Here is a 72,089-nt window from a genome sequence, read left to right on the forward strand (position 1 = left end):
CACTCTGTGTCCTCCCAGCTTTTGCAAAAACTTTTGGACAAGTCATCTCCAAATAAAGAAGACCTTGTCAATGTAAGACCATGCTTCTTTCTTATACAGAAATTTTGCTTTCCTGGTTTATTTCTTTTCCAATCAAATCTAGAGATAAAAATCTGACAATGTATATTATGGGAGACATACAATACCTTTGGTAGAGGTGGTATTTGGTGGGCATCTCTTACCAACTGACAGTTTCCATTATAAACTAATTTAGAGGCATTTCCCTCAGCACCTGTTTCCCCTTTGAATTAAGGCCTGTGCCATTGCGAATCTAAATCAACTTGAAAGATAAATGTGGCAGGAAAAGGTCTTATCATTTCCACAGGTATCCTCTGTGCTAGTTTTGGGGAACTTTGATTTTTGACTTAACCACTGTACCCCTTCTGAGTTTCTAAAGTCATCAAGAGAAAAAACAGACCTATGTGAAGTGCACAGCATAATATAATCCTCACAGTGCTTTTAAAATATGATTGCAGATCTCATCAGCCTCAGGGGAGAGTGGTGTGTACCTTGAAATAACTCACTGAGGCACAAACTTGCTGACTTCTTGTCCTCCATCTCGGAGAAGATATGGAGGGTATGAAGGATGGAGAAAAAGAGGAAGAGGAAATGTGATGGTGGAGTGGGTAGCATAAAAAAGGGAAGACAAGTAAGTATATATGTTCTCAGTGGCTTCTCAGTTTCTTTTGGCCCATCAAGGAGACCGACATAGGAGAGTGCTGATGAGGCTGTTCTTAGCTGGGACCATACTTGCGCTTTGAAAACAACCCCCAAAATTGCTGCAGGCAAATGAGGGATGTCCTAGAACATCCTCCCAGGGAGCAGATACCCATTCTGTAGAAGCTCTAAGCCTGCTGGGCTAAGCCCTCCACAGGCCACTTTAATGAGGAGAGGCTCTAGGTAGTGGTAGGACCACCATGTTGCATGACTTTTCTGTGTGCCCTGTCTTTTTACTCCATCTAAAAAAAGAAAAAACTGTGTGTGTTGCTTTGAAACACAAGTGCAGATGTTTATCAGCAGCCTTTGCCTTTGTGGGAATTGTAAACTAAAAATAAAATTCTAACCCCTCACTGAACAGGCCCTACCTTGGTCAAAGAGACCCTAGAAAAACTTTAAAACTGAGTTTCTGGGGAGGAGGTTCAGACACATCTCCTTATACCCCCTCATGTTTATGGTTTAGACAGAACTGCCCAGCATTAGCGTGAAAATAGAGATAATAAGACTGACATAGCTGGGCGTGGTGGCTCACACCTGTAATTCCAGCACTTTGGGAGGCTGAGGAGGGCGGATCATGAGGTCAGGAGATCGAGACCATCCTGGCTAACACGGTGAAACCCCATCTCTACTAAAATACAAAAAATTAGCTGGGCATGGTGTGGGTGCCTGCAGTCCCAGCTACTTGGGAGGCTGAGGCAGGAGAATGGCGTGAACCCGGAGGCAGAGCTTGCAGTGAGCCAAGATCACGCCACTGTACTCCAGCCTGGGTGACAGAGCGAGACTCCATCTCAAAAAAAAAAAAAAAAAAAGACTGACATAATGGACTCTTTGTGGCAATGAGATACCAAATTATAAATAGGACTGAAGGCCACAACAGGCAAGGGTTAAGTCATGCACCCTAAACTTAAAGAATAAACTGTGTTCTAACTGCCACAAGTTAATTTTTCTCTAGTAGCTAAACAAGCACTGACCTCAAGATAAGCAATATTCAAATAATTGTAGCTCACCACCAGATACTGACTAACCTCCAACCCCTGTTCCACAAGCCGTAACTGCAGCTTTGATTGGACAACAGACTAATTTCAGTAACTTTCTCCTGATAAGAAGACCACCTACAGTTTGTTACGCTCCTGTAGGGCCAGCATAACCATGGCAACCCTGAGTAGTCTGTGAATGGCTGGGGGAAGGGTATATGAGAACTTTCTGTGCTACTACTTCAGTTTTTATGTTAATTCAAAACAGTTTCACATAATGTCCATTAATTTAAAAAATATGGCAGCATTGTTCAGGAACCATTTCATTTTAGCTAATGTTTAACAAGCAGCTAAATATCTAAATATTACATTGAGATAGTCTGTGCTATTAAACAATTTTGAAGTTGTAAATATATCTTCTGTAGTTGTAGCACTAGTGATTGACTTAATAAACTTAAATTTGCACACATGAAATAAAGAATATAGCATAGCAATTTTAGAGTTGTCTGAAATATGGGATACTGAATAATCTAGAATTGTTATGCTTGAATGAACTTAACAATTTAATTTCCACAGTACTTTCAGTTGACTGCTTTCCAGGGTGCACCCAGTTATGAGGCCAGTGGTGGATTATTCTCTTCCTCAGCTTGGTGTAGACTGTAGATTGTCTTGATCCCTCAAGATCTACTGTCATATCCTGGAAGCAAGATGCTGGGAAGTGTACAATGAAAAAGACAGCTTTTGACAAATTCCTGCCAGAGGTCACAGAGAAATGAGTAATTGTTTATTTACAGCTTAAATGTTTGACCCATTATTCACCATCTGCATAGCAAAACCCCTGAATCTCAGTTGGGTTTTAACAAGAACCTGCAGTGCAGGTTGCACTCATAACCAACAGACTGATGGTGTAGGCAAACACCTGTATTGAGATGAGACAATATAGAAATATTGGAGTGACCAAGAGCACTGGGCCTGGTGCATAAAGGTGTGGGTTCATGTCCTACTTAGAAGATGCACAAACCTGAGAAAGTTATAGAGACCTCTCTGTGCCTCAGTTCCCTGTTCTGTGGTATTGAAATGTTAATATGGCCTATGTTATGTTATAAGGCTAAAAATGGTGAAATGGAGGTAAAGCCTTTAGAAGACTGGTGATCTATAAGTGCCTTAAAGTGTTCGATCATTATATGTCTAGAAGAATACACCAGAACCTTGGTAGTGGTTGAATACAGAGAAGAAATGTGGATGGCTCCAGGGGAGTGGAGGATGGAATTTTCTTCTTTCTTTCCATGGATATGATGCTTTACAGCTTACGGAGAATATCTGTTATTTCTTGTGATGCTTACACTAGCCAGGAGGAATGGGCAAAGGAAGGGCTACAACCCATATTTGAGAGTTCAGGGAAGTGAAATGGAGAGATTTGAAGTGGTCTGCCTAGAATCATAGCACTGATAAGTGATGGATCTGGCACAAGAAGGTAATTGGTTTTCTGCGGACTGAGGTCTCTGAAGACCTGAGACCTTGAAATAATACCCTGAAACCTGAAAGCTATTTTCATTGCTTTCTCAACTGCTCTTACCCCAAAGTTTCTTCAGGAAGGCTGATGCCCTGGAAGAGGTGGCTAAGTCAGAAGAAGAGCTGAAGCAATAATAAAAAAAGATTCCTTCAACCTCTAGGTTTTAATCCCTGATCTCACCTTGCAATATAAATCAGTTGACCATCCTAAGGGACCATGGTCTGCTTGGCCCTGTATTAGTCCATCCTTCCATTGATATAAAGAAATACTTGAGACTGGGTAATTCATAAAGAAAAGAGGTTTAATTGGTTCATGGTTCTGCAGGCTATAGAGGAAGCATAGTGGCATGTGCTTCTTGGGAGATTTCTAGAATCTTCCAATCATAGTGAGATGCGAAGGGGAAGTAGGCATCCTACATGGCAGGAGGAGAAGCAAGAGAGAGTGAGAGCAAGATGCCCCACACGTTTATGCAACCGGATCTCATGAGAACTCACTTTTGCAAGGACAGCACCAAGGGGATGGTGCTAAACCATTCATGAGAAAACTACCCCCATGAGCCAATCACTTCGCACCAGGCCCCAGCTCCAATACTGGGGATGACAATTCAACATGAGATTTGGGAAGGGACACATATCCAAACTATATTATTCCACCCCTTGCCACTCCCAAATCTCATGTCCTTCTCACATTTCAGAATACAGTTATGCCTTCCCAACAGTTTCCCAAAGTCTTAGCCCATTCCAGCATTATCTCAAAAGTCCGAAGTCCAAAGTCTCATCTGAGACAAGGTAAATTTCTTCCACCTGTAAAATAAAAAACAAGTTTAGAGTTACTTCCAAAATACAATGGGAGTACAAGCATTTGGTAACAAACCCAATTCCAAAAGGGATAAATAGGCACAAAGAAAGGGGTTACAGGCTCCATGCATATTCAAAACCCAGCAATACAATCATTAAATCTTAAAGCTCCATAATAATCTCCTTTGACTCCATGTCCTACATCCAGGGCATTGGTACAAGCAGTGGGCTCCCAAAGTGTTGGTCAGCTCTGCCTCTGTGGCTTTGCAAGGTTCAGCTCCCAAAGCTCATGGACTGGAGTTTAGTGCTTGCAGTTTTTTCCATGTGCAGGGTGCAAACTGCCAATAGATCTACCATTCTGGGGTCTGGAGGATGGTGGCTCCACTAGCAAATGCCCCAGTATGGACTCTGTGTGGGAGCTCCAACCCCACATTTTTCCTCTACACCACCCTAGTAGAGGGTCTCTGTGAGGGCTCCACCCATGCAGCAGGCTTCTGCCTGGACACGCAAGCTTTTCCATACATCCTCTGAAATCTAGGTGGATGGTGCCAAGCCCTCATTCAGTCTTGCATTCTGTACGCCAGCAGACTTAACACCATGTGGAAGCCACCAAGGCTTATGACTTGTCACAGCAGCAGCCACAGCTACACATGGGACCCTTTAAGCCACAGCTGGATATGGAGTTGCCAAGAGGCAGGGAGCAGTGTCCTGAGGATGTGCAGGGCAGTGCAGGCCTGGGCTTGGCCTTCAAAACCATTCTTCCCTGGGCCTCTGATCCTGTGTTTGGATGGGCTGCCTCTGAGATCTCTAAAATGCCTTCAAGCCTTTTTATTGTCTGGGATGTCAGCACTTGCCTCCTTTTTAGTTATACAAATTTCTCTAGCATGTGGTTACTCAGCAGCCCACTTGAATTCTTCTGAACATAGGCCTTTTTTTTTTTTTTTTTTTTTTTTCCCTACCAGATGGCCAGGCTGCAGGATGCAAATTTTCCCAACTTTTATGTTCTGGTTACCTTTTAAATAGAAGTTCCAACTTATTTCTTTGCTTCCACATCCAAGCATAGTCTGTTAGAAGCAGTCACACCAGTTTGTGTTTTTTTTTTTTTTTTTTTTTTTTGAGACAAGGCCTCACTCTGTCACCCAGGCTGAAGTGCCATGGCATGATCCTGGCTCACTGCACCCTCAATTCCCCAGGCTTAGGTAATTGTCCCAACTCAGCCTCCTGAGTAGCTGGGACTACATGCCACCACACCAGCTATTTTTTTTATATTTTTAGAGATGGGATTTTGTCATGTTTCCCAGGCTGGTCTTGAACTTCTGGGGTCAAGTGATCTGCCTGCCTTGGCCTCTCAAAGTGCTAGGATTACTGGTGTGAGCCACCATGCCTGGCCCATGCCACTTCTTGAACACTTTGCTGCTTAGAAATTTTTTTTTTTGCCAGATATTCTACGATATCACTCTTCAAGTTCAAACTTCCATAGGTCCCTAGGACATGGATGCAATCCAGCCAAGCTCTTTGCTAAGGCATAACATGTGTGACTTTTGCTCTAGTTTCCAATAAGTTCCTCATTTCCATCTGAGAACTCATCAGCCTGGACTTCACTTTCCATATCCCTATCAGCATTTTGGTCAGAATCATTTAACCAGTTTATAAGAAGTTCTCAACTTTCCCTCATCTTCCTGTCTTCTTCCAAGTTCTCCAGACTCTTTCAACCTCTGCCCATTACCCAGTTCCAAAGCTGCTTTCACATTTTCAGGTACCTTTATAGTAACACCCCACTCCTTGGTACCAGTTTTCTGTGTTAGGTCATTCTCACATTGCTATAAAGAAATTCCTGGCCAGGTGCAGTGGCTCACACCTGTAATCCCAGCACTTTGGGAGGCCGAGGTGGGCAGATCATGAGGTCAAAAGTTCAAGATCAGCCTGACAAACATGGTGAAACCCTGTCTCTACTAAAAGTACAAAAATTAGCTGGGCGTGGTGGCATGCGCCTGTAATCCCAGCTACTCAGGAGGCTGAGGGAGGAGAATTACTTGAATACAGGAGGAGGAGGTTGCAGTGAGCCGAGATCATGCCACTACACTCCAGCCTGAGCGACAGAGTGAGACTCTGTCTCAAAACAAACAACCCCCCCAAAACAACAACAACCAAAAAACAAATTCCTGAGACTGGGTAATTTAAATTGGCTCAGGGTTCTGAAAGCTTTACAGGAAGCATGCTACTGACATCTGCGTGGTTTCTGGGGAGGCCTCAGGAAACTTAGAATCATAACAGAAGGCTAAGTGGGAGCATGCACATCACATGGCCAGAGCAGGAGCAAGGTAGGAGGAGGTGTCACACACTTTTAAACCAGATCTCACTATTGCAAGAGCAGCAACAAGGGGATGATGCTAAACCATTTATGAGACATACACTCCCATGACTCAGTCACCTCTCACCCAGTCATCTCCAATAATGGGGATTACAAGTCACCATAAGATTTGGGCAGGGACACATATCCAAACTATATCAGCCCCCAAGCTGACTCAGAACTCAAGACATTTTAAACCAATTGCCACTTGATGGTTGTGCCAAGAATCAACTTCCATTCAACTGGCCAACCCTTCATGAGCAGCTAATTGAAATTAACTGAAAATATGGCTATCTGGGCTGATTCTTTAGTGGATTGATGAATTAAATTTGTGACCCCAGCTGTTTCACTGACTTAATCTGAGCAACTATCTGAGCAACCTGGACTGAGGCACACTTGAGAATGGGAAGTGCCTAAATAAAGTCTGTTTAAATAACTTGAAGTCAAACCTGATGAAAGGGATACTTGAATTAATTAGACACAAGCACAATGTATTCAAGGCCATGAGTGAACATTGTATTATAGAGGAATGTAAACATGAAAACTAGTACCTTGAGCAGGTGGATATATGGCTCCTAGTATTAGGTTGGTGCACCAGTAATTGCAGTTTTTGCCATTGAAAGTAATGGCAAAACCCACTATTACTTGTGCACCAACCTGATAATAGCATGGGAAGTTTCCTGATTACATGCATCAATTCAGACATATCAAAATGTTAAGAGGATAAAATCATGTTACATTTGAGAAATTTTTTTTTAACCTTTCAGATCAATATTTCAGTATTATAACAGCAGAAATAGAATATGAGGGAAAAGTTGAAAGAGTTGATGGAAAAGATGAAGGACAAAATTACCATTGTAGTGAAGTAAAAAGATACACCTTTTGAAGCAGAAAGGAAACAGAGGGCAATGATGTATGATCTGTAAATAATGTGTAAAAAAATATAGTAAAGGTTGAACTTCTGAGATATAAATCTCAGAAGTTTCAAGAAGAAACAGATTTGAGAATTAAAAATTATTACCACATGTAATCTCATTGAGAACAATTTTTTTTTTTTTTTTTCCTGGCTCCAAAGATCCTTTACTGATATCCACTTGAAACACTTTGGTCCTTAACTTGTTAACTGAATTGACAGGCTGATGGCTGATCTAGGTAAAGGTTTCATGGTAGCAAAAACACTTCCTGCCTATAATATATCAAAACAGGTTCCTGAATAATGTGTGCAAATGTTGTCAGGGTCTCTGTCCCATCTTCTTCAGAGTTCGATTAAGCTCTTCGAATTTGTGGCTCTGATGGATGAAGAAATCCCCATAGCACCTGGCGACCTTGGTGTCTGCGATGTGGATCATGTCATTATCAATGTAGAAGTTAACCTCTGAGGCTGACTAAATTCACCATCCAGGGTTGTGATGCCGCTGGTCCACACCAGGTTCTTCATCTTGTGTTTGAAGACAGGAAGCTGGATCCTGAACTCCTGCTCTGTGAGGTCCAGGAAGCCAGCCAGCTTGGCCACAGGCATGGTGGTGTGGAGCTTGAGGAAGCCGGGGATGGTTGAAAGGTGGGCCTGCTGCTGTACTTCAGAAAACACCTTCAACTGCTGCAGGAAGGACTCTTTGTGGTAGTTGGGGTGCACATTATCGTAGTTGGGCAATACAGGTGACAGGAACTTGGGGCAAGAGTAACTGAAAAGTTCTTCATAGACTTGTGGGTCACCTTTCTGCAGGTGCAGCATCTTGTCCCCATATTTCTTCTGTAGCTGGGGGTGAATACTCTCATCGATACCTATGGGCTACATCGTGAGAGCAATGGCCAGTAGCGCATGCGTCTGCTCATTCTGCTTGTTAATCATCTCATACTTGTATGTGGTCCTCTGAAACATGCTCTTGGTCCTCTGGATCTAGAGGAGGATGTTGGCGAAGACCCAGATGGCATCCTGGTAGCGACACATCATCAAATATGCAAAGCCAACATAATTGTATGTGGTGACCTGGCACTCTGGCACACGGGAATACATACTCCTTTTGTCAAGTTTGATGGAGAACAAATCTTAAGCTTTTTTTTTTTTAAATTTAGTTGGGTATTAATGTATTTTTAATATTATGGCTAATTTTAATAAGACCTTATAAACAAATCTAATCCCAATCAATCAATCTTGACTGCAAAATAATTTCATAAACATTTTTATAACCTTTTATAATATTTTTATTTTATAACTCTATATCCATTTAATATTATTTATCTTTTAAATTTTTCTTTAAAACAACCCCTCAAAACTTCTAAACTAAGCAAAATTATGTTTCCCACCATGAAATTTCAGTTTTTTTCCTAAAAATCTCCAGATTTAGGCCACTCTAATATTTGGTTTCAGATTTTGACATTTATACTCAGAAGACTTTGGTCTATAATTTCCCTTTATGGAATGTCTCATATTGTATTTGGTATCAAGATTCTCTTCATCTGATGAAGGCAGTGTGGTTGTGTTTTTTCTGTACCTATTCTATGAAAGATTGGGTACAAAAGTGGTGTGGAGAAACACTACATTTTTCTAAAAATAGGAAAATATTTAAGACAAAAAGCTTGGTGGAAGAATCAAAAGTACAAGTCAGTAATAATACTATAAAACATGCTTATAAATCCATAGACAAATTGGAGCGGGAGAAACAAAAAAATGAGGAAGACATTTTGAGTACAAGTGAATTGGCCTATTTGAAGAAACCACAATCAGAAGATGAAAGTGAACATGTCTCAGCAACAGGACACAAAATTCCCCATATTTGAGCACTCTGTGTGTGACATTTTGAAATTGACAAATGCTGTCAAACTTGAATCTCGAAGCTCACAGAGTGATGATTAGAATGGAAGGCAAGATATGGTTCATCACATGATCACAGTGATAGGTCACCGTAGAATTTTCTAGTGAATGCATGCCACATTATGGGGTCCAACTGCTGCTACTTTGACATGGGTAAATGGTCACTTAGATTATATGTTGCATTTCAAAAACTGAATCCCAGACCCACAGTATTATTCTCTGTGTATGAAATAAATGTTAAATGAGGAAAAAAGACCTGTCTCTCAAATATTTTTGATAGTGAACATTTCAGAGTGAAGAGAGAAAAAGCTAACATGTTGAGAATAAAAGGAGTTCCATGCTTGAGTTGAAATGCCCTCCCCACCCATTTCTACTGTTCCTGAATCACTGGACATTTCTAGATTAAATAATTTAAAATTTGTTCCAGATTTAGTTTAAAAAGCATTATTATAAATTTAGTTTTAAAAAATAATTATATAAAACCTTCTTTTATCACTTACGTATAGTACCTATTTTTTCTCTCTATGCAATTAAGTTTATGTACTTATTTCTGAATCTCTGAATTTTTTGAGAGATCCTCTATTAATGTATACATAAAAGGCTGGCTATTCACTGAGACATTAAGAAAAATGAAGCACTATATATTCACCAGCCGGCTGTTTGAAAACATATAATTAATTCTTTTTTAAATGGAGACTTCTGATAACCCTAAATTCCAGGATTAAATATGTGTTGTGGCACATCAATCAGCCTGATCACACACATTCTTATGATCTGGTCATGAAAATTAGGAAAGGGAAGGGAATTGACAAGCCCTTTAAACACGCAGCAATGGAAAATTCTAAAATAAACATGACAGAGTTGTCATGTCTAAAACAAAGTAGATACCCTTTTAGATATGAAATGGTTCAGTACAAATTTCCATCATTGCTGATTCATTACAAGTTTCTAGAACTATTTTATCAAATGGCTCATTGATGAGATAAAAACTGCATTAATAATGGATGTTGCCATTTTTTCAGGGATTATTTAAGTGAGGGGGTAGTTGACAGAGTTTGGGAAGGAACGTGTAATATTTCCTCACTCTGAGTATAGAATTTTAATGGTTAATAACTAGATAGAAAAATGTGTGTGTGTGTGTGTGTGTGTGTGTGTGTGTGTGTTACCATCACAAACATACATATACACATGTCCAGTGACTCAGGAATTTCATCACTGCCTGTCTCATATGAAATTTAAGATTTAGTGGTGAAATGGAAGAAAAACTAGAAAACAGTGTTACATCTCTGAATGCTCAATTAGGGAGAAAATAAAAAAGATTTGGGAATATATCAAGAAAATAGAACCATATGATTGAAGGAACAGCATTCAAAGAGCAGATCAGACTTTCATTTGGTTGAGCAAAATACTTTCCTTCCTGCTGCCACCTGAGTGTCCACAGTGAATGAAGAGTAAATGAATAAATGTAAGTAAAGCCTTTAAAAAGCTTCCTCACTGTGTCAGTGCTATATGATTATTTAATTAACAAATCTGGAAAGATGTGCAGAAACTTAACCATTGTTACTTCCAGAAGCAGAACCTGATAGGCTGTGGAAGAGGGAAAGAAGGAAACCTAGATTTCAGTGCATGTTATTTTGTACCTTTTGAATGTCCTACAACTGTGTTATTCTTGGTGCTTTTACTGTGATTTTTTTTTTCTTTTTTTTTTAAGAAAGAACCACCAGCACCAAATAACGCATAAAACAACCACTTTATTTTGTTCATGGTTCACAGGGCTAGGAAGGCACAGAAAAGATGGCTTATTGCTGCTCATTGGTGTTTGGGGACTACAGAGAAGACTCATTGGCTGGAGTTGAATCCATAGCAAAGGGTTGGCATCATCTGGAAGTGACTTCACTCACATGTCTGCAGAGGACATGGGACTTTGGCTGCAGGGCCTATAGGAGACCTCCCAGGTACCCTGGGCTTCCAGGTAGCAGAACAGTCTTAGGACATTCAGAGCTTTGACTTGGTGGTCAAGGGCACACAGGTGAGTGACCTGAGTGAACCAGGCCTTTTTAAACATAACTTTGAAAGTTACACAGCATCACTTTCATGTAATGTGTCAGTGACAAGTGAGCACTAGTGTCCAGTCTGGTAAGGGTGGGCATAGACCCCAAAATCTCAAGGGGAGAATAGCAAAAATATTGCAAACATCTTTAAAAAGCCACATGCATATTCTCATTTAAAACTACTCAGGTTTTATCTCTCCTGGGCTTCCCACCACAGCTCTGGGGTGATCTTAGGGCTTATGTTTCCTCCCCAACTTGGAGACAGAGGAGAAAGGGACCTTGGTAGTGGTTGTGGTCAAGGGTCTTTTGCTTATGTCCTGGGAGGTCCACCCAAGAGAGATGCAGGTCAGCAGTAACCCAGTCTCACTTATAAGTGGGAGCTAAATGATGAGAACTCATGGACACAAAGGGGAACAGCAGACACTGGGCCTACATGAGGGTGGGGTGGGAGGAGGGAGAGGATCAGAAAAAAATAACTATTGGGTACTAGGCTTAGTACCTGGGTGATGAAATAATCTGTACAGCAAACCCCTGTGATATGAGTTTACCTACATAACAAACCTGTACATATCCCCCAAACCTAAAAGGTTAAAAAAAAAAAAAGTTCCTAGTAGCAGAGATGTCTCTCAAATATATGATTAAAAATATGTTACTTTATCACATAGGCCAGGGGTAAGGTAATTGTGGGTTTTACTTCTGCCTCACTCCCTGTGAGTTGATTGACAAGTAAATGCAAACATTCAGGGAAACTTACTGAAGCGTTATGGGGCAATAAAAACTAATGTCTGCCTTAAATGTCGCTCTATCATGGAACCATTTAATTGACTCTGTTAAATTTTGAAATCACAAGATTTAGGCTGGGCACGGTGGCTCATGCCTGTAATCCCAGCACTTTGGAAGGCGGAGACAGGTAGATCACCTGAGGTCAGGATTTGATTTCGAGACCAGCCTGGCCAACATGGTGAAACCCCATCTCTATTAAAAATACAACAATAAGCCGGGCGTGGTGGCAGTTGCCTCCAGCTACTCAGGAGGCTGAGGCAAGAGAATTGCTTGAACCCGGGAGGCAGAGGTTGCAGTGACCCAAGATTGCGCCATTGCATTCCAGCCTGGGCGACAAGAGCGAAACTCCATCTCAAACAAAGCAAAACAAAAACAAAAACAAAACAAAACAAACAAAACAACAACAACAAAAAACCAAGATTTAACTATTTGGAATGGAGAGGAGGCTTTATTTCTTATAGGGGGTTACAGCCTGCAACAGGCTGAGAAGAATGCCTCTGGCTAAGACCAGGGACAGGCACTTTGAAGGAAGATAGGTTGGGGTAGGAGCATTATGCTGGACAAGTTAGCTAAACATACATCTTCAACAGGTTACAGGAGGAGCTATGAGTATGCATGAAGGTGGTCCTGATGCACGTATATTGAACCAATATGCATGTAACATATGACCCATGTTCACTCTGGGGTGGAGACCTAACATTTGAATGTATTATAATTAGGCCCTATCAGTCAAAAGGTCTTTTCAGGACATGAAGGCACTCAAGTGTGCAACCTCTGTAAACCCAGCCAGAACCAGTTTATGGTGGGTGGTCTTCTTATCAGGAGAAAGTTACTGAAATCAGTCTCTTGTCTAATCAAAGCTGTAGTTATGGTGCTTGGGACAGGGATTGGCAGCCAATTAGTGTCTGGTGATGAGCTACAATTGTTTCCATTTTGCTTATCTCAAGGTCAGTGTTTATTTAGCTGCTAGAGAAAAAGGAAAAACCTTGTGGCAGTCAGACCATAGTTTACTCTTTAAGTTTAAGGTGCTTGACCTAACCCTTGCCTGGCATGGCCTTAGGTCTTGTTTATAATTTGGTATCTCATTGCCACGAAAGTCTGTTCTGCCAGTCTTATGATCTCTATTTTAACATTAATGCTGTCAGTTGCTGTGTCTAAACCACAAACATGAGAGTGTATAATGAGACATGTCTGACCTCCATCTCGTCATGGCCAGGAACTCAGTTGTAAGGTTTTTCTGGAGTCCCATTGGCTAAGGGGAGTGTCCTTCAGTTGATGGGGGCTTAGGATTTTATTTTTAGTTTACAATTTCCACAAAGGGAAAGGCTGCTGATAATCCTTAAACATCCTGCATTTGTGTTTCAAAGCAATAAATCAGACCTCTTAAGTACTAGTGGAGTTGTATACAATTTGTACGGTGACCACTTTCCTGTCTAGCCTGAAAATCCTGTGAGGACAGAGGTCTTGGCCTGTTTATTCCTTAACAGTTTTCTTACCCCCATATTAGCACATAGCAGCAGCTACACAGATGAGAATCTCTCTTTGCTCCCCACAGTTTCTACCTTGAACAATTCTCCCTGCCAACATGCAGTGTCACCCTGTAGCCTTATAGTTTCCCCAGCATCTAATATATTTTCTTCCAGTAACTGGAGACTGAGATGCTGCAGGGCCAGACAGCTATGTTCTTAGCCGAGTGACAAGCAAGGTTTTGTTGGGCTCTGTTTACCTTATTCACCTTAGGGTCCAAGCTGACCAACTCAAAACTATACACATGGGGCCAGAAAATCATCAGCCTCTGAGTGTCAGCTATATGATCTTACAAGAGCTCATTAGAGATGAAAAACAGATTTGTAAATTCCAAAGCATATCTCTAGCTCAAGATTGCCTCTCTTCATATTGTCTGCTTTTTTTCCAGTGGCTCCAATAGGCAAAAAACGTAGCAAAAATTGTTAATTTTGGAGAATTGTTCTGTTTCCAGTATTGAGAATTTAAATTCCAAGCTGCCCACTAGCTGCAAAAAGCAAGGAAGTTGTGTCACACTCACTTTCCTCTGCAGCTTTTCCTGATCAGTGTGCTCCCTCTAGAATTTATGAAATTGAAAGCATTTAACATTTTATATCAATTTTATCATATTAATACATCTAGATGTAATAGCCACAAAACACAAAGCCATTAAACATATTTTTCTATTGCAAACTAAACCCATAGCAGTAAATCCAGCATTTGCAGTTAGGTTAGCATTACTGCTGTGGGAACTATTCAGGTTGGAAAGCAGATTGGGGAGGGTACACGGGTGGCAAAGAAAGAGGCAGCTCTTGCAACAGGGCAGCAGCTGGGCTGAAGAAGAGGCTGGATAGAGTCTTGGCATCCTCCCCACCCCCCACCCCCCACCCTCCCACACCAGCTTTGCTCCAGCTCTGAGAACTTTTAACATTTTGGGGCCACCCAGTACTCACCTTTATAATTTGTCACTGTTGTTTTTCTTACCTCCCACCTGGAGAAGAGAACAAAAAACAAAGGCATCACCCAGGTGCATATTTCCCCCCTCACTTCATCCAGCACAGCTCAAAGAAGCCAGGGTTGGATCCGTTTCTAACCCCATAGATCACTGTGGCTTCTAACAGCAGATAGCAGTTCATCTGTGGCTCTCAAACCATGGAGGACTCCATAGACACCCAGTTATCAAAGGCTTATCACCGTTCCCCTTCATTCTTCCTTTTCCCAAACAGTGATGGAGCCAAATCTTAGTGAGTCAGGGTTGTTCTAGCAAATTCCACTTCTGGACCAGGTGCAATGACTCATACCTGTAATCTCAGCACTTTGAGAGGCTAAGGCAGGAGGATAACTTGAGGCCAGGAGCTCAAGATAAACCTGGGCAACATAGCAAGACCCCATCTTTACAGAAAAAAAAGAACCCGGGATGGTGGCACGTGCTTGTAGTCCCAGCTACTCAGGAGGATACATACCTGTAGTTCCAGCTGAGGCAGGAGGATCACTTGTGCCCAGGAGTTCAAGGCTGCAGTGAGCTATAATTGTGCCACTGCACTCCAGCCTGGGTGACAGAGTGAGAAGTAAAAAAATTTGTTTCTGATGCCAGCTGTATTGAGGATTCACAAGAACACTTCTGGGTTAAACAAATTGGTAGGAGGACTGACAGGACTTGGCATATAGTCACACTGTGGCTATGACTTATTACAGCAAGGTCAGCAAAGGGGAGAGGTCACAGGGCCATGTCCAGAGGAAACCTGACACCACCTTCCAAGCATCCTCTCCTAGTGGAGTCACATAGGATGTGCTGAATTCCAAAAGCCACACGCTGTGACAATAAATGTGAAATGTTGTCACAGAAGCTCCTTAGAAACTCAGTGCTGGACTTTTTATTGGTGACTGGTCATGTAGACACTGTCTATTGTGCACAAATCAAAATTCCAGATTCCCAAAAAAAAGTAGGTGTTCCGCAGAAACCATATTATTTAGGTACAATGGAGCCATTTGATCAGTGAGGGTTGGGGGAACCCTTCTGAAATCCAGGTTCCCAAACCTTCCCAAAATTCACGTTCCCAGATACCAGCCAAGGATAGGATAACCATCTCAGGCCACTTCAATGGCAACTCTACTTCGATTGATTTTTTTTTTTTTTCAGATGGAGTCTCACTCCATCACCAGGCTGGAGAGCAGTGGCGTGATTTTGGCTCACTGCAACCTCCAACTCCGGGGTTCAAGCAATTCTACTGCCTCAGCCTCCTGAGTAACTGGGATTACAAGCATGTGCCACCACACCTGGGTAATTTTTGTATTTTTTTTAGTAGAGACCAAGTTTCACCGTCTTGGCAAGTATGGTCTTGATCTCCTGACCTTGTGATCCGCCAGTCTCCGCCTTCCAAAGTGCTTGGATTACAGGCGTGAGCCACCGCGCCTGGCCACTTCAATTGATTATTAGTTTGCAAGTTTGTAATGCTTTCAATGGTTCAACCTGTTTGATGTTAGTTCTGAGTTCAGACTTGTGAGTGACAGACACACTAAGACAGCTGTGAGATTATCAAATTAACTCAGCTCAATTGTTGTGGTGGTTGCTATTATCTATTTTTATTTGTGTATATTTGAATGCCAAATACCAAAATTCAAGCATAAACTTTGTGATGAATTGTTTGAAAAGTAGAGATTTATTAAATGAGGAAAGATTTCTTTTGAAGCTTTTTGTGTGGTATGCAAAAAGAAAAAGACACCAGCACATAATAACAGCTAAAAATGGAAGATGTATGATTTCCTCAACTAATATTATATAAAATTGTAAACAAATTTTTTTTATTAAAAAGAATTCAAGGCCAGGTGCGATGGCTCACATCTGTAATCCTTGCGCTTTGGGAGGCCGAGGTGGGCAGATTGCCTGAGCCCAGTAGTTCGAGACCAGCCTGGGCAATATGGTGAAACCTTGTCTCTACTAAAAATACAAAAAAATTAGCTGGGCGTGGTGGGGAGCGCCTGTAATTCCAGCTACTTGGGAGGCTGAGGCAAGAGAACTGCTTGAAACTGGGAGGTGGAGGTTGCAGTGAGCTGAGATTGCGCCACTGTACTCCAGCCTGGGTGACAGAGTGAGACTGTCTCAAAAAAATAAAAAATAAAAAAATAAAGAGAATTCAGATTGAGATATAGTAATTGCAGTGGAAGTTGTAAACATCTGCCACACTATATATCAACAGTAGTCTTTCAGCTCAAATGACAGTTTGAAAGTATTACTGCTAGAAGTATTTTCTGATTCCGAAGATGCAATCAAATTTTGAAGAGCCAAGATGAAATCTGCTGGAACAACAACAAAAGTGATAGCTTCACTGTGATCACAGAGATGATCAATGATCTAAATGCCTCACATATTTTCACCAGAGCCATGGATGCAAGTAATCACAAGGCAGAAAATATTTTCTCTTTCCTTCCGAATAGCTTTTGGTGGCGATAATACAAATACAAATTGTGGTTGATGTTTGCATAAGGGCACAGACATGCTTGGTCCAAGCTGAAGTAAAGATTCCAAGTTGTGGGCCATCCTGCCCACATTCTGAATCATGAGGTCAAAATAGTATCTGATGTTCTTTGCATTTTCATTGAAGTAACTGTCATAAAATTGTTCTCTTACTTCAGCATTTACATTGTTAGAATTGAGTGATTAAAGGACTGTGTGAGTTTTTTGGCATTCGATATTCTTCATTTCCTTTGCAGTTAGAAACTCATTGGCTCCTGTCACTAACACAGTTGAGAAAGTTGTTAGTTTATGTAAAGTCTTGAAATAATATTTTAATTCTCAAGAAAAGATCCCAAAATTTTTGTTTACTTTAAAAATAATCAATTGAGTGAAGTTTACTTGTTTTTTGTTCATAGTGTTTTTTTTCACTAGGAAACAAATATTTTATTCCTTTTTCTGTTGTTCAGAGGACAGATCGTGGTACAGAAAACAGCAGTCTGGCCACAGAGGCTGGGTTTGGTTGATTTCCACAGGCACATGGAGGACAGGAAGGGCGGGAGCTCGTTTGAGCTTCCACTCTCATTAAGACCTTTGACCTCTTCCTGTACCCTCTGCAGCAGTGCTGCATGGAGGTTACTGGGTCTCTAACCTACTTCACTTAACTCTCTGACCACTGACAGGCAGTGCAGACGATGTGGGAGTTGTTTCTGCTGACCAAGGGGACATGGGCAGAGAAGCAAAGGCCCCTTACTCTCCCTCTGTCCATTCCAGTGTGCTGGCCACAACAGAGTGGGAATCCTGCAGTCATCACCTGTTGGAGACTCAGCTTCAGGGATGGGAGCCTGTGTCCAGAAAAACTGGGCTGTAGATTGAAGTCTCAGAAGCAGGAAGATTGGAGAGGGGTAGGGTACCAGAGCCCCTGGGGTTATTGCTGATAAGATATACAAGGGCTACATTCCCCAAGGGCAGATTAGAAGCCCTGGACCTGGGATAGGCACGGTGGCTGACACCTGTAATCCCAGAATTTTGGGAGACCTAGACAGGTAGATTGCTTGAGGCCAGGCAAAACCCCATCTCTACTAAAAATGCAAAAGTTAGCTGGGAGTGGTGCTGCATGCCTGTAGTACCAGCTGCTTGGGAGGCCCAGGCATGAGAATCCCTTGAACCCATGTTGCAGTGAGCTGAGATCATGCCACTGCATTCCGGCTTGGGTGACAGAGTGGGACTCTGACTGAAAAAAAAAGAAAAAGAAGAAAAGCAGCAGCCCTGGGGCTGGAATCCCTGGGTGCTATGTGAAGGGCAGGGCAGATGGGGCTCCCTGGGGCTTCCCCAGGGAGAAAAATAAACATGGAAGAATATAGTAGCCTGCTGAAGGCAGTGCTGGGCTCAAAAACTCCTTGCTTTGCTTTGTGTCTCCAATTGCTGATCTTCAGAACAGACTGGGGTTGGACCGGGATAAGGAAGCGAGGTTCTTGTAAAAGAAGTGAAGAGACTTCATGAAGAAAGATGATAAAAGTGGTGCAAATCTTCCCAGGTCCCAAGACAACTGGAGACTCCTGCCCATGCTCTAAAGGGAAGGAGCTAGACTCCCAGGGAATAAAGCAGACTCCCAGGAGTGAGAGGTGATGGGGGGCAGAGACGAGCAGATGGCTACATGGCTCAGCCCCTGCCCAGGAAAGCGAGTTCACAGTTCACTAACAGTAATAACCATGAACAAGTAGCTATGAACACTAGAGTCAGCAAACACACACACACAGACACATCACAGGAGTTGGAGGAGCCTGCAGGCTGCAGTGGAGGCAAGAGATTAATTAGTTGGATCATCAGGTGGAGGAATGGTGTTAGAGGGGACAGGGAAGGGTGTGGGGGGACACACAAGTTCTTAGCTTCTCTTGGAGTAAGATTTGTTGCTGAAGTGGCCGTTTTCTTAAGCATCAACATTTGTATTTAAAAGTTCAAGCAGCTGCCTTCAGGTTCCAGAGGCTTCCCACCGGAGGGCTGCACTTCATTCAGCTCTCTGCTTTCTGGAGTTTTGTTGCATTTGCAGTGATGAGGTTCTCCACCTGGGCTTCCTCCTCCCCTGGGGTCCCGGGCTTCTGATTGAAACTGCACTTGTATCTGCAACCTAGGATAAGGAGGATCCCAACGGAGAAGAGGACCACAGCACATAACAACCCCCCAATCCTCAAGGTCTGGTAGTCATAATGAAAAGGGTCAGTTTCCTTCTCCTTTTCAGCTGCACTGGCCAGGACAATGAAGGCCAACAGGCTGCATAGAAAGATCAACACCACCTCCATGGTGCCTGCACAGCCAGTCCCCTTCCTGAGATGATCCCAGGAGGATGTGTCAAGTCCCAAGGAGCCTGGGAGTGGCATGTTCCTAGTTTTCAATCTCGTTAGGGATAGGGTTATGCAAATAGAAAGAAGAGAAAACAATGTTACTGAAATAATCCATGACATAATGGAACCATGGGCAAGTGGAGGTGGTGCTGGGTAGCCCAGCAGGGCCACAGGAACCGACCATGTCTGGAGAAATTCCAGTCATGAATTCTGCCAAATGAGGAAGTGTTGAGGACAGCCAAATCATCAGGGAGATATAATTCATGAGAAAGCTGTGTAATTTAAATACTCATAATTTATTTCAGCTAACGAATAAAACTGCTGTACTGCACTTGCATCTGGGAACTAACTACCGCAATAAACAATAAATAAACATTTATTTATTTTATTGCATTAAAGAAATAATGGAGGCCAGGCGAGGTGGCTCATGCCTGTAATCCAAGCACTTTGGGAGGCCGAAGCAGGTGAATGACTTGAGGTCAGGAGTTTGAGACCAGCCTGGTCAATATGGTGAAACCTTGTCTCTACTAAAAATACGAAAAATTAGCTGGGCGTGGTGGCATGTTCCTGTAATCCCAGCTACTGGGGAGGCTGAGGCAGGAGAATCACTTGAATCTGGGAGGTGGAGGTTGCAGTGCCCCGAGGTCATGCCACTGCACTCCAGCCTGGGAGGCAGAATGAGACCCAGTCTGAAAAAAAAAAAAAAAAAAAAAGAAAGGAATATTCACAAGTGTCAAGACTGTTCTTAAAATGGAAAAACATTAGGCTGGATGCAGTGGCTCATGCCTGTAATCCCAGCACTTTGGGAGGCTGAGCGGACAGATCACGAGGTCAGGAGTTCGAGACCAGCCTGGCCAACATAGTCAAACCCTGTCTCTACTAAAGTTACAAAAATTAGCCGCGTGTGGTGGCACGAGCCTGTAGTCCCACCTACTTGGGACACTGAGGCGGGAGAATCACTTGAATCCAGGAGGCAGAAGTTGCGGTGAGCCAAGATCATGTCACTGCACTCCAGCCTGGGCGACAGAGCAAGACTCCATCTCACACAAAAAAAAAAAAGAAAAGAAAAGAAAAAAAATTATAAGCAGGAAAATAAATTGTGATTTTAATTGATAATCATTGTACTTGCCATGACTGTCTTCTGAAATGCATCTTAACCCTTGAATAATTTGATTCTTCTACGTGGATGGTACTAAATGCTTTTCCAGCATGGGAACAAGTGGGATTATCATCAGTGGTGGTAAAGAAGGGAATAGGAATGGAGAAAAATGCTTCTTTTTCCATCAGTGGACATTTATTTTTTATTTTTATTTTTAACTTAAGCTTCAATAGCTTTTGGAGTACAAGTGGTTTTTGGTTATGGATGAATTATAAAGTGGTGGATTCTGAGATTTTAGTGCCCCTGTCACCCAAGTAGTGTACACTGTACCTAATGTGTATATATATATTTTTTTTCTTTTTTGAGACGGAGTTTCGCTCTTGTTGCCCAGGCTGGAGTGCAATGGTGCGATTTCGGCTCACTGCAACCTCCACCTCTCAGGTTCAAGGGATTCCCCTGCCTTAGCCTCCCAATAGCTGGGACTGCAGGTGTGTGCCACCACACCCAGCTAATTTTGTATTTTTAGTAGAGACAGGGTTTCACTGTGTTAGCTAGGCTGGTCTTTACTCCTGACTTCATGATCCACACACCTCGGCCTCCCAAAGTGCTGAGACTACAGGCGTGAGCCACTGAGCCTGGCCATGTGTAGTTTTTTTAATCTCTGGCCTCCTTCCTACCAGCCCCCTTTTGAGTGTCTAAAGTCCATTATATCACTCTGTATGCCTCTGTGTACTCACAGCTTAGCTCCCACTTATAAGTGATAACTTACAGTTTTTGGTTTTCCACTCCTGCATTACCTCTGTCAGTGAACACTTTAAAAAGTTACTGTGATCTGCAAACAGGGACAATTTGACTTCTTTTCCTAACTGAATACCCTTTATTTCCTTCTCGTGCCTGATTGCCCTAGCCAGAACTTCCAACACTATGTTGAATAGGAGTGGTGAGAGAGGGCACCCCTGTCTTGTGCCAGTTTTCAAAGGGAATGCTTCCAGTTTTTGCCCATTCAGTATGATATTGGCTGTGGGTTTGTCATAAATAGCTCTTATTATTTTGAGATACGTTCTATCAATACCGAATTTATTGAGAGTTTTTAGCATGAAGGGCTGTTGAATTTTCTCAAAGGCCTTTTCTGCGTATATTGAGATAATCATGCGGTTTTTGTCTTTGGTTCTGTTTATATGCTGGATTACATTTATTGATTTGCGTACGTTGAACCAGCCTTGCATCCCAGGGATGAAGCCCACTTGATCATGGTGGATAAGCTTTTTGATGTGCTGCTGGATTCGGTTAGCCAGTATTTTATTGAGGATTTTTGCATTGATGTTCATCAGGGAGATTGGTGTAAAATTCTCTTTTTTTTGTTGTGTCTCTGCCAGGCTTTGGTATCAGGATGATGTTGGCCTCATAAAATGAGTTAGGGAGATTCCCTCTTTTTCTATTGATTGGAATAGTTTCAGAAGGAATAGTACCAGCTCCTCCTTGTACCTCCAGTAGAATTCGGCTGTGAATCCATCTGGTCCTGGACTTTTTTTGGTTGGTAGGCTATTAATTATCACCTCAATTTCAGAACCTGCTATTGGTCTATGCAGGGATTCAACTTCTTCCTGGTTTAGTCTTGGGAGAGTGTAAGTGTCCAGGAAATTATCCATTTCTTCTAGATTTTCTAGTTTATTTGCATAGAGGTGTTTATAGTATTTATTTAGAAAACCCCATCGTCTCAGCCCCAAATCTCCTTAAGCTGATAAGCAACTTCAGCAAAGTCTCAGGATACAAAATTAATGTGCAAAAATCACAAGCATTCTTATACACTAGTAACAGACAAACAGAGAGCCAAATCATGAATGAAATTCTATTCACAATTGCTTTAAAGAGAATAAAATACCTAGGAATCCAACTTAAAAGGGATGTAAAGGACCTCTTCAAGGAGAACTACAAGCCACTGCTCAGTGAAATAAAAGAGGACACAAACAAATGGAAGAACATACCATGCTCATGGATAGGAACAATCAAGATTGTGAAAATGGTCATACTGCCCAAGGTAATTTATAGATTCAATGCCATCCTCATCAAGCTACCAATGAGTTTCTTCACAGAATTGGAAAAAACGGCTTTAAAGTTCATACGGAACCAAAAAAGAGCCCGCATTGCCAAGACAATCCTAAGTCGAAAGAACAAAGCTGGAGGCATCACGCTACCTGACTTCAAACTATACTACAAGGCTACAATAACCAAAACAGCATGGTACTGGTACCAAAACAGAGATATAGACCAATGGAACAGAACAGAGCCCTCAGAAATAATACCACACATCTACAGCCATCTGATATTTGAGAAACCTGACAAAAACAAGAAATGGGGAAAGGATTCCCTATTTAATAAATGGTGCTGGGAAAATGGCTAGCCATAAGTAGAAAGCTGAAACTGGATCCTTTCCTTACTCCTTATACGAAAATTAATTCAAGATGGATTAGAGACTTAAATTTAGACCTAATACCATAAAAACCCTAGGAGAAAACCTAGGTAATAGCATTCAGGACATAGGCATGGGCAAGGAATTCATGTCTAAAACACCAAAAGCAACGGCAACAAAAGCCAAAATTGACAAATGGGATCTAATTAAACTAAAGAGCTTCTGCACAGCAAAAGAAACTACCATCAGAGTGAACAGGCAACCTACTGAATGGGAGAAAATTTTTGCAATCTACTCATCTGACAAAGGGCTAATATCCAGAACCTACAAAGAACTCAAACAAATTTACAAGAAAAAAACAACCCCATCAAAAAGTGGGCAAAGGACATGAACAGACATTTCTCAAAAGAAGACATGCATACAGCCAACAGACACATGAAAAAATGCTCATCATCACTGGCCATCAGAGAAATGCAAATCAAAACCACAATGAGATACCATCTCACTCCAGTTAGAATGGCAATCATTAAAAAGGAAACAACAGGTGCTGGAGAGGATGTGGAGAAATAAGAAGACTTTTACACTGTTGGTGGGATTGTAAACTAGTTCAACCATTATGGAAAACAGTATGGCGATTCCTCAAGGATCTAGAACTAGAAGTACCATATGACCCAGCCATCCCACTACTGGGTATATACCCAAAGGATTATAAATCATGCTACTATAAAGACACATGCACACGTTTGTTCATTGCGGCACTATTTACAATAGCAAAGACTTGGAATCAACCCAAATGTCCATTAGTGACAGACTGGATTAAGAAAATGTGGCATATATACACCATGGAATACTATGCAGCCATAAAAAAGGATGAGTTTGTATCCTTTGTAGGGACACGGATGCAGCTGGAAACCATCATTCTCAGCAAACTATCTGAAGAACAGAAAACCAAACACCGCATGTTCTCACTCATAGGTGGGAACTGAACAATGAGATCACTTGGACTCCGGAAGGGGAACATCACACACCGGGGCCTATTATGGGGAGCGGGTAGTGGAGAAGGATTGCACTGGGATTTATACCTGATGTAAATGACGAGTTGATAGGTGCTGACGAATTGATGGGTGCAGCACACCAACATGGCACAAGTATACATATGTAACAAACCTGCACGTTGTGCACATGTACCCTAGAACTTAAAGTATAATTAAAAAAAAAGTTACTGTGATCAAGAGATCCAACATACTCCTGAAGAATGGAAAATGCAGGTTTGCCATGAAAGATGGTATTACGTGGTTTAACAAAATTTGAAGAGCAATTCCGAGTTATCCTCACGACAGTGTACAGGCTGGTAATGCTCACGTCCAGCGTGTTTTCTCACTGTGAGCGTTCGATGGACCAGAAGGAAGCAAGTGGAGCCTCAGGGTGCAAGTGGAGGTGGTGCTGGGTAGCGCAGCAGGGTCACAGGAATCGACCATGTCTGGAGAAATTCCTCGTGTCAATTATGCCAAACGAGGAAGTGTTGAGGACAGCCAAATCAGGGAGATGTAATTCATGAAAAAGCTGTGTAATTTAAATACTCATAATTTATTTCAGCTAACGAATAAAACTGCAGTACTGCACTTGCTACATCTGGGAACTAACCACCCATTGCGGCTGAAACCTCAGGCTATTTTTAAAGGAGCGGCGCGAGGACTTGTGGGAAATGTAGTCTGCACTTTCTGAGGAAGCGGCGCGAGGACTTGTGGGAAATGTAGTGTGCACTTTCTGGCCCCAGTAGCGGGAGCTGCTTCGGGCCTTCTGCGCGTGAACGCCGTATGGCTCCAGGTTTGTTTTTCTCCCCCCGCAGCCTGAGTGGGAGGGCTCCCGGCATTTCCGCGTCGGGGTAGAGGACGTGGAGGGTGAGTAAGGGAGGGCTGGGGCGAGGGTGGACTGGAGGTTCTGCGCGGCCTGGGGGTGGGAGAGAGAGAGAGCGGCTTTGCCGCCTGGTCTGGGTCCGAATCCTGCCTTGGTTCTTGTGCTCCCGAAGGGAACGCGCACGTCCCGCGCCTGTGACAAGTGAGGTTGGATTTTCTCTTGCCTGAGGTGAAGGATGCCCGGAGGCCTGGGCAGGACGGCGCGGAAACGGGCCTTCTGCCCAGTGGATGTGCGCTTCTCTCCTTATTCTTTTCCCTCGGAATCGGAATCTCGCTGTGGCCTCGCAACCACCTGTGGTCGGCGTCGCCGCGTTGTCACTGCGATGCCTAGGCGAGCGGGGTGGCGGGAAGCACCCGCGGGGCGGGGAGGGAACCTGCAGGCTCGGACTCCACACCTAGCCTCAGCCCAGCGTCATCCAGCTTGCTGTGTCCTCGCAGGTCGCAGCTTCATGGCCTGACGCCTTCAGGAAGTATTTTGAAGTCATCGTGGCTGTGGATTGGGGAATTTCTTGTTTCCACTGACCTGTGAGGCCGCGCACGTGGAGGGAAGTACCCCGGAGCCTCCGGCACTGTGCAGCCTGGCCTTTGTCCCCACTAGCACCAGTGGGCATTTCCGGAGGGTCTAGCTCGTGGCTCAAGTGACAGGAAGATGTAGGAGCTTTCAGTCTTGGATAAGGGTTCGAACTGAAGGGCTTAGGCCCAGCAGTCTTGGAGCAAAGCGGCTGTTGTGGGGTAAGAAAAGAAGGGTAGGGGGCGAGGGCTCAGGGACCCTCCTAGGAGGACACCCGACCAGTTGGGCTGAGACCTCATTAGAGATCTAGAGTACGGGTGGGAGGAGCAGAGGCTCGATTTGTGTCCTGTCCAGACTCCCACAGGCTGGGTGATGGTGGGAGCTTTGTGCTCATTCAGATGTAGTGGCAGAGGAGGGCAAGGCCGAAGGAGCAGACAGCACTACTTCTTGGGGAGTTGTGAAGGCATCATGAGGAGGGAGGAGCTTAGCAGCCAAGTGGACGAGAGCACCCTCCATGCCTGGATTCGTTACTTGCTCGTTCTAGATGCTGAACTGCTGGCGCACTGCAGCACAACTAGAGATGTACGGATGCCCCCATCTTGATCTTACGGAATCAGAGCTGCAGCCGCAAGAAAGTTTTCTGTTTCGGCTTTATTTAAAAGATGGGGTGGGGTGGGGTAGACAGGAAACAAGCTTAACGTGTTAAGTGACTGATGACATTGACACATTTTGTTTGGCAGAGTCAAGAACAGACACTAAATCGCTTGAGGACCCAGGAGGGTGTTTGCTGCTTTGACAACAGAGTAAGTAAAAATCATTGTGCTTTTTTAAATCTAAAGATGGTTTTGAGAATCTGAAACCAAGTTAGAGCAAGTTCATTTTTCTTCCCAAAAAACTGGGCTGGGCCGGGCGCGGTGGCTCATGCCTGTAATCCCAGCGCTTTGGGAGGGTAAGGCGGGCGGATCACGAGGTCAGGAGTTCGAGACAAGCCTGACCAACATGGCAAAACCCCGTCTTTACTAAAAATACAAAAAATTACCCAGGCGTGGTGGTGCGCACCTGTAGTCCCAGCTATTTGGGAGGTTGAGGCAGGAGGTTGCAGTGAGCCGAGATCATGCCATTGCACTCCAGCCTGGGCAACAGGGCAGGATTCTGTCTCAAAAAAGCAAACAACAATAACAAAAAACTGGGCTGAAAAATACCACATCACTTTTTTCAAAACCTTGTTGGGATACTCTGGTTTATAATAAAGATTAAAACTTGTGTATTTTTGTTTAGCATCAGTTTTAATGAAAGTATTATGTTCCATTCTTTGGCTTTTCCTAACTTGCTTAATTAGTTTATTGCTTTGCATACTCTGTTAGAGTACAACGTAAGTTGTTTATGAATCAGTAGAAAACAAAACGTTTTTACATTTGAAAACTAATGTGTCCAAGCAGTACATAATCATGCCAGTCATGCACGGGTCTGTGAGTATCTCTCTTTCAGAGATGTTTTGCCAGCTGCGAAGTGGACCTTTTTAGGCAAGTGACATCTCTCATGATCTTTTCTTATTTCTCAGCTATACCCTCACAGTTTGCTCTGCTCTTCCAACACCAGTGGAAGATGATCACATCCCAGGTAAGTTGTTTATTTTTTCACAGTTTTGCTTAAAAGTAATTATTGAGGTTTTAAAAATGTCTCTATATTCATATGAAAGTAGAAATAACATCAGGGAAAATATAGAGGAGAGGTCACATTACAGTTCGTGGGTCAAATGCAGCCTGCTGCCTGTTTTTTTATGGTCCGCAAATGAAGGATAGTTTTTATATTTTTAGGTGGCTGGAGGGAAAAAAACCAAGAGTATTATTTTGCTTGGAAATTGTATGAAATTCAGATTTTGTTATCTATAAAGTTTTATTGGGACTCAGCTATACTCATGTATTTATGTATTGTCTGTTGGTACTTTCACACTACGAGGGCAGAGTTGACTGGTTGCAGCAGAGACTAATGGCCCACAAGCCTAAAATATTTACTGTGAGACCCTTTACAGAAAATGTTTGCTGATTTCTGATAGAGAGTTGATGAAGAGTAAGACAAAAATGTCATGTTAAGGGAATGCAGATCTTGTGATCTCACAGAGTTGTGAAACTGGAACATAAAACACTTTAAAGGTCAATGGGCTTTATTAGGTGACATTGTGAAACTTCCGATGACAGTCTTTCAGTTACATAAAGAAGTAGTACAACAAAGTGAATAATTCATGTGCAGTCCAGGGGAAAACTTAAGAGATAGCAAGAGAAAGTATGTGATTAAAAAATTCAAATAGGCCGGGCTAGGTGGCTCACGCCTGTAATCCCAGCACTATGGGAGGCCGAGGCGGGTAGATTACGAGGTCGGGAGTTTGAGACCAGCCTGACCAACATGGTGAAACCCCGTCTCTACTAAAAATATAAAAATTAGCTGGGCATTGTGGCGTGCACCTGTAATCCCAGCTAGTCAGGAGGCTGAGGCAGGAGAATCGCTTGAACCCAGGAGGCGGAGAGTGCAGTGAGCCGAGATTGTACCACTACACTCCAGCCTGGGCGACAGAGTGAGACTCCGTCTCAAAAAAAAAAAAAAAAAATTCATATGAATTATGTAGCATTAGGACTTATGGTTGTTTAAAGAAATAGTCCTGGTAGGCTAGGGTGATCGTGGGTTGTTAGGATGTGGCAGGCTTTGTGACAGCCCTAGAGACTGGGCAGAACTGGAATATTTGCAATAACTTTCAAGGGATTCTACCTAAAAAAAATAATTATGGTAAAATACACATCACATGGAAATTGACAATTAAGCCATTTTAAAGTATAGAATTCAATGACTTTAGTACATTCACAGTGTTGTACAACCATAACCACCATTTATTTCTGGAATATTTTCATCTCACCAAAAGGAAACACAGTACCCTTAATAAGCAGTGTTGTAACTTAATAAGCAGTTGCTCCCTTTTTCCCCTCTGCTCCCAGCCCCTAGCAACAGGTTGCAGTAGAGACTGTAATGGCCCACACACTTTTTTGTTTAAATGCTATTGTAATTGGAATTGTTAATTTCCTTTTTGACTGTGCATTGTAATGAGTACAGAACTAATTTTTGAGTAATCTTGTATCCTGTAATTTTGCTGAATTTGTTTCCTATTTGTAGGAGTTTCTTTGTGGATTCTTTAGTATTTTCTGCATATGCGATCATGTCCTCTGCAAACAATAATATTTTCTTTCTTTCCAATTTGGGTGTATTTATTTGTTTAATCTAATTGTTGTGGCTGGAATTTTTAGTACAATGTTGAATATATGTGGCCAAAGCAGGAATCTTTATTTATCGTTAGTTTTTTGTTTTAGCAGTCTTAACCATTTTGGGATGTACAATTCAGAAGCAGTGTGATGTATATTCATATTGTACATCTAATCTCCAGAATTTTTTCATCTTGGGAAATTGAAATTCTGTACCCATTTAGCAATAACTCCCCATTTTCCCCTCCTCCTTGCCCCTGGCAGCCACCATCCTGCTTTCTGTTCTGTGAGTTTCACTACTTTGGTATGTCTCATTTAAGTGAAATCATACAGTATTTGTCTTATTGTGACTGGCTTATTTCACTTAGCATAATGTCCTCAAGCTTCCTCAGTGTTGTAGCATGTGTCAGAATTTATCTCCTTTTTAATGTTGAATGATATTTCATTGTACCCATGTTTTGTTTATTCATTCATCTTTCAGTGGACATTTGGATTCCTTCCTCCTTTTAACTGTTGTAAATAATGTTACTGCGAACATAGGTGTACAGCTATCTCTTTGAGATCCTTTTTTCAGTTCTTTTAGTTATATACTCAGAAGTGGTATGGCTGGAATCTATGGTAATTCTATTTTTAGTTTCTTGAGGAAACACCAACTTGTTTTCTACAGAAGGTGCACCATTTTACAGTCCCATCCTCAGTGTACAGGATTCTGATTTCTGCATATCCTTGCCAACACTTGTTATTTTCTTTTGTTGTTTTGATAGCAGCCGTTGTAATGGGTGTATGGTAATTGTTCGTTGTTATTTTGATTTATATTTCCCTCATGATTAGTGATGCTGAGCATATTTTCGTAAGCTTGTTGACCATTTGTATATCTTTTATGGAGAAATGTCTGTTCAAGTCCTTTGTCCATCTTTGAATCTGGTTTTTTGTTTGTTTTGAGTTGTAGTGGTTTATTTTTTTTTAATATTAATTCCTCATCAGATACACGAATTGCAAATATTTCTTCCTGTTGTGTTGGTTGCCTTTTCATTCAGTTAACCATGTCCTTTAATGCACAATTTTTAAGTTTGATGTAGTCCAATTTATTTTTACTACTGTTGCCTGTGGTTTTTGATATTATATCCAAGAAAACATTACATTGCCACATGTAATGTCAAGAATCCATTCTCCTATGTGCTCTGCCATGAGTTTTGTAACTTTAATTTTGGTTCTTAGATTTAGGTCTTTGATTCATTTTGAGTTTTATTTTTTATTTATTTATTTATTTATTTATTTAGTTTTGTTTTGCATGTGGCTATCCAGTTTTTCCAACACTATTTGTTAGAAAAAATGTCCTTTCCCTATTGACTGTTCTTGACAACTTTGTTGAAAATCATTTTACCATACATGCATGGGTTTTCAAGATTATTTTGACTACTTGAGATCCCTTGAAATTTCATGTAAACTTCAGGATGATTTATTTCTATTTCTGTTACTATGTCTCCTTTGTAGACTGACCTTTTTTTTTTTTTTTAAATCAATATGTAATGTTTTTCTCTTGTAACAATTGTTGACTTAAAGTCTCTTTTGTCTCAATATAGCCACCCTGGCATTCTTTAGGTTACTATCCTCTTCTGTCATTTCAATTTCAACCTACTGTGTTGTGTATTTGTATCTAGAGAGTGTCTTATAGACTATATATAGGTAGATCATATATTTATATTAATTTTGCCAATTTCTGTTTTTTTTTTTTTTTTTTTTTTTTTTTTCCTTTTTTTTGAGACAGAATCTCACTGTGTCACCCAGGCTGGAATGCAGTGGTGTGATCTTGACTCTCTGCAACGTCAGCCTCCAGGGTTCAAACAATTCTTCTGCCTCACCCTCCTGAGTAGCTGGGATTACAGGTGCACACCATGATGCCTGGCTAATATATATATATATGTATGTTTTGTTGTTTTTTTTTTTAGTAGAGACAGGGTCTCACCATATTGGCCAGGCTGGTCTCAACCTCCTGACCTCATGATCTGCCTGCCTCGGCCTTCCAAAGTGCTGGGATTACAAGTGTGAGCCACCATGCCCAGCCTATGTTGCCAATTTCTGTCTTTTAGTTGGGAGTTTAGTTTATTTACATTTAGAGTGAATGATAAACTGATAAAGGACTTATGCCATTTTGCTAGTTATTTTCCATATGTATTACATCTTTTTTGTTTTCAGTTTTTCTGTGTGTGCCTTTTTTGTGTTTTTTTTTTTCTAATGTGCCATTTTAATTCATTTTGTATTTCTTTGTATTCATTATTTACCTAGTGTTAATACTTAGAATTGCAATTAACATCTTGAATTTATAACAATCTAGCTTGCATTAATACCAACTGAGCCTTAATATTATATAAAAACTCTGGTCCTATATAGCTTTGTCCCTGTCCTTTGTCTTCTTATTGTGACATTTTATGCCTTCATAAATTGTGTGCACATTACCATAGATGTATAATTATTGTTTTATGTATATGTCTTTTAAATCGTACAGAAAAAAGAGAGAACATAAAAGCCAAGAATACAATAAGACTGGCTTTTGCATTTACTTATAGTAGTTACTTTTACCATTTGAATATTTTGTGTGTTTGGATTGGAATTACTGTCTAGTGTCCTTTTGTTTCAACCTGAGGGACTTCCTTTTGCATTTCTTGTAGGATACGTCTAGTACTAATATGTTTTCTCAGATTCTGTTGATCTAGGAATGTTTTAATTTCTCCTTCCTTTTTGAAAAGTAGTTTTGCTTAATGTAGAATTTTTGTTATTTTTTTTTTCTTTTGGCACTTTAAAGGTGCCATTATCCTACTGCCTCTGGCCTTCATGGTTTCTGATGAAAGACTGTCTGATAATCTTATTTCAGGTCCTTTGTACATGGTTAGTCCCTTATCTCTTGCTACTTTCAAGACTCTTTGTCTTTTAACAATTTATTATTTCTCTCAGTTTGAAGTTCTTTGATGTTATCCCAATTATAGTTTCTTGAGAGTCTTGGACATAGAGATTCATGTCTTTCATCAGTTTGGAAGGTCTTCAGACGTTATTTCTTCAGATATTTTTTGGTTCCCTTTTCTCCTCTTTGTCGGTAACTCTTGTTATTAACTTGTGGGTATGCTTAATGTTGTCTCATGGATCTCTTAGGCACTGTCCATTTTTCACCATTCTTTTTCTCTGCTCCACAGAATGAGTGATCTCCATCAGTGTCTTCAGTTTTGCTGATTGTTCTCTTTGAGCTCCAATCTGTTACTGAATCCTTCCACTGATTTTAAAAAATTTTAGTTGTTGTACTTGTCAGCTCCAGACAGTCCTAATTACATTTTTATAGTTTTGTTCTCTATATTAATATTTTATATTTGGCACAGCATCATTCTCCTGGTTTCTGTTAGTTCTTTGGTTTCATTTAGCTCTTTGAGCACATTTAGAACAGCTGACTTAAATTCTTTACCTAGTAAGACCAATATCAAAGGTGTCTTTGAGGACAGGTTTTATTTATCTTTTCTGTGTGTCTGTGGGTCATATTATCTTCTTTGCATTCCTCATAATTTTTTATTGAAAACTGAACATTTTGAATATTAAAATATGCTAATTATAGAAATCAGATTCTTTTCCTCAGAATTTGTTGTTGCTGTTTATTTTGTATTGTTTGCTTGTTTTGTGACTTTTCTAAACTATTTTTGTAAAATCAGTGTTCTTTGTCGTACATGGTCACTGAAACCTCTGTTCTGTTAGTTTAGTGGTCAGTTTGTGATATGATAGAGATTTATTTAAATGCCCAGAGCAAAAACAAAATAAAAAACTCTTCTGGTCTGTGCATACTGGCCCTGTTTTAGGGCGTTCCTGTAATGGTTTGCCAGGCCATTTACATCTCTGCATTAACCTTTACTTCCTGCTTACACAGAGCCTAAAGGTCAACCAGACGTGAAAGCTTAGGTTCCTCTCAGGTTTTTTCTGAGCATGCATAATGCCTTGGACTTACACATGACCTCAATTCCCTGCTTTATGCAGGAGCTTTTCAAACCCCTTATCCCCAACCCTGGCCTCATGTGTTTCCTTCTCAGTTTTTCCATTCCCAGTTTTATCAGTCCATCTGCTGCTTTTCTCATCTGGCTGCTATAGCCAGATAATTGCCTTTAAATGCTTTCAACAAGCACTTCCTGGAAGACTAGCCCTGAGAAAGTTTTAAGGCAGGCAAAACAAAGACAAGCCTGTGAGCCACTTCTTCAGAGAGCCTGCATAGACAGATCAAAATACACAACTACAGTTCTCTGAAAACAAGGTGCATACTGTCCACTTTGGCACAGGCATCAGCAAGCTATACCAGGAATGTTCCTGGGTGTACTAGGTTTTTAATCAGATTGGAGAATTCTGAAAAGCTTGATGCTGACAGGGTGTTTTCTTTTTTTTTAGTTTGGGATGGAGTTTTGGAGTTACCTATTCCATTTTCAGCCTGTCTCCCATATCAATTTTTGAGTAATTACTCTGTGGCACAACAGATGTACCTAGCCCATCTTGTCCTTTACCTCTGCCATTAGCCATTTCTCCAAAGGACATTGTTCTTTCTAGTGGAGGGTGGAATTTAAAAAGCAAGATCTGGGTGCTCATTGCTAAAGGTTGTCACTGCCTCAGACCCTCTCAATTGACAGAATTAGGAAATATACATACACACACACAAACCACATATGTACACCTATTTTTGTATTGGTCTATCTATACATATTTTTTAAACAATGAGTTTACATAGACATTTTTCAGTTTCAATCTTAACCCCATAGCCTTTCTGTTTTCCATCTTTGTAACTTCTTTCTCCAACAGTAAGAAACCAGGCTATACCATTATCCACAATATTTATTTGCTCCTTCTCCCTGTTTGTATCCAATCTTTCTTTCTTTTTTTTTCTCTTTTGAGATGGAGTTTCGCTCTTGGTGCCCAGGCTGGAATGCAATGGCATGATTTCAGCTCACCGCAAACTCTGCCTTCTGAGTTCAAGTGATTCTCCTACCTCAGCCTCCCAAGTAGCTGGGATTACAGGCATGTACCACTACGCCTGGCTAATTTTGTATTTTTAGTATAGACAGAGTTTCTCCATGTTGGTCACGCTGGTCTCGAACTCCTGACCTCAGGTGATCTGCCTGCCTTGGCTTAACAAAGTGTTGGGATTACAGGTGTGAGCCACTACGCCCGGTCTGTATCTAATCTCTTAAACCTGCCAGTGCTACCTGTCTCCTCAGCTCTCGTTTGATCCCTTAGATCACCATTCCTGGGATTACCCATATTTGCTATATTAAATATTCAAATCAGATTTGATGTATTAAAACATTTTAGAAGTTAAAAGGGGCCATTTGACTAAGTCTTCTTATTTATGGAAAAACATCATTACTTTATGTAAGCTTATCAAAAATAAAATTTCTGATCATTGGCAGCTCAGTATCTAAACCTGTCTATACAGGTTGTCAAGCCACTACTTTGTCCATTAAGTTATAAGGACACTTACCCCATTCATGAAGGCAGAGCTTCCTAATCACCTCCTGAAGGCCATGCCTCTTCACACTATTGCAGTGGTATTAGATTTCAACATATGAAGTTGTGAAGGGCACAAACATTCAGACCATAGCACTAAGTATTTTATTCTACTGGATACTATCATAAATGGAATTATTTTCTGAATTTCATTTTGAATTGTTCATTGTTGGAGTATTTTTTTTTAAAAAAACCTAATTGTTGTGCGTTGGTTTTGCACTCTGCAACTTCGTCGAAACTGTTTGTTAGCTTGTAGATTTTTTGTGGATTATTCGCTAAGTAATGTTATCTGCAAATAGAGTAGTTTTACTTCTGCCTTTCAATTTGACTGTCTTTTATTTCTTTTTCTTGCCTATTTGCTCTGGCTAGAACTTTTAATACAGTGTTGAATTGCAGTGGTGAAAGCACTATCCTTTGCCTGTTCATGATCTTGGGGGGGGATCTTTTCAGTCTTTCACTATGGAGTATGTTACCTATGAGTTTTTCATATATGCACTTTATTATGTTGAGGAACAGGCAGCAATCTTTGCTGTTTGACAGCCTCCGCTGGTGACACCAAGACAAACAGGGTCTGGAGTGTACCTCCAGCAAACTCCAGCAGACCTGCAGCAGAGGGGCCTGACTGTTAGAAGGAAAACTGACAAAGAGAAAGGAATAACATCAACATCAACAAAAAGGACATCCACTCAGAGACCCCATCCAAAGGGAAATAAATCACAAAGATGGGGAGAAACCAGTGCAAAAGGCTGACAATTCCAAAAACCAGAACACCTTTTCTCCTCCAAAGGATCACAACTCCTTGCCAGCAAGGGAACAAAACTGGATGGAGAATGCATTTGAAAAATTGACAGAAGTAGGTTTCAGAAGGTGGGTAATAACTAACTACTCTGAGCTAAAGGAGCATTTTCTACCCAATGCAAGGAAGCCAAGAACCTTGAAAAAAGGTTAGACAAATTGCTTACTGGAATAACCAGGTTAGAGAAGAACATAAGTCACCTGATGGAGCTGAAAAAAACAACACAAGAACTTCGTGAAGCATACATAAGTATCAATAGCTGAATCGATCAAATGGAAGAAAGGATATAAGAGACTGAAGATCAAATTAATGAAATAAAGTGGGAAGACGAGATTAGAGAAAAAAGAATGAAAAGGAACAAATAAAGCCTCCCAAGAAATATGGGACTATGTGAAAATACCAGATCTGTGTTTGATTGGTTACCTGAAAGTGATGGGGAGAATGGAAGCAAGCTGGAAAACACTCTTCAGGATATTATCCAGGAGAATTTTCCCAACCTAGCAAGAGACATCAACATTCAAATTCAGGAAATACAGATAACACCACAAAGATACTCCTCAACAAGAACAACCCAAGACACATAAGCGTCAGATTCACCAAAGTTGAAATGAAGGAAAACATTTTAAGGGCAGCCAGAGAGAAAGGTCGGGTGACTCACAAAGGGAAGTCCATCAGACCAACAGTAGATCTCTGCAGAAACACTACAAACCAGAAGAGAGTGGGGGCCAATATTCAACATTCTTAAAGAAAAGAATTTTCAACCTGGAATTTCATATCCAGCCAAACTAAACTTCATAAGTGGAGGAGAAATAAAATTCTTTACAGACAAGCAAATGCTGAGAGATTTTGTCACCACCAGGCCTGCCTTACAAGAGTTCCTGAAGGAAGCACTAAACATGGAAGGTAACAACCAATACTAACCACTGCAACAACATACCAAATTGTAAAGGTTATCAACACTATGAAAAAACTGCATCAACTAATGGGCAAAATAACCAGCTAGCATCATAATGACAGGATCAAATTCACACATAACAATATTAACCTTAAATGTAAACAGGCTAAATGCCCCAATTAAAAGACACACAGACTGGCAAATTGGATAAAAAGTCAACACCCATCAGTGTGCTGTATTCAGGAGACCCATCTCATGTGCAGAGACACACATAAGCTCAAAATAAAGGGATGGAGGAATATTTACCAAGCAAATGGAAAGCAAAAAAAAAGCAGGTGTTACAATCTTAGTCTCTGATAAAACATACTTTAAACCAACGAAGATCAAAAAAGACGAAGAAGGGCATTACATAGGTAAAGGGATCAATGCAACAAGAAGCGCTAACTACCCTAAATATATATGCACCCAATACACAGGAGCACCCAGATTTATAAAGCAAGTTCTTAGAGACCTACAAAGACACCTAGACTCCCATACAATAATAGTGGGAGACTTTAACAACCCACTGTCGGTATTAGACAGATTGAGACAGAAAATTAGCAGGGATATTCAGAACTTTAACTCAGCTCTGGACCAAGCAGACCTAATAGACATCTACAGAACTCTCCCTACCCAAATCAACAGAATATACATTCTTCTCAGCACCACATCACATTTATTCTAACATTAACCACATAATTGGAAGTAAAACACTCCTCAGCAAATGCAAAAGAATGGAAATGATAACAGTCTCTCAGACCATAGTGCAATCAAATTAGAAATCAGTATTAAGAAACTCACTCAAAACTGCACAATTACATGAAAACTGAACAACCTGCTCCTGAATGACTACTGGGTAAATGATGAAATTAAAGCAGAAATAAAGAAGTTATTTGAAACCAATGAGAACAAAGACACAATGTACCAGAATCTCTGGGACACATTTAAAGCAGTGTGTAGAGGGAAATTTGCAGCACTAAATGCCCACAACAGAAAGCAGGAAATATCTAAAATAGACACCCTAGCATCACAAAAGAGCTAGAGAAGCAAGAGCGAACAAATTCAAAAGCTAGCAGAAGGCAAGAAATAACTAAGATAAGAGAAGAACTGATAGAGATTGAGATACGAAAAACCCTTCAAAACATCAATGAATCCAGGAGCTGGTTTTTGAAAAGATCAACAAAATAGAATAGCAAGAAGAATAAAGAAGAAAAGAGAGAAGAATCAAATAGATGCAATAAAAAATGATAAAGGGGATATCACCACTGATCCCACAGAAATACAAACTACTGTCAGAGAATACTGTAAACACCTCTATGCAAATAATCTAGAAAATCTAGAAGAAATAGATAAATTCCTGGACATACACACCCTCCCAAGTCTAAAGCAGGAAGAAGTCGAATCCCTGAATGGACCTATAACAAGTTCTGAAATTGAGGCAGTAAATAATAGCCTACCAAGCAAAAAAGTCTAGGACCAGCTGAATTCACAGCCAAATACTACCAGAGGTACAAAGAGGAGCTGATACCATTCCCTCTGAAACTATTCTAAGCAACAGAAAAAGAAGGAATCCTCTCTAACTCATTTTATGAGGCCAGCATCGTCCTGATACCAAAACCTTGCAGAGACACAACAAAAAAAGAAATTTCAGGCCAATATCCCTGATGAACATCGACACAAAAGTCCTCGATAAAATACTGGCAAACTGAATCCAGCAGCACTTCAAAAAGCTTATCTAACATGCTCAAATCAGCTTCATCCCTGGGATGCAAGGCTGGTTCAACATATGCAAATTAATAAACATATTTCATGAAATAAACGGAACCAATGACAAAAACCACATGATTATCTCAACAGGTGCAGAAAAGGTCTTTGAGAAAATTTAACACCCCTTCATGCTAAAAACTCTCAAAACACTAGGTATTGATGGAACATATCTCAAAATAATAAGAGCTATTTATGACAAACCCACAGCCAATATCATACTGAATGGGCAAAAACTGGAAGCATTTCCTTTGAAAACCAGCACAAGACAAGGATGCCCTCTCTCACCACTCCTATTCAACATAGTATTGGAAATTCTGGCCAGGGCATTTGGGCAAGAGAAAGAAATGAAGTGTATTCAGATAGGAAAAGAGGAAGTCAAATTGTCTCTGTTTGCAGATGACATGATTGTATATTTAGAAAACCCCATCGTCTCAGCCCCAAATCTCCTAAAGCTGATAAGCAACTTCAGGAAGGTCTCAGGATACAAAATCAATGTGCAAAACTCACAAGCATTCTTATACACCAGTAACAGACAAACAGAGAGCCAAAACATGAATGAACTCCCATTCACAATAGCTTCAAAGAGAAAAAAATACCTAGGAATCCAACTTACGAGGGATGTAAAGGACCTCTTCAAGGAGAACTACAAGCCACTGCTCAGTGAAGTAAAAGAGGACACAAACAAATGGAAGAACATACCATGCTCATGGATAGGCAGAATAAATATTTTGAAAATGGCCATACTGCCCAAGGTAATTTATAGATGCAATGCCATCCCCATTAAGCTACCAATGACTTTCTTCACAGAATTGGATAAAACTGCTTTAACGTTCATATGGAACCAAAAAAGAGCCCACATTACCAAGTAAATCCTAAGCCAAAAGAACAAAGCTGGAGGTATCACGCTACCTGACTTCAAACTATACTACAAGGCTACAGTAACCAAAACAGCATGGTACTGGTACCAAAACAGAGATATAGACCAATGGAACAGAACAGAGCCCTCAGAAATAACACCACACCTCTACAACCACCTGATCTTTGACAAACCTGACAAAAGCAATGGGGAAAGGATTCCCTATTTAATAAATAGTGTTGGGAAAACTGGCTAGCCATATGCAGAAAACTGAAACTGGACTCCTTCCTTACAACTTATACAAAAATTAACTCAAGATGGATTAAAGACTTAAGACCTAAAATCATAAAATTCCTAGAAGAAAACCTAGGCAGTACCATTCAGTACATAGGTGTGGGCAATGACTTCATGACTAAAACACCAAAAGCAAAGGCAACAAATGCCAAAATTGACAAATGGGATCTAATTAAACTAAAGAGCTTCTGCACAGCAAAAGAAACTATCATCAGAATGAACAGGCAACCTCCAGAATGGGAGAAAATTTTTGCAATTTATCCATCTGACATAGGGCTAATATCCAGAATCTACAAAGAACTTAAACAAATTTACAATTAAAAAACGCCATCCAAAAGTGGGTGAGGGATATGAACAGACACTTCTCAAAAGAAGACATTTATGCGGCCAACAAACATATGAAAAAAAGCTCATCATCACTGGTCATTAGAGAAATACAAATTAAAACCACAAAGAGATACCATCTCATGCCAGTTAGAATGGCAATCATTAAAAGTCAGGAAACAACAGATGCTGGGGAGGATATGGAGAAACAGGAACGATTTTATACTGTTGGTGGGAGTGCAAATTAGTTCAACCATTGTGGAAGTCATGGCGATTCCTGAAGGATCTAGAACCAGAAATACCATTTGACCCAGGAATCCCATTACTGGGTATATACCCAAAGGATTATAAATCGTTCTACTATAAGGACACATGCATATGTATGTTTTTTTGCAGCACTATTCACAATAGCAAAGACTTGGAACCAACGTAAATGCCCATCAATGATAGACTGGATAAAGAAAATGTGGCACATATATACCATGAAATACTATGCAGCTATAAAAAAGGATGAGTTCATGTCCTTTGCAGGGACATGGATGAAGCTGGAAACCATCATTCTCAGCAAACTAACACAAGAACAGAAAACCAAACACCACTGTTCTCATAAGTGGGAGTTGGACAATGAGAACACGTAGACACAGGGAGGGGAACATCTCATACTGGGGCCTGTCAGGGGGTGGGGGGCTAGGGGAGAGATAGCATTAGGAGAAGTGCCTTATGAAGATGATTGTTTGATGGGTGCAGCAAACCACCATGGCACATGTATACCTATGTAATAAACCTGCATGTTCTGCACATGTACCCCAGAACTTAAAGTATAATTAAAAAAAACACCAGTTGACTGTACTCACCCTGTTTTACTATCAGATGCTCAATCTTATTCATTCTAATTACATTTTTGTATGCATTATTTGAAGAAATTTATCCACTCTGCCAATCTTCCATTTTTCTTATTTATTTAATCCTAATTTCTCTTTTAAGACCAAATCCAGATGAAAAGTTGGCTTATAATCTTATAACAGTTCCCTTGTTTGTCGTGAATCACATTTCAACCCAAAGGATTCCCTTTAGCATTCCTTGCAGAGTAGATCTAGTAAAAACATATTCTCTTAGCTTGTGTTCATCTGGGAAGGTCCTCATTATTGACAGGCATGTTTGCCCGGCATAGAATTCTCAGCTGACAGCTTTTTCTTTCAGCACTTTGAATATATCAATCCAGTGCCTTCTAACCTCCAAGGTTTCTGCTGATGATCTTTTTGAGGTTCTTTTGTATGTGACAAATTGCTTCTCCTTTTCTGCTTCAAGATTCTCCATCATTTTTTTTTTTTTTTTTTCCTGACTGATTATAACATGTCTTGGTGGATGTATTTGAGTTTATTTTGAGTTTATTGTACTTCCTGGATTTGTGTCTTTCACCAAATTTAGGAAGTTTTGGCTTTTCTGCAAATACTCTATTTCCTTGCCTCTCTTGTATTCTTCTACATTTCCCATGTTTGTGTTGGTCAGGTTGATGGTGTCCCATAGGTCCTTTGGGTTCCGTTTATTTTTCTTAATTCTTTTTTGCTCTGATTCTCAAACTTGATAATTTCAATAGTCTTATACTTAAATTCACAGATTCTTTTTGGCATTCCCAGGTTTGCTGTTGAACTCCTCTGGTGAATTCATTATTTCAATTATGGTACTCTTTAGTTTTAGAATGTCTATGTGGTTATTATAATTTCAGTCTCTTTTTTGATATTTGTAAGTTGTTCTCTTGGTTCTCTCTAGTTCTTGTATGTTTTAGCTTTTGAGTATATTAAAGACAGTTGATTTAAAGTGTTTGTTTAAGAATTGTTATGTTTGGTTTGCCTCAGGGATAAATGTCAATTTATATTTTTCCTGTGATTGGACCACACTTCCAGTTTCTTTGTATGCTTTGTGATTTTCTTGTTCCTGCTGAAACTGGGCATTTTAATATTATAATTTGGTAACTTTAGAAATCACTTTCTTATTCTTCTCTAGACTTTGCTGTTCTTAATTATTGAAGTCTTCAATCATCCATTTGTTTTTATGAATTTTTCTGACTTTTTTTGCAGTATATTTATTTCTAGTCATGTGTGGTCACTGAATTCTCTCTCTTTAGCTTGTGTTCAGATAGTGTTTTAACCGGCATTTTTCCTGGAGGGCCAGGATTCAAACAGCAACAACCAAAAAGTAAAAAAACTAAAAAAAAAACAACAAAACCCCTTTCCTATTATTTGCAAATTGACTGTCCTTAGCCCTTTTTAAGCACTTAGCCTGGTCCGTTTAGAACTTCATCTTAGTCTTCACTGCTTGCTTGCACTGAGCATAGCGATTAGCCAGAAGTAAAACCTTAGAGTCTTTTGAGGTCTTTGCCAAGCTTCTCCTGTTCTGGGTATGTGCTTGGTGTTCTGAATTCCCTAACCTATTTATGCCTAGTGTTCCATTATTGGAACGCTAAGCATGTGGGAGTTATATGCTACTGCTCAAGGTCATTTAAAGGTCTGATTGCAAAAATTTAAAAAATTGCAACCTCAGGCATAAATGGGCTATAATGTACACAGTGCTCTTGATTGCCCTCATTTCCCCCCAAAAAAGTCTCTCTTTAGCTTTTTTTTTTCTTTTGGAATTCATTTGAGAATGGTATTTATCTCCTGGATTTATCTATATTTTACAAACTATTCTTTTATTAACTCTTTTTCCAGTTTTTATTTTGTTATAATTTGTGCAATTTTATACATTTAGATTTGTACGATTCTGTATTTTACATCCATTTTGTTTTCTTTCTTTCTTTATTTCTTTCCTTTTTTTGAGACACAGTTTTACTCTTTTTGCCCAGGCTGGAGTACAGTGGTGTGATCTTGGCTCACTGCAACCTCTGCCTCCCAGGTTCAGGTGATTCTCCTGTCTCAGCCTCCCGAGTAGCTGGGAATACAGGTGCCTGCCTCCATGCCTGGCTAATTTTCGTATTTTTAGTAGAGATGGGGTTTCACCATGTTGGCCATGCTGGTCTTGAACTCCTGACCTCGTGATCCTCCCGCCTTGGCCTACCAAAGTGCTGGGATTACAGGCGTAAGCCACCGCACCTGGCCCATTTTGTTTTCTAGTAGTGTTCAGAGTATTTGCTTTGTTTTCAGTTAGGCAAATATTAACATTTAATTTTGGAATGCTCTTTTTTTAGTCTGTGGTTTTTTTTTTGTTTGTTTTGAGATGGAGTCTCACTCTGTCACCCAGGCTGGAGTGCAGTGGCACAATCTTGGCTCACTACAATCTCCACTTCCCGGGTTCAAGCGATTCTCCTCCCTCGGCCTCCCAAGTAGCAGGGATTACAGGCGTCCACAACCACGCATGGCTATTTTTTGTCTTTTTAGTAGGGATGGGGTTTCACCATGTTGGCCAGGCAGGTCTTGAACTCCAGACCTTAGGTCTCTCCCAAGCTTCAGAATCATCTCTGTAGCCTTCCACTGGACATGCTCACTTCCATGACATGAAGACATTCCAAGAGCTGCATGGCCTGCATGTGTCTTATTGTCAATCTGCACTCTCCCCTTCCTCAACACCCAACCTCCTGGTTCTAATTTCCAGACCTTCTAATGCCTCTATGCAGGCCCTCTGGAAGTAGCCCTTCCTCTCTTGTTTAGTGAATTCCCTCTTCCACATCTCCACTACTGCCTCTTAATATAGACAATCTACCTCTAACGCTGCTCTCCAGCAGTCTCCAATCTACTTTGGTGGCATTGCTTCCTCAGTGAAAACTGAATTATGTTACAGAGATTCAGTTGTGTATTTCCAGTTCACCATCAACTTCTGCTATTCGCGTCAATGACCTGGAGTTGGGGGCGCAGGGAGCCTATGGCCTAAAAGAAGTGTGCAAGATAATTGTGTTTATGTCATATACTGCCAGTCCTTTAGGGCTTGGGAGGAAAATATCAGCATGCCTATTTATGTTTTTATCTATAAAATAAGAACAAAATTAAGCTTTCCTTATATGTAGATTGATTGTATTTTATTTACTTTATAAATAAATATAAGTAAAACTAGTAGTTGCTAAAAATTTTTACAGATTAGTTGAGTGATAAATATTTGGAGAACACTAACAGGATTAAAGCCAAAAGTATTTCCTATTCTCCCTCATCTCCCATGCCTCTGCAACCTTTATCTCATCACAGGTAAGGCATGCTCTTATCCTGTTAAGCAGTTCCATTGACTTGCCTCATATTTTTTCAGGATTTTAACCTTTTCTTAAGTTTTTGTTATATGTTTGCAAAGGAACTAAAGTTTTATCACTTTAGTGAAATCTAATATGTTGACATACTTTCACACGAATTTGCACAGAACACTTTTATGATCCATCTGTGTTGCACATATCTGTGGTGTGAGTCCGTTAAGTCCTGTGGTAGGTATGTCTCTGTATGTATGTTTCCTTGTGAGAAGATATGTTCCTCTCCTGTAATTACAGGAAGACTCTTGTATTCAAATTGGAATACTCAGAAACTAAGAAAGCTCTAGGCATATGTAGGCACTAAATATTTTTGCATTAAGTAATAAATTAATGCACCAACAGGATATTTCTACTATGATTTTTTACCCACAATGTGTAACATAAAACAACATATATCATAGAGGCCCTTTATAACATTTTCTATTTAATTTTCAACAATAAAAATGGTAAGGATTAGTCCCTAAACATCCTTTTTCATGTCAACTGATTCTTATCACTTCAGACTGAGCAGAACTGTGATTTTCCAGGGATCAGTGTCATTTAGGGATGTGACTGTGGGCTTCACTCAAGAGGAGTGGCAGCATCTGGACCCTGCTCAGAGGACCCTGTACAGGGATGTGATGCTGGAGAACTACAGCCACCTTGTCTCAGTAGGTAGGTAGGAATTGTTTCCCATGTAGAAGACCAGAGTGCATGTCCTTTCCTATCAATAGAAACTTGTGGAACTTTTGTAAAATATAATATTTAGGTTTGAGATTCAGAGATCAAGGACAATTTATCCCTTTTGGATACTAGAGAGAATGACAGGATTAAATGAAGTGTGTGTGTGTGTGTGTGTGTGTGTGTGTGTGTGTGTGTGTGTGTACTGTTTGGGGTACACTGTCTTCCTCCTTCAGGAAAACCCACCCAGTTTGTCCCAAGTAATACAGTTCTCATTCACAGGATATTGCATTCCTAAACCAGAAGTGATTCTCAAGTTGGAGAAAGGCGAGGAGCCATGGATATTAGAGGAAAAATTTCCAAGCCAGCGTCATCTGGGTGAGTTAGTATGTGCCAGATGGAATTTAAAGGAAGGTAGATCACAAAGTGTAGGTTCAGATAATAAGACCATTGAAATGTTCTTCAGGAATCATGTTTTAGAGGCTCTAGAACTTTGGAACTAACATGTTGACATGACCCAAATATCCAGTGACTCTGAATCACCCAGGATCTCCCAATATCACTTCCATACACACATCTTGGGTTTTTTTTTTAAATTGTGGTATAAATTATATGGTTAAGCCAAAGATTAATAAAATATATGTGTGTATGTGTGTGTGTGTGTATAAACACTCACATATCCATCACTGAGATGAATATATAGAGTGATTTTTCAACACCCCCAGAAAGCTCCCTGGTGTACTCTTCCCAGTAAAGAGCATCCCTCCTTCTTTAAAATATTAAACATATTTTTCTATACATGCTTTTTTGAGTTGCTCATTCTTTAGCTTTTTACCATATTTATCATTTTTTTACAGAATTATTTTAAAATAGCCTGGGCCCAGTGGTTCATGCCTATAATTCCAGGACTTTGGGAGGCTGAGGTGGGAGGAACACTTGAGCCCAGGAATTTGAGACCAGCTTGGGCAAAATAGGAAGACCCCATCTCTATGAAAACTTAAAAAATCAGCCAGGCATGGTGGCACACACCTGTGGTCTCATGCCTGGCTAATTTTTGTGATCTCAGCTACTGGAGAGCTGAGGTGAGAGTCTTGTTTTAGCCTGGGAAGAGGCTGCAGTTAGCTGTGTTTGTGCCATTGCAATGCAGCCTGGGTGACAGGGCAAGATTCTGTCTCTAAAAAATAAAAAGCAGTTAAAATTAAAATTAAACATTCAACCAGTAAGGATTTCAGCGTGAAGCCTGAAAATATTTGTGTTTGGAAAAGCTCTCCAGGTAATATTGATAAACATTATTTGTTAAATACCACTGATTTAAATATCTATGTAGGGCACTAAGAAAAAAATCATAAGCAAAGTAATGGCTGCCAGGAACATAGTTGGTGAACAAAAACAGAACCGCATGAAATATTTTAAAAATCAGTGTTTAACAAAAAATATTGTTATAGCAATCCAGCTGATGTTTGTGCTTAAATGAATTATACAAACAGTCCTTTCATGTTTTTTAGTGAATGAACCTGGAAAATTTGGGAAGGCAACTTTTAAAAACACTGTTAGACTACAATCTGACAATGAAAAAACAATCAGTATGAGATTATGATGGGAATGAGCAATTTATGAGGGACAAACAGCTGAACCTACCTAGAGTGAAATATATTCATTCTAGACTCGTAAAAGAATGGCTTGGTTCTAATCTGAATCTAAATGTAAAGATATGTTTACTTCAGTGATACCTTGTTAAAAAAAAAAGTGTTTGTTCTTAGGACATTGGACTCAGTATAGTATAGGATAGTTGATGGAATAAAGGGCAAATCCCATAGCTAGAATAGAACCATAAACCTATCCTGTGACAAGGATGGCTTGTTCACTCGTTGATTTCACTCTTATTGTTGCATACTTTTATTCCTAGTGAATTAGAGCTAGAACAACAATTGAGCCAGGTGCAGTGCCTCATGCCTGTAATCCCAGCACTTTGGAAGGCCAATGTGGATGAATTACTTGAGGCCAGTAGTTCGAGACCAGCCTGGCTAACATGGCAAAATCCTGTGTCTACTGAAAACATAAAAACTAGCTGAGCATGGTTGTGTACACCTGTAGTCCCAGCTACTTGGGAGGTTGAGGCATGAGAATCGCTTGAACACAGGAAGCAGAGGTTGTAGTGAGCTGAGATCATGTCACTACTCTCCAGCCTGGGTGATAGAGCAAGACTCTGTCTCAAAAACACCACCACCACCACCAACCAACAACAAAACCACACAATTGGAGCCTGGATTACAGGACTATCTATGAATTAGAACTTTTAGAAATTCAATTTGTTGCTGCTGTGTTGAATTAAAAAGAGGTATAAGACTGAAAGTGTGCACATTGTTGTCATAATGTAGGTATGAGGAGATAATGGCCTAAACTGAGTCATGCCTTCCAATATAATGCTAACTTTATTTCTCTTACATATCCTTGTCAACTAATCTTTCTTGTCACTCTATATTTCAGAATTAATTAATACCAGTAGAAGCTATTCAAGAATGAAGTTCAATGAGTTTAACAAAGGTGGAAAATGTTTGTGTGATGAAAAGCATGAAATAATTCATTCTGAAGAGGAACCTTATGAATATAATAAAAATGGGAACAGCTTCTGGCTGAATGAAGACCTCATTTGGCATCAGAAAATTAAAAATTGGGAGCAACCTTTTGAATACAATGAATGTGGGAAAGCTTTCCCTGAGAATTCATTCTTCCTTGTACATAAGAGAGGTTACACAGGACAGAAAACCTGCAAATATACTGAACATGGGAAAACCTGTGATATGTCATTTTTCATTACCCATCAGCAAACACATCCAAGAGAAAACCACTATGAATGTAATCAATGTGGAGAAAACATCTTTGAGAAATCCATTCTCCTTGAACATCAGAGTGTTTACCCATTCAGCCAGAAGTTAAATCTCACTCCAATTCAGAGAACCCACTCAATTAACAATATTATTGAATATAATGAGTGTGGAACCTTTTTCAGTGAAAAATTAGTCCTTCATTTACAACAGAGAACACATACAGGAGAAAAACCTTATGAATGTCATGAATGTGGAAAAACCTTCACCCAGAAGTCAGCCCATACAAGACATCAGAGAACACACACAGGGGGAAAACACTATGAATGTCACGAATGTGGGAAGACCTTTTATAAGAATTCAGACCTCATTAAACATCAAAGAATTCATACAGGGGAGAGACCTTATAGATGTCATGAATGTGGGAAATCCTTCAGTGAAAAGTCAACCCTTACTCAACATCAGAGAACACACACAGGGGAGAAACCATATGAATGTCATGAATGTGGGAAAACCTTTTCCTTTAAGTCAGTCCTTACTGTGCATCAGAAAACACACACAGGGGAGAAGCCCTATGAATGCTATGCATGTGGGAAAGCCTTTCTCAGAAAATCAGACCTCATTAAACATCAAAGAATTCACACAGGCGAAAAACCTTATGAATGTAATGAATGTGGGAAATCATTCTCTGAGAAGTCAACCCTTACTAAACATCTAAGAACTCACACAGGTGAGAAACCTTATGAATGTATTCAGTGTGGAAAATTTTTCTGCTACTACTCCGGTTTCACAGAACATCTGAGAAGACACACAGGGGAGAAACCTTTTGGATGTAATGAATGTGGGAAAACCTTCCGTCAGAAGTCAGCCCTAATTGTTCACCAGAGAACTCATATAAGACAGAAACCCTATGGATGTAATGAATGTGGAAAATCATTCTGTGTGAAGTCAAAACTCATTGCACATCATAGAACACACACAGGGGAGAAACCCTATGAATGTAATGTTTGTGGAAAATCATTCTATGTTAAGTCAAAACTAACTGTACATCAGAGAACACACTTGGGGAGAAACCCTATAAATGTAGTAAGTGAGGGAAATTACTCTGGGTGAAGTCAGAACTTTGTAGAACACAGAACATAAAGGGTGAGAGAAATCTGTTAATATAATGATAATGAGAATACCTTTGGCCTAAAGTCAGTTCTCACAGTATTGAAGAGAACTTAGAGAAAAAAACAATATGAAGATATGGAATGCAGGAAAACATTATTCTGGACTTTGGACCATACATTATGTTACAAAACTAAAAGTGGAAAAAACTTACTGGTGAATGAATGTAGGAAACATTTTGCCCAGTGCCACTCCTCATTAAACATCAGAGAATTCACATGGGGTGAAACCTGTGTCAGCATCCCTAGGTTGAGAAGGGATGCATTTTTCTGCTACTACTTCAGTTTCACAGAATATCTGAGAAGACACATGGGAGAAACCATTGGGGTGTAATGAATGTGGAAAAACCTTTTGTCAGAAGTCAGCCCTAATTTTTCACCACAGAACTCATATAAGACAGGAACCCTATGGATGTAATGAATATGGAAAATCATTCTATGTGAAGTCAAGAGGCCAGAGAAAATGCACAAACTATAGGAAACTATAAGAAAGCATTTACTATGAGGTTATATTTTATGGAGTATGTGTAATAAGAAGTAGCTTCTCAGTGAACATCAGATAGTAGAGAAAGTATTTTTAACTGTATCTAATGTGTGGACGTTTTAAGTTAAAATCTAAATATAGAACAGGTGTTGAATTGCAGTATATCTAGCAATTTAAGAAAATGTGGAAAAAAGATTTGTATTGAGAAATAGCATTTTACTTTGTTAATATCGTTTAGTTCATTGTCAAGGCTGCTGTTTTCTAAGAGACTTGAAAATATGTCACTCGAGCCAATGGCTATAAGTAGTTCAAAAGTTTATTGCTTAGCCATGTGCAAAATAAGGGAAGATTTTTTAGCAAGGGGACCCACAAACAAGAATGCTCTTGTATGTCCAGGAAGAAAGAGAAAGACCCTCAATATGGGGCCATAGTACAGCAGCCCACCAGCAGGATTTTTGAATAATCCTGGGGCAGACTAAATTCAGACGACCCATCTCAGAATGGTGGATCAAAGGGGCAAGTCAATTTGCCTTGCATGCAACTTATGAGGATTAGTAGAAGAGAGTGGGTCCAGATTTCTGGTGGTTTCTGCCCTAGCAGATGTCTAACACATAAGCCAGGACATTCTGCTGTGAGTGACTTTTGTACCCAACTCTATTTCACTCCATACTGAAACATGTCTTTCATAGGTGATAAAACTTTTAAAAATGTGTATATAGATATAACTTAGATATGGAGCTTTCAAAAAGCACAAATAGGCTGGGCATAGTGGCTCGTGCCTGTAATCCCAGTACTTTGGGAGGCTGAAGTGGGCAAATCACCTGAGGTCAGGAGTTCCAGACCAGCCTGGCCGACATGAAACCCTGTCTCTACTAAAAATACAAAAATTAGCCAGGCATGGTGGTGCACACCTGTAATCCTGGCTACGAAAGAGGCTGAGGTGGGAGGATCACTTGAACCTGAGAGGTGGAGGTTTCAGTGAGCTGAGATCATGCCACTGCACTCCAGCCTGAGCAACAGAGAGTTTAAAAAAAAAAAAAAGCAAAAGTAGATTTTGCTATTGGGTAAGGTATAGTAGTTGGCAGCAGAATGGACCCATTGAGGACAACTATAAAATTACAGAAAATATTTAAATGCAAATTATTGCTATAGAAGCAAAGAGGACTAAAGGGGCAAAATTCTAGAGAGTGGTAAAAAGAATGCAGCTCTGGGGGCCCTTTCCACTTCTGACTATAGGGAAGAACCTGAATATTGAACTTGGTTCAGGCAGAGGGCCATAACCTGGGGGTCAGGGGAAGGCATGGGGGGACCAGAAACCGGGAGAACAATCAAGAGTGCAGTGTAAAGAATGAATACATTAGGGGCTTCAAACACATATAATTTCTCAAGAAATTTCCAGATGTCTCATGCTGCATAGGGCAGGAACCTGAAAAGCTAATTTGAGAAGATAATAAGTAGGATTTTTGTTTTGTTTTGTATTTGGCAGTATGAAGGAGAAATGATTAAAACTTAGGAAGTGCCAGTGGGTTGGTCCTTTGCTGAACATGCCATCAGTAAAAGCCATGGAAACAAGGTCATACTAGAGATTGATTGTGCTTGTCACAACTGCAAACAATACCTGAGTGGAATATTCAAAAACTTGCTTAGAAAGAAAACTCTAGGAACAGATGGCTTCACTGAACTTATTCCGAATATTTAAAAATAATACCAGGCTTTTATAAACTTTTCTAGAAGAAAAACGATGGAACTTTTCCATTCGGTTTTTGAGGCCAGTACAACTTTGATACCAAAACCTTAAAAAACAAAAACAAACAAACAAACAAACAAAAACACAAAAAACCATAAAGCTATAGACCAAAGTCTCATAGATTTAGATGCAAAATCCTAAAATTGAAAAAAATGTCTAGCCATATCCATAAACTATATCATCACCAAGAGATGTTTATTAGGGCAATCAAAAGATGATTTATTATTTTTTTTAAAATGTGGCCTTCCATTCCTCTTTCTTTTGATTCCCCTCTTTGAGTTTTCATGTGTCTCTCCTGACTTCCTTCCCCAGAGTGGAGGAGTTAGACTTGCCTCATGGGATGAGAGCAGTTGTGGCCTTGTTCCTGCTGGCACCAAGAGGGCTGATGGTGAGGTGTGGAAGGGACAGGGGGAGGAGATAGGCAGCATTGTTGAGAGATTGGTAACATTGGGCAAATATGTTGAGAATGATGACAGCAAGATTTCTCCATTAGAGAAGGTATTTATAAAATTAGGAATGAGGAAAGCTAGAAAACCTGGAGTGTGACATTAGAATAGAACTCATATCTTTTAAATATATAGGAACAAATAGAGAAATTGCTGTGTGTGCACATATGCATATATTTTGTGATTCATTCTACTGAGAGGACCTAAATGCAATGACACCTCAGTAATAGTAAGCACACCAACTGCCAAGTTACTAGTTCCTAAATACTATCCACACAAAAAAAGGGGACCAGAGATGATTCCTAGTCAGAGTTTGGGGGAAATACAAGATGAACCTGAATCATCTCATGTACCTAACAGTAAGAAAATACTCTGGCTGGTCGCAGTGTCTCATGCCTGTAATTCTAGCATGTTAGAAGGTCAAGGTGGGTGGGTTGCTTGAACCCAGGAGTTTGAGACCAGCCTGGGCAACATGGCACAACTGTCTCTACAAAAAATACAAAAATTAGCCAGGCATGGTGGCATGCACCTGTAGTCTGAGGTACTCAGGAGACAGAGAGGTGGGAGGATCACTTGAGCTTGGGAGACTGAGGCTGCATTTAGCTGTGATCGTGCCACTGCACTCTAGCCTGAAGACAGAGTGAGACCCTGTCTCAGGAAAGAAGAAAAAAAAAAAAAAAAGATGTCATTCAGCAGGTTAATGGATACACTGTGGAACATCCAGAAAACAACATTCTTCAAAGAAATGGAAAACACAATCCTAAAATTTATATGGGAACCACAAAAGACCTAGAATAGTCAGAGCTATCCTGCACAAAAGGAATCAAACTGGATAAATCATATTACCTGACTTCAAATTATTCAACAGAGCTACAGTAACCAAAACAGCATGATACTGGCATAAAAACAGACACATAGGAACAGAATAGACAACCCAGAAACAAATTCATACATCTATGGTGGACTCACTTTTGACAAAGGTATGAAGCACATGCATTGGGGAAAAGATAGTGTCTTTAATAAATGGTGCTATGAAAACTGGGTATCCATATGCAGAAGAATGAAACTAGACCCCCATCTCTTACCATATACAAAAGTCAAAATTAATTAAAAAGTTAAATCTAAGACCTCAAACTATGAAACAGCTAAAATAAAACATTGGGGAATCTCTCCAAGACATTGGAGTGGGCAAAGATTTCTTGTGTAATACCTGACAACCAAAGTAAAAGTGGACAAATGGGATTACATCAAGTTAAAAAACTTCTGCGTTGCAAAGCAAACAACAAAGTGAAGAGACAACCCATAGAATGGGAGAGAATATTTGCAAACTAGCCATCTGTATTAGGCCATTCTTGAAATACTATAAAAAAATACTCGAGGCCGGGTGTGGTGGCTCATGCCTGTAATCCCAGCACTTTGGGAGGCCATGGCGGGCGGATCACGAAGTCAGGAGATAGAGACCATCCTGGCTAACAGTGTGAAACCCTGTCTCTACTAAAAATACAAAAAAATTAGCCGGGCATGGTGGTGGGCGCCTGTAGTCCCAGCTACTCGGGAGGCTGAGGGAAGAGAATGGCATGAACCTGGGAGGCAGAGCTTGCAGTGAGCCAAGATCGTGCCACTGCACTCCAGCCTGGGGACAGAGCGAGACTCCGTCTCAAAACAAAAACAAAACTCGAAACTGGGTAATTTATAAAGAAGAGGTTTAGTTGGCTCATGGTTTTGCAAGCTGTACAGGAAGCATGGTGCTAACATCTTACCAGCTTGTAGGGAGGTGTCAGGAAGTTTCCAACCACAATGGAAGGCAAAAGGGGAGTAAGTATCTCACATGGCAGGAGCAGGGGCAAAGAGAGAAGGGGAGGGAGGTGCCACACAATTAACCAGATCTTGTGAGTACTCAGATTTTGTGAGGTGTGCTTGAGGTCATGGATACCCCATTTACCCTGATGTGTTTATACACATTTGATACCTGTATTAAAATATCTCATTTAACCCATAAACATACACCTACTTTGTACCCACAAAAATTTAAAAATAAAGTTTATTTCAATGTTTAAAGACTTGTTATTAAAATAATAGCAGTTTCAGTAAATTTAATATTTAAATAAATCTCCCAATATTTATTCTTAACACTGGAAGAAGTTTTCCAAAATGTATATGGCAGAAATATGGGCCTTGATGTGAGGACAGTATCAATTAATGAGGGATCCTCCCCCTTGAACAAAACAGCTTCCTCCAAGACCCACCTTTAATGCTGAGCATTACCTCTCAAAATGAAATTTGGGCAGGGACTAATATCCAAACTATATCAACATCTGACAAGATGTTCACAACCAGAATATATAAGGAGCTATAACAATTCTATAGGAAAAAAAATCTGATTTAAAACTGGGCAAAAATCTGAATAGACATTTCTCAAAAGAAGATATACAAATGGCAAATAGGCATATGAAAAGGTGCTCAACATCACTGATCCATTAGAGAAATGCAAATCAAAACTATAATGAGATATCATCTCACCCTAGTTAAAATGTCTTCTGTGCAAAAGACAGGTAGTAACAAATGAGGAAGAGGATGTGGAGAAAAGGGAACCCTTGTGCACTGGACTATGGAAATGTATATTAGTACAACCACTATGGAGAACAGTTTGGAGGTACCTCAAAAACTAAAAATAGAGCTGCCATACAATCCTGTAATTCCACTGGTAGTTATATACCCCAAAGAAAGGAAATCAGTATATTGAAGATATATCTGCACCATGTTTACTGTAGCACTACTCACAATAGCCAAGATTTGGAAGCAACCTAAGTGTCTATCAGCAGATGAATGGATGAATAAAATATGGTGCATATACACAATGGAGTAGTATTCAGCCATAAGAAAGAATGAGATCCTGTCATTTGCAACATTATAGATGGAACTAGAGATCATTAAATGAAATGAGCCAGGCACAGCAAGACAGACATCACATGTTCCGACTTACTTGTTGGAGCTAAAGATGAAAACAACTGAACTTATAGAGAGTAGAAGGATGGTTACCAGAGGCTGGGAAAGGTAGTGGGGGTGTGGTGAGGGGGAAGTGGGGAATGTTAATGGGCACAAAAAGTAGAATGACTAAGACCTAGTATTTGATAGGACAAGGTTACTACCGTCAATAATAATTGCACATTTTAAAGGTGTAATTGAATTGTTTGTAACACGAAGGATAAATGCTTGAGGTTATGGATACCCCATTTACCCTGATGTGATTATTAGATATTGCATACCTATATCAAAATGTATCACATGCCCCATAGATATATACACCTAGTATGTACCCACAAAAATTAAAAATAAAGTAAAATTTCAATAGTTAGGAAGACCATTATCAGTTTTCTTTAAATGTTTCTATAAATTTAACACAATTTCAATAAAGCTCCCAATATTTATCCTTAGTACTGGAAAATTTTTTCCAAAATGTGTATGGCAGAAATAGGGCCAAAATAGTCAAGAAAACTATTTTTGAGATGTCAGTTTTCCTCAAATTGTTCTATTAATTAAACACCACCTGAACTAAAATTTGACAAGTGGATTATAAATTTATGTGGACATTCAGAACAATTGTGGATACAGGAGTCCAGAATCACAGACATAAACCATGAGGTGCTTGGGAGATTTTCAGAAAATGTGCTAATGAAATTCAAGGGGAAAGACACATCTTCAAAAAGTGGTGTTACCTTTGACTCCCCAAAGCGTATATAAAGCCTCAATTCATATATCTAAATATAGGAACTCAAACTTAAAACTTGTAGAAGAAAGTATGAGAAAAATTTTGTAGGTTTGAGTTAGGTGATGATTTCTATATAGGACAATAAAAATATGGAACATACAAAAATTAATGCACTTAATTTAAAATAATACAAATGATTTATGCACTTTAAACTTTGATAAGTTAGATTTTGTTAAATTCAAAAGCTTGTGTTCTTCAAACCACACAAGGAAATGGAAAGGCGAGTTATGGACTAAAAAAAAATACATGTAAAACAGCTTGGGATAAGAATAGAAGAAAAATCCCAATAAGAAAATTGGTGAAAGATTGGTATGGAAAGTTCACTACAGAAAAAGTACGAATGGCAAATAAGCCTGATTTGGGGGAGTGTGTTCAATACCAATGCTAATTTTTAAAATGTCCTATGTTTAATTTTTTGGAGTGTGTGATTTACAACATGCCCCTACTGCATGGAGGGAGAGAAGATGGTAAAATGAACAGAAGTAATAATTGTAAAAGTAAAATCTCAATGGGTCATAATTTTCCACAGAACATAATAAAATGTGTAGCTATCAATTTACAACACCACTCAGTAGGAGCACAATACAATAATTCCACTATTCTTAATACTGGCCAAATTTCTTATCTTGAAACCAGCTCAATTTTTCTATACAATTGATGTTTATGGGGGTTTTTTGGGGGAGTAAACATAGAAATTGACAGTTAAGACCATTCTTGCATTGCTATAAATACCTGAGACTGGGTAATGTAAAGAAAAGAGGTTATAAAGGGAAAAGGTTTAATTGACTCAGGTTCTGCAGGCTTTACAGGAAGCGTGGTGCTGGTATCTACTCGGCTTCTGGTGAAGCCTCAGCTTTCACTCATAGCAGAAGACAAAACAGGAGCAAGAGAGAGGGAGCTGGGGGAAGTGCCACATACTTTTAGATGACCAGATCTTGGGATAATTCAGTATCAGGAAGACAGCATTAAACCATATGAGGGTTCCATGCCCATGATCACCTCCCACCAGAACTTAACCTCCAGCACTGGGAATTACAATTCAACATCTGATTTAGGCAGGCAAAAATATCCAAAGTATAGGATTGACCTCCCAGTCTTAAAGGTTGAGAAATTTGACATTTGTCATCTGAGTTTCTTTCTCAATAAACTGATCATTAGGACTCCCACATAGTTTCACGGACCTGAAACTTTACAGAGAACCACAACTGGAAAATGAGACCTGTTGCCAGTTGACTAACTCCTCTTCCTTCTCTCTCATTCCTGTTTTCCCACAGGTGGTTACAATGAGATGCTAGGCCTCTCATCTAACCACCTGCTGCCTGTTGATCATCTTCCTTAATCCCTTTAATTCCTGTCTATATAAACTCCTAGGTTTAGTTGGGAGAGAGACAGATTTGACGGTTAGACTGACAGCATCCACAATAAAGCTCTTCCCTGGCAATACTCGTCTTAGTGACTAGCTTTCTGTGTAGTGAGCAACCACACCTAGGCCAAACTCCTGGTGTTCAGCAACAATACATTTGTTCTACTTTATCCTCTGAGCTAATATCTTTGCCTTATTAAAACCTGCCTTACAGCCACTCAGGTCAGGGGATGCTCAATGAGGAAGAAACCGTTAAAGAACTATGTTATCCAATTTTGTTTGGGGCTGCTGTGATCGGGCCGTTCACTGTGCAGTGAGAAGCCTCCAGAGCAACATGCAGCAGCCCTGTCATCACCCTGTTTTCCTCCTCCATCTAGCAGAAATCTTCGCACATCTGTGAAGCCAACTATAGCCATAACTGCAGCCCAGGCCGAAGCTTTTTGCTAATAACCAGTGAGCTAGAAAGGTGGGGTTGGCCTGTTTCTCTGTGCATTGTATCTAAGCCCTGTAGTTTGGGCCCTAGAAAAGAGCTCTACCTAACAATGAGCTATTCTGCCAAACAGTCAACTGGGGATTTCAAAACTTGGACTTCTAGGGACTTTCAGTATTGTCTAATAAATATGCACTCTATGTCCATATCTTTTCATATTTTCAAGTGCAAAAAGTAAACATTTTTGCTCAAATATTCTAGTTACCAAATAATTCATATGACGGTATTGGATTGACCCCCAAATAAATGTAAGCTGAGAAACTGGGCAAGGCTGATATGTTCACCTCCTTCCATGTTCATGGAATGGGAGATGTACCTAGTGAGATTTGTACTTGTATGGATCTTGCTGCTGGCTTTTTTTTGGACTAGTTTGAGACACTCAAGCCCTAGAATCCTTTAATAATCAATAAGGTCCAGATTGAGGACCCTCAGAATGTATACTCTTTTCATTTTTTCACTTATGCCAACCACTTTCTTCACTGATGATAAGCACTCAAATTGTATTTCTCTCTTTAATACTAATATACATGTGTTAGAAATGAAAAATAGAGAACAAAACGTGTATATAATGTGTGTGATACTTGGTTTTAAGTGAAACTAGTAATGTTCCAACTAAGGATGTGCTTTCCTAGTGTTACACAGCTCATTCAGGTGGTGCATTTCTCTAAGTACACTGCTGGTATATGATGAGTATTTGCAAGGGGCCAGTTAGTAGAACACCTGGGTTAGAGGCTCTCCCACTTCCTCCTACATCTGTCTCTGGTTCTCCAGTTTATTTCAGGACCCCTTTCCTCACCTTCTCTAACACACCAAGCATGCATCTACTGTCAGCAGGATGCCATTAACACAGAGTCAAATTCATGACTTAACAGAATTTGAGCTGAAGTAAATGTTTGCAGAAGTATAACAAACTCAATATAATACATGCCAAAAAAGAGGTATGGCCATAGTGCCAAGGAAGCAGAATGAAAGAACTGCATTTGCAGGTAGAACAAGAGCAAGAAAGTTACATGAAAGAAGTGACAATTTAAGCTGATTTTGATACTTGGGTATAATTCTAGTGGGCAGAAAAACACATGGGCAGTTGAAACTGAGAGACAGTGGTTATGTAATGTAATGGTTAGGGGATGTTTGGGGCTAATGTGAGTCATGCAGTTTGGCTGATGAGTGGGGAGAAAATGTAAGATCTATGTGGAGAATCTAGAAATTTGTGGTTGGAAACAAACTACTGAAGAACAGGGAAAGATATTCCCACTAAAGTGTGGGATGTAATTGTGTTTTAGAAACTAATCAGAAGATTTTAATATGCAATGAGCAATAAGAGTCTAGGGGTGAGGAAGTCTGATAGGAGATGTGAGAAGGGGGTTATTATAATAGGAGGGAGGATGCAGAGGACCTAACAGGCTTAACTAATTCATTAATTTATGTTGAGCCCTGGGGTTGTGGTGGTAAGCAAAAATAGCCATATTACAATCAAATGCAGTGGAAGAAATTAAGTAATTGCACACAGCTGAGCATAATCACGGCAGAGATGTGTACTCAATAGAAGCAATCTCAATCTAGGAAAATTTGAATACTCAGTCCTAGTACTTACTAGGAGTGACTGAGAATATTATACTTTCTGTCACAAATGATTCCCTGTTAAAAAGTTTGGGTTTTGTCTTTTCGATAATGAGACACCATTGAAAATTTTGGATCAGGAACTAAAATTTAAAAAGTCATTTTTTCCATATTTCTTCCAATCATGTTTTCTTGTTTCTAAAGATGTGCATTACATGATGTGCACCATAACATTCTGGAAGCTGAGTCAGAGAGAGCAAATCGCATAAGTGCCTCTTCTATCCTGAGTTTACGTCCAGTGGGCATGAAGTGTTCTACTTTCATTCAATGAAATCCTTTTTTGAGACAGAGTCTAGCTTTATCACCCAGGCTGGAGTTCAGTGGCATGATCTTGGCTCACTGCAATCTCCCCCTCCTGGGTTCAAGCGATTCTCCTGCCTCAGCCTCCCGAGTAGATGGGATTGCAGGCACCAACTACCATGCCCAGCTAATTTTTGTATTTTTGGTAGAGATAGGGTTTCACTCTGTTGGCCAGGCTGGTCTCGAACTCTTGACCTCGTGACATGCCCGCCTCAGCCTCCAGAGTGCTGGGATTACAAGCGTGAGCCACCACATCTGGCCAATGAAATTCTTTAAATAATGCTTCTGTGAGCACACCATAACTCATCCATAACAGTATATAAACACAACTTACATTGTAGCTTTCTAGATAGGGGACTTTTCCTTCCCTACATTGCATTGTTCAATTTTCTAGAGTTATAATTAGGCATATTTGGTTATATTTGTTGGCTGGTAAAAAGTCAAAATAAGAAGAGACAGTGATCTTAAGAACTCCAGCCTGGGTGACAGAGCAAGACTCTGTCTCAAAAAAAAAAAAAAAAGAAAAGAAAAGAAAAAGAAAAAGAAAAAGAAAAAAGGAAAACATCTAACTTTGTTTTAGTTTTTATTTTTAATTTTTATTTTAGGTTCAGGGGTATACGTGCATGTTTATTATATAGGTAAATTGTGTGTTGCAGGGCTTGGTGTACAGACGGCCACCTTAAGTAGGCCCTGGTGTCTGCTGTTCCCTTCTTTGTGTCCATGTGTACTCATTGTTTAGCTTTCATTTATAAGTGAGAACGTGAGGCATTTAGTTTTCTGTTTCTGTGTTAAAAAAACTATAACTTGGCTACTCTGCCTATGGAGTAGCCATTCTTTTTCCTTTACTATCTCAATAAATTGCTTTCACTTAAAAGAAAAAAAACTATAACTTTAAAACATGTTTCTATGCATCTCATGAAATTGCCATTAGAGATTTCATGTATTAGGTTTATAATTTCCCACTATATTTAGGTACAATTTAAGTACTTGCCTTCAAATTTGTTGCCAAAAACCCCTTATCCCAACTAACATAAAAATCAGTATTCTTACTTATTCCATCCTGATTTCAAAATTGTGAGGATGATTTACTTTGATAAAACACACATAAACAATATCATTTAATCTATTTGTAAGTGTACAATTCAATGGCATCAAATACATTCACAAAGTTATATAACCATCAATACTATCTATACCTAAAATTTTTTCACTTTCCCAAGAAAAACTTGATCTACTCAACCGTAATCTTTCCTTCTGTCCTCCCCGTCCCTGGTCACTTCTATTCTACTTTCTGTCTTTATGGATTTGCCTATTCCAGGTATGGCATGATAGGGAGAATCATGAGATATGTGTCACTCTGTGTCTAGATTATTTCTCTAAGCATAACATTTTCATGGTCCATCCATGTTTAGCATATGTTTAAAAATTAATTTTTTATGGCTGAGTAATGTTCCTTTGCATGTTCATACCTTGATTTGTTTACCCATTCATCTGTTCATGGGCACATGGGTGATTTGTACCTTTTGGCTATTGCAAATGATGTGCCTGTGTACATTGATGTACATATGTCTGTTCAGATCTCTATTTTCAGGTTTTTATATGTACACCTTACAGCAGCATTGGCACTTTTATGTTAAAACTTCTGAGAAAACACCACACTGTTTTCTTTCTTTCTTTCTTTCTTTCTTTCTTTCTTTCTTTCTTTCTTTCTTTCTTTCTTTCTTTCTTTCTTTCTTTCTTTCTTTCTTTCTTTCTTTCTTTCTTTCTTTCTTTCTTTCTTTCTTTCTTTCTTTCTTTCTTTCTTTCTTTCTTTCTTTCTTTCTTTCTTTCTTTCTTTCTTTCTTTCTTTCTTTCTTTCTTTCTTTCTTTCTTTCTTTCTTTCTTTCTTTCTTTCTTTCTTTCTTTCTTTCTTTCTTTCCTTCTTTCCTTCTTTCTTTCTTTCTTTCTTTCTTTCTTTCTTTCTTTCTTTCTTTCTTTCTTTCTTTCTTTCTTTCTTTCTTTCTTTCTTTCTTTCTTTCTTTCTTTCTTTCTTTCTTTCATTTTTTTTTTTTTGAGACAGAGTCTTGCTCTGTCACCCAGGCTAGAGTGCAGTGGCATGATCTCAGCTCACTGCAACCTCTGCCTTCAGGGTTCAAGTGATTCTCCTGCCTCAGCCCCACACCCCCCCCCCCCCGCCCCAGGTAGCTGGGATTACAGGGGTGCACCACCATGCCAAGCTAAGTTTTTTTTTTTTTTTTTTTTTTTTTTAGTACAGACTGGGTTTCCCCATGTTAGGTAGGCTGGTTTCGAATTCCTGTCCTCAAGTGATCCACCTGTCTCCCCCTCCCAAAGTGCTGGGATTACAGGTGTGAGGCATCATGCCTGGCCCACCACACTATTTTCAACAGCAGCTGCACCATTTTACATTACCACAAGCAAAGCACAAGTGTTCTGATTTCACCACTTTCTTGTCACCTCATGTAATTTTCCATTTTTTTGTTAGCATACACATTTTACTAAGTAGAAAGGGGTATCTAATTGTGATTGATATTTGTACTTCTCTAATGACTAATGATGTTAAGCATCTTTTCAAGTGCTTGTTTGTCATTTTTGTATATTCTTTGAGTAATGTCAAAGAATTTTCAAGTCCTTTTCTTGCTTTTAATTAGGTTATCTCTTTGATTGTGGTGGTGTTATTCGTGTTCCTTGTGTATTTTGGATATTACTATCCTGTCAGACATATGATTGGCAATTATTTTATCATATTCATCTTTCTGAAGATTGTTTTAGCTATTTGGTACCCTCTGTAATTTTATATTAATTTGAAAATTAGCTTTTCCTTTTCTGTTAAAAGTGTTACTGAAATGTTAAAAGAAATTACATTGAATTTTGTAGCTCTCTTTGGGGAGTACTGGCATCTTAACAGTGTTAAGTCTTCCTATACACGAACAGGGATGTCTGCCCATTTATTTGTTTCTTCTTTAATTTCTTTCAGCAACAGTTTATCATTTTTGGTATATAAGTCTTTAACCTCATTAAATAAATATATTGTGAAGTATTTTTCTTTTTAGGTGCTGTTGTAAATGGAGTCACTTCCTAATTGTCTTTTTGGATTTTTCATCAATGGTATAGGAAACAAAATTGCTCATCTTGTACCCATACTCTTGCTGAATTTGTTTATTAGCTATGGTGGTTTTCTTTGGATTCTTTGGAATACTCTACATATAGGTTCATGTCATCTGCAAATAGAGATATTTTTACCTCTTTCTTTCTATTTTGGATGTTTTTATTTTTCTATCTAATAGCTCTGGCTAGAACATCCTGTTAAATGGCAGCAGTAAAAAGGAGTATCCTTGCCTTGTTCTTAGTGGGAAATCTTTTTAGTTTTTCACCACTGATTGTGGTGTTAGCCGTGGGTCTTTCATAAATACCCTTTGTCATGTAGAGGAATTATTCCTTTATTCCTAGTTTTATGAAGGTCTATCATGAAATAGTGTTGGAATTTTTCAAATGCCTTTTCTGTATCAACTGAAACAATCATGTATAGGTTTTTCCCCCTTTCTTCTGTTAATAATATGTATTGCATTTGTTGATATATTTGTGTTGAACTACCCTTGCATTCCTGGGATAAATGCTATTCACTCATAATGAATACTTCTTTTAACAGACTATTGAATTCAATTTACTAATATTTTGTTTAAAATTTTTGCATTTATAATTGTAAGAATTTTGAGTTTCAGTACAATATTTAATAAATAAAGATAATTAACACTTTATTATAAAATAGGCTTTGTGGTAGATGATCGTGCCTTCCTGTAGGTTAATGTAAGTCTTCTGACCATGTTTATATGGGCCAGATAAGCCATGATGTTTTGTGGATCAGGTACATCAAATTCATTTTCAACTTATATTTTCAACTCTCTTTATGGAGATGTAACCCCATGGTAACTCAATGTGCATCTGTAGTTGGTTAATGTATTGTTCAACCTTTTTTGTTTTTTAACTTTTCATCTATATGATTGATGTATTTGTGATTGTAAGTAGGGCACTGAAGTCACCAAGTATAATCACAGAATTGTTTATTTCTCCCTTCCATTCTGTCAATTTTATGTCATATATTTTGAGGGTTTTTCATTAGGAGCATAAATGCTTATAACTTTTATTGCTCTATTGACTCTGTTAGTGATATAGTCTCGTTTATCTCTTTTAAGCTTTAAGCTTTAAAGTTTATTTTGTTTTAATATTATTGTAGCCACTCAGATTTATTTTGCTTACTATTTGCATGTAATATATTTTACTATCCTTTTACTTTCAAGTTATTTTTGTCTTTAGACATACAGCGAGTCTCCTGTAGATTTTGTATTAGTATTGTTGTATAGTTTCTTAAAAATTAATTCTGCCTATTGTTCTTTGATTGGAACTGATAATCTGTTCAGATTTAAAGTAATTGCTGGGGAGATGGGGCTTAATTTTGCCACTTTGTTGCTTGTTTATTATTATTATTTATTATTTTAAATTATACTTTAAGTTCTAGGGTACATATGCACAATGTGCAGGTTTGTTACATATGTATACATGTGCCATGTTGGTGTGCTGCACCCATTGACTCATCATGCTATCCCTCCCCCTTCCCCTCACCCCATGACAGGCCCCAGTGTGTGATGTTCCCCGCCCTGTGTCCAAGTGTTCTCACTGTTCAATTCCCACCTATGAGTGAGGACATGTGGTGTTTGGTTATCTGTCCTTGTGATAGTTTCCTCAGAATGATGGTTTCCAGTTTCATCCATGTCCCTACAAAGGACATGAACTCATCCTTTTTTATGGCTGCATAGTATTCCATGGTGTACATGTGCCATATTTTCTTAATCCAGTCTATCATTGATGGATATCTGGGTTGGTTCCAAGTCTTTGCTATTGTAAATAGTGACGCAATAAACATATGTGTGCATGTGTCTTTATAGCACCATGACTTATAATCCTTTGAGTATATACCCAGTAATGGGATGGCTGGGTCAAATGGTATTTCTAGTTCCAGATCCTTGAGGAATTGCCACACTGTCTTCCACAGTGGTTGAACTAGGTACACCAGTGAGACATAGATTAGGTCTTTTCACATAGTCCCATATTTCTTGGAGGAGTTGTTCATTTCTTTTTACCCTTTTTTCCCTAAACTTCTCTTCTTGCTTCATGTCATTCATTTGATCTTCAGTTACTGATACCCTTTCTTCCACTTGATCAGATTGGCTACTGAAACTTGTGCATGCACCACGTAGTTATTGTGTCATGGTTTTCAACTCCATCATGTCATTTAAGGTCTTCTCTACACTGTTTGTTCCAGTTAGCCATTTGTCTAATCTTTTTTCAAGGTTTTTAGCTTCTTTGTGATGGGTTCAAACATCCTCCTTTAGCTCAAAGAAGTTTGTTATTACCGATTGTCTGAAGCCTTCTTTTCTCAACTCGTCAAATTTATTCTCTGTCCATCTTTGTTCAATTGCTGGCCTGGAGCTGTGTTCCTTTGAAGGAGAAGAGGTGCTGTGATTTTTAGAATTTTCACCTTTTCTACTCTGGTTTCTCCCCATCTTTGTGGTTTTATCTACTTTTGGTGTTTGATGATGGTGACATACAGATGGGGTTTTGGTGTGGATGTCCTTTCTGTTTGTTAGTTTTTCTTCTAACAGTCAGGACCCTCAGCTGCAGGTCTGTTGGAGTTTGCTGGAGGTCCACTCCAGACCCTGTTTGCCTGGATATCACCAGCAGAGACTGCAGAATAGCAAATATTGCGGAACAGCAAATGTTGCTGCCTGATCCTTCCTCTGGAAGCTTCATCTCAGAGGGGAACCGGGCCGTGTGAGGTGTCAGTCTTCCCCTACTGGGAGGTGCCTCCCAGTTAGGCTACTCGGGAGTCAGGGACACACTTGAGGAGGCAGTCTGTCCATTCTCAGATCTCCAACTCCGTGCAGGGAGGACCACTACTGTCTTCAAGGCTGTCAGACAGGGATGTTTAAGTCTGCAGAAGTTTCTTCTGCCTTTTGTTCCTGTTGCTGGTTTTTGATATGTGTTGTAAGTTTTTTTCCCTTACTTCCTTCATTACTGCCTTTTTACATAATTTTTTGTTGTGAAAATTTGATTCTTATCTCATTTACTTCTGTGTATATTCTTTAGATATCTACTTGGTAGTTAGTATAGGGATTACATCTAGCATCCTAAAGTTATAAAAATATAATTTGAATTGATACCACTTATGTAAAATACAAAAACTGTTTCTCAGCTGGGTGCAGTAGCTCTTGCCTATAATCCCAGCACTTTGGGAGGCTGAGGCAGGCGGATCACAAGATCAAGAGATTGAGACCATCTTGGCCAACATGGTGAAACCCTGTCTCTACTAAAAATACAAAAATTAGCTGGGTGTGGTGATGCACACCTGTAGTCCCAGCTACTCATGAGGCTAAGGCAGGAGAACCGTCTGAACTTGGGAGGCGGAGGTTGCAGTGAGCTGAGATCATGCCACTTGCACTTCAGCCTGGTGACAGAGTGAGACTCTATCTCAAAAAAATGAAGAAAACAAAACCGTTTCTCTACAGTTTCATCCTACTTTCTGTTATTAATGATACAGACTGCATCTTTATTCATTGTGTGCTTAATAATATAGATTACTAATTATTTTTACACATTTGTCTATTAAATTTTATAGAAAAGAGAAAGTTAGATTACAAATCAAAATCAGAAAACAAAATTATTCTTTGTAACTGTCCATGTATTTACTTTCACCTTACTTTTATTTAAAAAAAACCAAAAACCAAAAAACAAAAACATGGTGTATTAGTCTGTTCTCAAATTGCTATTAAGGAGGTATCTGACACTGGGTAATTTATAAAGAAAAGAGGTTTAATTGACTTACAGTTCCACATGGCTGGGAAGGCCTCAGAAATCTTAAAATCATGGCAGAAGGCACCTCCTCACAGGCAGCAGAGGCTAGAACGAGAGCCAGCAGGGGAAATGTCAGAAGTTTATAAAACCATCAGAGCTCATGAGAAATCACTCTCACAAGAACAGCATGGGGAAAACCACCCCCATGATTCAATTACCTCCCACCAATCCCTCTCACAACACATGGGGATCATGGGGATTACAATTCAAGATGAGATTTGGGTGGAGACACAGCCAAACCATATCAGAGGCTTCAGGTTACTGCCTAACTTTCTTTCATTTCAACCTGAAAGAATCTCTTTAGCATATATTGCAGGGCAGGCCTAGGGAAAATGAACACCTTTAACTTTAAAAACTTTTGTTGAAAGTGTCTTCATTTATCTCTCATTCATGAGGTAAAATAGTTTTTCTGAATATAAAATCATCAAGTAAAAATTTTTCAAAGCGTTTTTTTTTGAGATGGAGTTTTGCTCTTTGTTGCCCAGCCTGGAATGCATGGTGCGATCTTTGCTCACTGTAATCTCCACCTCCTGGATTCAAGAGATTTGCCTTCCTCAGCCTCCAGAGTAGCTGGGATTATAGGCACCTCCACCAAGCCTGGTTAATATTTTTTTGTATTTTTAGTAGAAACAGGGTTTCACGGTTTCACCATGTTGGCTACACTGTTCTGTTAATAACTAACTCCTGACCTCAGGCAATCCACCCGCCTTGGCCTCCCAAAGTGCTGGGATTACAGGTGTGAGCCACCACACCCAGCCTCAAAGAATTTTAAATATATTCAACCACTAACTTCTGGCCTCTTAAGGTTTCTCATGAGGAATTGGCTGATAATGTTACTGATGGTTTGTTGTATGCGATGAGTCACTTCACTTTTGTTGCTTTTAGTATTCTCTCTCTGTCTTTTAATATTTTGATTATAATGCATCACAGTATGAGTAATGTTGAGTTTATCCTATCTGGGGTTTGTTGAGCATCTTTGATTTGTAGATTCATCTTTTTGCATAAAATCTGGGAAATTTTTAGGCATTATTTATTCAAATATTCTTTTTGCCCCAGTGTATCTCTCTTCTCCTAGTGGGATTCCCATGCTACATGTTTTTTTTGCTTGATGGTATCTCACATATTCTCTATGTTCTCTTCAGTTTTTATTACTTTTCTCCTTTCTTTTCCTCAGAGTCAATAATTTGAATGGTTCCTTCTTCAAGTTTATTTATTATTATTTTTGGCTTGCTTAAATCTGCTCTTAAACTCCTCTAGGCATTTTCAGTTAATGTACTTTTTATCTCTAGAATTTCTTGGCTCTCTTTTATAATTTTTTAAAATTATATTTTAAGTTCTAGGATACATGTGCACAATGTGCAGGTTTGTTACATATGTATACATGTGCCAGGTTGGTGTGCTGCACCCATTAACTCTTCATTTACATTAGGTATGTCTCCTAATGCTATCCCTGCCCCCTACCCCCTCCCCACAATAGGCCCTGGTGTGTGATGTTCCCCTTCCTGTGTCCAAGTGATCTCATTGTTCAACTCCCACCTATGAGTGAGAACATGTGCTGTTTGGTTTTCGGTTCTTCTGATAGTTTGCTGATAATGATGGTTTCCAGCTGCATCCATGTCCCTACAAAGGACATGAACTCATCCTTTTTTTACGGCTGCATAATATTGCATGGTGTATATATACCCCATTTTCTTAATCCAGTCTGTCACTGATGGACATTTGGGGTGATTCAAAGTCTTTGCTATTGTGAATAGTGCTGCAATAAACATAGGTGTGCCTGTGTCTTTATAGCAGCATGATTCATAATCCTTTGGGTATATGCCCAGTAATGGGATGGCGGGGTCAAATGGTATTTCTAGTTCTAGATCTTTGAGGAATCACCACACTGTTTTCCACAATGGTTGAACTAGTTTACAGTCCCACCAACAGTGTAAAAGTGTTCCTATTTCTCCACATCCTCTCCAGAACCTGTTGTTTCCTGATTTTTTAATGATCGCCATTCTAACTGGTGTGAGATGGTATCTCATTGTGATTTTGATTTGCATTTCTCTGATGGTGAGTGATGATGAGCATTTTTTCATGTGTCAGTTGACTGTATGAATGTCTTCTTTTGAGAAGTGTCTGTTCATACCCTTTGCCCACTTTCTGATGGTTTTTTTTTTTTTTTTGCAACTGCATGCAGATCTGAAAGGTCCTATTTTCTTCTTCTTTTTTTTTTATTATACTTTAATTTCTAGGGAACATGTGCATAACGTGCAGGTTTGTTATATATGCATACTTGTGCTGTGTTGTTGTACTGCACCCATTAACTTGTCATTTACATTAGGTATATCTCCTAATGTTATCACTCCCCCCTACCCCTCCCCACAATAAGACCCGGTGTGTGATTCTCCCCTTCCTGTATCCAAGTGATCTCATTGTTCAGTTCCCACCTATGAGTGAGAACATGTGCTGTTTGGTTTTCTGTTCTTGCCATAGTTTGCTGAGAATGATGGTTTCCAGCTGTATCCATGTCCCTACAAAGGACCCTTTTTTATGGCTTCATAGTATTCCATGGTGTGTACGTGCCACATTTTCTTAATCCAGTCTGTCGCTGAGGGACATTTGGGTTGATTCCAAGTCTTTGCTATTGTGAATAGTGCCTCAATAAACATACGTGTGCATTTGTCTTTATAGCAGCGTGGCTTATAATCCTTTGAGTACATCCCCAGTAATGAAATAGCTGGGTCAAATGGTATTTCTAGTTCTAGATCCTTGAGGAATCGCCACACTGTTTTCCACAGTGGTTGAACTAGTTTACAGTCCCACCAGCAGTGTAAAAGTGTTCCTATTTCTCTACATCCTCTCCAGCACCTGTTGTTTCCTGATTTTTTAATGATTGCCATTCTAACTGGGTGTGAGATGGTATGTCATCATGGTTTTGATTTGCATTTCTCTGATGGTGAATGATGATCAGCATTTTTTCATGTGTCTGTTGGCTGTATGAATGTCTTCTTTTGAGAAGTGTCTGTTCATATCCTTTGCCCACTTTTTGATGGGGTTGTTTGTTTTTTTCTTGTAAATTTGTTTGAGTTCTTTATAGGTTCTGGATATTAGCCCTTTGTCAGATGAGTAGATTGCAAAAATATTCTCTCATTCTGTAGGTTGCCTGTTCACTCTGATAGTAGTTTCTTTTGCTGTGCAGAAGCTCTTTAGTTTAATTAGATCTCATTTGTCAATTTTGGCTTTTGTTGCCATTGCTTTTGGTGTTTTAGACATGAAGTCCTCGTCCATGCCTATGTCCTGAATGGTATTACCTAATTTTTCTTCTAGAGTTTTTATGGTTTTAGGTCTAATGTTTAAGTCTCTAATCCATCTTGAATTAATTTTCGTATAAGGAGTAAGGAAAGGCTCCAGTTTGAGCTTTCTACTTATGGCTAGTCAATTTTCTCAGCACCATTTATTAAATAGGGAATCCTTTCCCCATTTCTTGTTTTTCTGAGGTTTGTCAAAGATCAGATGACTGTAGATGTGTGGTATTATTTCTGAGGACTCTGTTCTGTTCCATTGATCTATATCTCTGTTTTGGTACCAGTACCATGCTGTTTTGGTTACTGTAGCCTTGTAGTATTGTTTGAAGTCAGGTAGCGTGATGCCTCCAGCTTTGTTCTTTTGACTTAGTATTGACTTAGCAATGTGGGGTCTTTTTTGGTTGATATGAACTTTAAAGCAGTTTTTTTCCAATTCTGTGAAGAAAGTCATTGGTAGCTTAATGGGGATGGCATTGAATCTATAAATTACCTTGAGGAGTATGGCCATTTTCAAAATATTTTTCTGCCTATCCATGAGCATGGTATGTGTCCTCTTTTATTTCACTGGGCAGTGATTTGTAGTTCTCCTTGAAGAGGTCCTTTACATCCCTTGTAAGTTGGATTCCTAGGTATTTTATTCTCTTTGAAGCAATTGTGAATGGGAGTTCATTCATGATTTGGTTCTCTGTTTGTCTGTTACTGGTGTATAAGAATGCTTGTGATTTTTGCACATTGATTTTGTATTCTGAGACTTTGCTGAAGTTTCTTATCAGCTTAAGGAGATTTGGGGCTGAGACGATGGGGTTTTCTAAATATACAATCATGTCATCTGCAAACAGGGACAATTTGACTTCTTCTTTTCCTAACTGAATACGCTTTATTTCTTTCTTTTGCCTGACTGCCCTTGCCAGAACTTCCAACACTATGTTGAGTAGGTGTGGTGAGAGAGGGCATCCCTGTCCCGTGCCAGTTTTCAAAGGGAATGCTTCCAATTTTTGCCCATTCAGTATGATATTGGCTGTGGGTTTGTCATAAATAGCTCTTATATTGAGATACATTCCATCAATACCGAACTTATCGAGAGTTTTTAGCATGAAGGGCTGATGAATTCTGTCAAAGGCCTTTTCTGCATCTATGGAGATAATCATGTTGTTTTTGTCTTTGGTTCTGTTTATATGCTGGATTACATTTATTGATTTGCGTACATTGAAGCAGCCTTGCATCCCAGGAATGAAGCCCACTTGATAATGGTGGATATGCTTTTTGATGTACTGCTGGATTCGGTTTGACAGTATTTTATTGAGGATTTTTGCATCGATGTTCATCAGTAATATTGGTCTAAAATTCTCTTTTTTGTGTGTGTCTCTGCCAGGCTTTAGTATCAGGATGATGTTGGCCCTGTAAAATGAGTTAGGGAGGATTGCCTCTTTTTCTATTGATTGGAATAGCTTCAGAAGAATTGGTAGCAGTTCCTCCTTGTACCTCTGGTAGAATTTGACTGTGAATCCATCTGATCCTGGACTTTTTTTGGTTGGTAGGCTATTAATTATTGCCTCATTTTCAGCGCCTGCTGTTGGTCTATTCAGTGATTCAACTTTTTCCTGGTTTAGTCTTGGGTGAGTGTAAGTATCCTGGAAAGTATCCGTTTCTTCTAGGTTTTCTAGTTTATTTGCATAGAGGTGTTTATAGTATTCTCTGATGGTAGTTTTTATTTCTGTGGGGTTGGTGGTGATATCTCCTTTATCATTTTTTACTGCATCTATTGGATTCTTCTCTCTTTTCTTCTTTATTAGTCTTGCCAGTGGTCTATCAATTTTGTTGATCTTTTCAAAAAACCAGCTTCTTGATTCATTGATTTTTTGAAGGTTTTTTTGTGTCTCTAATTCTGAGTTCTAGTTTGATTGTACTATGGTCTGAGAGAAAGTTTGTTATAATTTCTGTTCTTTTACATTTGCTGAGGAGTGCTTTACTTCCCACTGTGTGGTCAGTTTTTGAATAAGTGCGATGTGGTGCTGAGAAGAATGTATATTTTGTTGATTTGGGGTGGAGATTTCTGTAGATTTCTGTAGATTAGGTCCGCTTGGTGCAGAGTCGAGTTCAATTCCTGGATATCCTTGTTAGCTTTCTGTCTCATTCATCTATCTAATGTTGACAGTGTGTTGTTAAAGTCTCCCATTATTATTGTATGGGAGTCTAAGTCTTTGTAAGTCTCTAAGGACTTTCTTTATTAATCTGGGAGCTCCTGTATTGGGTGCATATATATTTAGGATAGTTAGCTCTTCCTGATGAATTGATCCCTTTACCACTATGTAATGGTCTTCTTTGTCTCTTTTGATCTTCGTTGGTTTAAAGTCTGTTTTATCAGGGACTAGGATTGCAACCCCTGCCCTTTTCTGTTTTCCATTTGCTTGGTGGATCTTCCTCCATCCCTTTATTTTGAGCCTATGTGTGTCTCTGCACGTGAGATGGGTCTCCTGAATACAGCACACTGATGCGTCTTGACTCTATCCAATTTGCTAGTTTACATCTTTTAATTGACCCATTTAGCCCATTTACATTTGAGGTTAATATTGTTATATGTGAATTTGATCTTGTCATTATGATGTTAGCTGGTTATTTTGCTCGTTAGTTGATGAAGTTTCTTCCTAGCATCGATGGTCTTTAGGATTTGGCATGTTTTTGCATTGGCTGGTACTGGTTGTTCCTTTCCATGTTTAGTGCTTTCTTCAGGATCTCTTGTAAGGCAGGCCTGGTGGTGACAAAATCTCTCAGCATTTGTTTGTCTGTAAAGGATTTTATTTCTCCTTCACTTATGAAGTTAGTTTGGTCAGATACGAAATTCTAGGTTGAAAATTCTTTTCTTTCAGAATATTGAATATTGGCCCCCCTCTCTTCTGGCTTGTAGAGTTTCTGCTGAGAGATCCACTGTTAGTCTAATGGGCTTCCCTTTGTGGGCAACCCGACCTTTCTCTCTGGCCGCCCTTAACATTTTTTTCTTCATTTCAACTTTGGTGAATCTGACAATTATGTGTCTTGGAGTTGCTTTTCTCGAGGAGTATCTTTGTGGCATTCTCTGTGTTTCCTGAATTTAAATGTTGGCCTGCCCTGTTAGGTTGGGGAAGTTCTCCTGGATGATATCCTGCAGAGTGTTTTCCAACTTGATTCCAGTCTCCCCGTCACTTTCAGGCACACCAATCAGATGTAGATTTGGTCTTTTCTCATAGTCCCATATTTCTTGGAGGCTTTGTTTGTTTCTTTTTACTCTTTTTTCTCTAAACTTCCCTTTTTGCTTAATTTCATTCATTTGATCTTCAGGCTGATTGCCTTTCTTCCAGCTGATCAAATTGGCTACTGATGCTTGTGCATTCATTACGTAGTTCTTGTGCCATGGTTTCAGTTCCATCAGGTCATTTAAGGACTTCTCTACAGTGGTTATTCTAGTTAGTCATTCGTCTAATCTGTTTTCAAGGTTTTTAGCATCTTTGCCCATGGGTTCAAACTTCCTCCTTTAGCTCGGAGAAGTTTGATCATCTGAATCCTTCTTCTCTCAACTCGTCAAAGTCATTCTCCGTCCAGCTTTGTTCCATTGCTGGCGAGGAGCTGCATTCCTTTGAAGGGGGAGAGGCGCTCTGATTTTTAGAATTTTCAGCTTTTCTGCTGTTTTTTCCCCATTTTTATGGTTTTATCTACTGTTGGTCTTTGATGATGGTGACGTACAGATGGGGTTTTGGTGTGGAAGTCCTTTCTGTTTGTTAGTTTTCCTTTCAACACTCAGGACTCTCAGC

General features: G+C 39.6%; 1 protein-coding gene and 2 pseudogenes across 7 annotated transcripts; 1 reads left to right on the forward strand and 2 right to left on the reverse strand.

Moving 5' to 3' along the window:
• The first annotated feature begins 558 nt into the window (after window positions 1-558).
• Window positions 559-50,263, forward strand: LOC105463229 (zinc finger protein 37A). 7 transcript variants are annotated; one of them, XM_024787165.2, is made up of 8 exons: window positions 559-688; window positions 24,438-24,668; window positions 25,196-25,489; window positions 25,813-26,071; window positions 26,830-26,888; window positions 43,738-43,889; window positions 44,178-44,273; window positions 46,383-50,263. In XM_024787165.2, exons 6-8 carry the CDS (start codon window positions 43,856-43,858, stop codon window positions 47,831-47,833), a joined length of 1,581 nt encoding a protein of 526 aa, XP_024642933.1. In that variant the 5' UTR covers window positions 559-688; window positions 24,438-24,668; window positions 25,196-25,489; window positions 25,813-26,071; window positions 26,830-26,888; window positions 43,738-43,855; the 3' UTR covers window positions 47,834-50,263. The 7 variants fall into 7 exon arrangements, with proteins under 7 accessions (XP_024642933.1, XP_011708516.1, XP_024642932.1 ...); XM_011710214.3 differs by having other exon boundaries at window positions 43,763-43,889; XM_024787164.2 differs by having other exon boundaries at window positions 26,009-26,071; window positions 43,763-43,889.
• Window positions 7,449-8,402, reverse strand: LOC105463227 (eukaryotic translation initiation factor 3 subunit L-like; annotated as a pseudogene).
• LOC139356347 (FXYD domain-containing ion transport regulator 6 pseudogene) lies at window positions 19,003-19,290 on the reverse strand (annotated as a pseudogene).
• Window positions 50,264-72,089: the final 21,826 nt, after the last annotated feature.

Source organism: Macaca nemestrina, chromosome 9 (genome assembly GCF_043159975.1).
Source record: "Macaca nemestrina isolate mMacNem1 chromosome 9, mMacNem.hap1, whole genome shotgun sequence".
NCBI classification, from domain to species: Eukaryota; Metazoa; Chordata; class Mammalia; order Primates; family Cercopithecidae; genus Macaca; species Macaca nemestrina.

Excerpts from the sequence above, each read along its gene's own strand:
- LOC105463229 (XM_011710219.3), top strand. Across the intron at positions 43,890-44,177 it reads CAGCCACCTTGTCTCAGTAG|GATATTGCATTCCTAAACCA; the intron begins GTAGGTAGGAAT and ends TCTCATTCACAG. Across the intron at positions 44,274-46,382 it reads TCCAAGCCAGCGTCATCTGG|AATTAATTAATACCAGTAGA; the intron begins GTGAGTTAGTAT and ends TCTATATTTCAG.